Source organism: Nicotiana tabacum, chromosome 19 (assembly GCF_000715075.1).
Source record: "Nicotiana tabacum cultivar K326 chromosome 19, ASM71507v2, whole genome shotgun sequence".
In the NCBI taxonomy this organism is placed as follows: domain Eukaryota; kingdom Viridiplantae; phylum Streptophyta; class Magnoliopsida; order Solanales; family Solanaceae; genus Nicotiana; species Nicotiana tabacum.
In genome coordinates, this window is record NC_134098.1 from 102,557,795 (window position 1) to 102,629,883 (window position 72,089).

Below are 72,089 nucleotides of genomic sequence, written 5' to 3' on the forward strand. Positions count from 1 at the left end.
CTGATTTTTTCGCATGGTAGATTTACAAAAAATAATATTTTTTCTGTCTCATTTTACAACAACAACGACAAGGGAAATCCCACTAGTGGAAAAGATCCAAGGACTGGGTTTCGATCGTCGCTCACCCTTCAGGGGGAAAATGGACGCGCTGTCCATCAAACCAAGTATGCTTGTATAAGTCAATCTCTTTATTTTATAAACGGCAAAGGATCAAATATATCCCTCTATTTTCGAAAATAGTTTAATAATACCCCTCGTTATACTATTGGGTTATCTATACCCTTGCAGTCATACTTTGGGTTCAAATATACCCCTCATTTAAATGGAGGGACATGTATCATCTTCCTGTTGGACAATTCTAAATATCTCCTAATTAATTAAAAAAACTTATTATCCATACCCGAAAAATAATTTTTTTTGTGAAAACCGGAAAAAACTGAATTTTGTTTTTTTACTAAAAACTGAAAAAAACAAAAATATTTTTTTTCCAGTTTTTACAAAAAACCTGCTTTAAAAAAACTGAAAAATATTTTTTAAAACAATGTTTTTGTAAAAACTGAAAAAAAAACTCAAAAATAATTTTCTAAAGCAATTAAAAACTGGAAAAAACTAAAATATTTTTAACTAAAAACTGGAAAAAAATAATTATTTTTTCAGTTATTTTTTCAGTTTTTACAAAAACATTGCTTTAGAAAATTATTTTTCAGATTTGTTTTCAGTTTTTACAAAAATATTATTTTAGAAAATATTTTTCAGCTTTTTTTAAAGTAGTTTTTTTGTAAAAACTGGAAAAAAAAATATTTTTGTTTTTTTTCAGTTTTTAGTAAATAAACAATTCAGTTTTTTTTTTAGTTTTTACAAAAAATATTGCTTTAAAAAATTGCTTTTCAGCTTTTGTTTTCAGTTTTTACAACAACATTGTTTTAGAAAATATTTTTCAGTTTTTTCTAAAGCAGTTTTTTTGTAAAAATTGAAAAAAAATATTTTCATTTTTTTCAGTTTTTAGTAAAAATAATTTCAGTTTTTTCCAGTTTTTATAAAAAAAAAATTGCTTTAAAAAATTACTTTTCGTGTATGGGTAATGAGTCTTTTTAATTAATTAGAAGATATTTAGAATTGACCAACATGACGATGACATGTGTCCCTCCTGAAAATCCCTAAGGTATTGTCACGACCCAAAATCCCAACCTGTCGTGATAGCGCCTATCTCGATACTAGGCAAGCCGATAATCTCAATAAACCAAAACGTCTCTTTAAGGTTGAAAATATAATATTTATATTTAAATACAATACAAACACTCCCCAAAACCTGGTGTCACTGAGTACATGAGCATCTAATATGAATATAAGTCTGAAAAATATAGTCTATAATAGTCTGAAACCAAATACAGTAAACAAAGAGATAGAGAAGGAGAGACAAGGTCTGCGGAATACGGCAACTACCTCAAAATCTCCTGAAAATCAATCGCGCGAAAGGATCAACACCCGCTATGTCCGAGAACACTTGGATCTGCATACGAAGTGCAGGGTGTAGTATGAGTACAACCAACTCAGCAGGTAACAATAATAAATAAGGAACTGAAGATAGTAACGAGCTACACAGTTATGGTTCATTTCCAGTAATTCCAGCAAAGAATAGATATGCTATCAAATCCGTATATCAACAATCTTTCAGAGATTTCACAACAATGATAGATAGCAACTAAGTGCACTAACAAATGAAAATCAAGTACAACCTCGTTTACAAGTTAGAATAAAAATATGTCACTCATTGAGTAATAGGTAAAATACTAAATAAAAAATCAAATTAAAAATAGTAAAGTAGGAATAATAATGCATAAAAAGAGAAAAATATAAATAGTGAGGCTAATTATATTTTAAATTATTTTAAAAATAAATACTAAACAATATTATTGATAACTTCAAATAATGGAAGAATTTTGAGAACTAGACTAAAAGTCTAAGCAAAAAAGAAATATGAGTAAGACAAATTCATATTTAGCTGTATTAAGTTATTTGACTTCGCATGATCATGTAAAAATATTAAGTAAATAAATAATACAATAGCGATAAACAAGGAACAAAAAAAAGAAAACAATTTTAAATATCACAAAAGTCAGCTTAAAATAAATTTACAAACTTATTTGAAATTAATATTTCTAATACAAGTTATTTTAATGATAATTGAAATTAAAACATAAAATATTATGTTAAAATAACACAAAAGAAATATTTAATTACTAATTATATGTAATTTTAAAATAAAAATAATGATAGGAAAATTCATGAAAGACTTCACCCGCTATTATCTCGTGAATAGAACACTAGAAAAATTATTAGGTCTAAGTTCTAGATCTCTGGATTTATAAAGGTAGGAACTATTATTTTATTGGAAGAAAAGGATAAACAAAGATATAAAATGATATAAGTCATTTGCATATAATAAAATGAACAAATGATGTAATAGTCTGCTAACAACTTGTTTGGATGGTTGTTACCTATTGTATTGTATCTTATTGTTACTTTAAATACGATGTTTGTTTTGATTGTTACTTAAATTTTATTGTATCGTATCGTTAAATACGTATGTGCCACTTTATGTAACGACCGATTTGGTGTGGTCGCGTCGTTACCTTATCTTTTTCTCATCTCATCCTTCATTATTATTAAATAATTTTATTTTATTATTTACTCTATCTTTTGATATAATAATTTATCCCGTATTATAATTTTTTTTTATAATATTGCAAGTTTATGGTTGGTGTGTGATATCATGAAACAACGGTAAACGATACAATCAATCCAAATATTATATTCACCAAACAATACAATACAATACAATATGATACGATACATTATAAAACGATATGTAACAACAATCCAAACAAGCTGTAAATAGGACGTGATTTTTATTATAAATATGAGTATATATGTAAAATATTGTATTGGGTAATAGCATGTGTTTGATCTTTATAAGACTTATAAATAAAGTTATTGAAATTAAGATTTTATCAAAAATAATTTAAATAAAAAGTTATCATCCCAATATACTGTTGACTCCGTTCGAGTCAAAATATGTTTTAAATCCAAGTAAAGACAAATTTTAATCGCATTATTCGTTTGTCATTATTAAAAGTCAAGATGTATCATTATCTCATATTGAACTACTCCTAAATAAATATTTGTTTACAAATAAATCACTTTATGATCTTTATCACGAGTAACAAGTCGGAAGGAGTTGAAGATTTTAATGATGATGATGAACACTAACAAATTAAGTTAGAAAATACTAAATAAAGAATTTTTAGATTCATTTAATTATAATGTAGTCTTATTCGTTTTGAATTATATCATATTTGTAACGACCCGAACGGTCGTTTTGAGCTCTAGCGCGTTATTCAGCGGTTTGAGACCCTGAGCAGCTTCACTTTAGGCCGAGTTTGGGAATAACTCCGTAAGGTAATTTCTGGTATTGGGAGCGTGTCCAGATGTGGATTTGGAGGTTCGTAAGTCATTTTGGGGTCATTTGGCGAAAGTTAAAAATTCGAAGGTTTTGAGAAGTTTGACCGGGAGTGAACTTTTTGATATCGGGGTAGGAATCTGATTCCGGGAGTTGGAGTAGGTCCGTAATGTCAACTATGACTTGTGTGCAAAATTTGAGGTCAATCGGACATGATTTGATAGGTTTCGGCATCGAAGGTAGAAGTTTAAAGTTTCAAAGTTCATTAAATTTGAATTGGAGGGTGATTCATGTTTTTAACGTTGTTTGATGTGATTTAAAGGCTCGACTAAGTTCGTAATATATTTTGGGACGTTGTTGGTATATTTGATTGGGGTCCCGAGGGCCTCAGGTGGATTCCGTATGATTAACTGATCGAGTTTGGACTTGGAACAAATGTTGAGGCTGCTGTTTCCTGGTGTAACCGCACCTGCGAGGTTATGGCCGCAGAAGCGGAGCCGCAGAAGCGGCCATGAGGATCGCAGGAGCGATGCTGGGCGAGATAGGCAGTAGCACAGGTGCGAGGGAATGCCCGCACCTGTGAAGGCGCAGATGCGGAAGGCAAGGCGCAGAAGCGGAAGCCGGCAGCTGGGGGCATCTCCGCAGAAGCGGAATATTTGCCGCACCTGCGGAACCGCAGAAGCGGCCAAGTGACCGCAGGTGCGAAAAGTCGCTGGGCAGATTGATTTAAGAACGGGACTTGGCTCATTTTCCCCCATTTTTCACTTGGTCGGGGCGATTTTGGAGAGCTTCAAGGAGGGATTTTCATCATCTATGTCAAGGTAAATGATTCCCGCATATTGTGAGTTAAATACAAGATTTATATATGGATTCAAGCATGAAAATTTGTAGAAATTTGGGATTTTAAAGAAAAACCTAGAAATTGGTATTCTTGGATTTTGATCAAGAATTTGGGCATGAAATTAAGAATAAATTATATATTTGACTTCGTAGTGCTATGGGTAGTGTTTGTCTTCGAATATTTTCGGAATCCAGGCACTTGAACCCTAGAGTTGCCTTATCGATTTTTCGATCGGAGTTGGAAATTGTTATAAATTGAATTATTATGAGTATTAGAGTATATATTTATGGATTTGCACCTTTATTGACTAGTTTTGGAGTGATGAGAATTGGTTTGAGTTGTTGGAAAGGCTTTGAAGTCGGTTATAGAATTTCGGAGCGAGGTAAGTCTCCTTTCTAACCTTGTAAAAGGGAATTAACCCCATAGGTGAAATAATTCAATATGTGCTTCTATTTGTGGGAGCTACGTACGCATGAGGTGATGAGAGTCCGTGCGTAGCTACTAATATGCTTATGTCCGGGTAGTCTAGGACCCAGATCATGTTATAATTGCGATGCTTGCATCCTACTTGTTAATTTAAATTGCTTAAATCATATCGAAACTTGGTAAAGGAACTTTAAAAGGTTAAACTTCATTCTTCTTGACCGTAAATGGAAATTTGTATTTTTCTTGAATAGTTGCCCTTAATAAATCTTGAATTTGGTTATTTTAAATTGTATTTTCTCTTTTGTGGAGCGGGCCGAATGCCTCGACAGGTTAAATAGATGCCTCTATGGTTCACGTCGTTCGACCATCGGCAGTGCACAGTTTAAATATTTATGTTGGAGCGGGCCATACGACCTCGGCATGATTTGCGCATGATATATATTTGGAATTGATAATAATTGACATTGCTTTCATTGGCCCGAGGTCCAAAAATGTTAAATAACGAAAATAAATTTAGAAATTTTGTATTAACAAAATAATTGTTTACTTATTTCATGATATTGAGCTTACAACTGTTCTACGTAATCTATGCTTAATTATATCATTGATATTTTATTTATAGCCCTTAGTAAGTGTTGAAGTCGACCCCTCGTCACCACTTCTTCGAGGTTAGGCGGGATACTTACTGGGTACGCATTGATTTACGTATTCATACTACACTTGCTGTACATTTTTGTGCAGGTACATATATGTTTAGTGGCCTTGTGGGCACAGAGGTGCGGTTATGGCGGAGACTTAGGTGAGCTGCATTCTAAACTACGATCTGCAGCCAGCAAAGTCTTCTTCAGAGTATTTATATTTCTCCTGTCCAAATTTGTATTCCGGACAGATATTGTGTTTTATTTTACATTCCTAGTTGAGGCTCATGCACTTGTGACACCGGGTTTTAGGGTGATTATGGGTTGCCCTATATTAAAATTGTAAAAAAAAAAAAATTATTATTTATACTGTAGATTCCATCTTTTACTGTTTAGTCGAAAAAAAATATGATTTCTAAAATATTAAAAATGAGAACCAAATTAAGTATTTATTTTTGGCTTGCCTGACAGCGGTGTCTGGCGCCATCACGACCTTTAATGGATTTTGGATCGTGATAACATGGTATCAGAGCACTAGGTTCACTTAGGTCTCACGAGTCATGAGCGAGTCTTGCGGATCGGTACGGAGACGTCTGTACTTATCTTCGAGAGGCTACAGGACTGTTAGGAGCACTTTCCTTCTTGATTCCTCATCGTGTGATTCGATTCCTTTGAGGCTTATGCCTTCATTCCCTTCCTATTCAGTCTTATGCGACGTGAAGCGCTTGTTATAAATTGGGAATCGAGGAATTTTAATGGTACTACAGATGTGGTGCAGGATATTTCTCCCTGTGTATTTGATGGGCTATTGTCGTCGCCTTGCGGAAGGCCGTTCTCTCGTTGCAACTCAGTATCAGTATTACCTAAGGTTTTGAGGTTTGGCATTGATTGTTATGATGATTCGTGCGTTGCTATCGCACCGTGTTTGTGTAATGGTAGGATGCTTGTCTATGCGTCGAACCAGTTAATGACTTGGAAGGAGGTTTACTCAGTGCATGATTCAGAGATCCAGTATTTTATTTCCGGTGAAGGAAAGGCAATCGAACTAAGAATGTTCCGGTTGGATTGATGGAGTAACTAGATTTAGTATTTTTGAGTGTGGTGGATTCTTCATCCGAGATGTGGTGTCATCATCCTTGATTGAATGTGTTAGGTTCGCCAGTGTTATGGCCTTCTTCAAATCGCCTTTAGGGCAGAGCAGTGTGAATGGTGCCGGGGAAATGGCTGTCAGATGTCGCAGTGGGCTGTGGTTCAAAATTAAATCGGTAATCCTAATGTTGGTGGCTCAAGGAGGATGATCTTTGTGGAGGTTTAGAGTTGGCGGCGATCTATTGGTTCGGGTGCTAAAGAGATGAATTTTGAGTTAAGGCAACAACTGGGCAACGAAGGGTGAGGAAGGACATGTGGGAGGTGTCTTGCGGTGGTTAAACTTCTAGAAGGCCAAGTGTAAGGAAACAGAATTTGAGTAGTTGCTTAAAAGAGAGGATTTGACCAAAGTGGGAGAGTGGTAGGGCAGCATACGGGTTCTGTGGTGGGATAGCCACACGCCTTGGAGGAAGTTAGAGTGAATTGGGATTTATGGTGGACAGTGACTAGGTCTACGTGCTTGATTTGGAATATTGACTGCTATATTAAGAAAGATTGGGTGCGACAGGAGGGAGTTGCTTAATATGAAGAGGGATACAACATGACTTTGGATTGGAATATATCGTCGCACCTTTAGTCAATGTTGATGGGGAGTGGACGGACTTGTACAGCTGGTGAATGAGCACTGGCTCAGGGTGATTTATTGATTTCGTAGTAGTTGTACTCGGTGTAGCGCTTTTGGAAGATGTCAGCATGTAATTTCACAGGTAGGTTATCTCCTGTGAGCATGTTAGCGGTCGTGTGGTGTTGACGAAGCCTCTATGAAGGAGTTTACTGGCTATCCAGTAAGAGGTCGAATATGTTAATGTGGCTAGTGATTCAGAATGTTCATGAAATGTTTAACATAAGGATTTCGAGGAATTCGGTTGGTTGATTGTGCAAAATCATGTCAATGGGGGATAAGGAATCTTGGTAGGTTCCAGGGTCATGTAATGGTAGCTTCAAGCTTAAGTGGGAGAGCCCCACCACCTACGATTGGATTGCAAGGTTGTCTACTTGTGAGGTTTCTGGTTATCGACATATTGGTGGATTGCAACGACTAAGGAAAGAGAACATCAGTGGTGATTGAGCCAAGGATTTGAGGAATGAACGCTATAATTGGCCTTATCGATTCATGTTCAGGCTTTGGGAAGACTCAGGATTTATCCTTCGTGTAGATGTGAGTTACAAGGAACGTGATTCAGCCGGGTGCTTCTTTGAGAGGGTGTTCATGTGCCAGCAGGGCCTTGGAGTTTGATCATAATTTTGAACAAGTCAAAGTGGGTGACTCTCAACAATGGTTCTAGTGGGTTCAAAATGCGGTGCCTAAGAATTTCGAGCCAGTAGTATGGTTAAGTATTGAGCTTTTGCAGTGGAGTATGAAAAGTGGCTTGAAGTGTTCTACATTATCTTCGGTATGCAGTGTGGCATTGGAGGAATGTGATAAAATTAACTTCGGATTCATAGAGGGATTTTCAGAATGGGTGTACCAGTTGAAGATGCGAATATGCGCATAAGGAGGTTATGAGATGGTTCATGGGTTTTGGAGACCACGTGGTCTTGTGAAATAAGGTCACTCAGGATGAGTGCGGATTTGGATTCATGATGTTTTGACTGGAGCTATTATTATTTCTAGGGCAAGTCCCGAGTAAATTAGAAGAAGTGGCTCGGTTGGTAATAGTTGAATCAGCACGGTTATGGCAGTGACCAGTTTCTACAGCGTGAAGTTATATATGTAGTTTGTAGTTGTACACTTGAGCTTGAGCGCCACCACAACTTCGTTGATTTGGAGGGTATTCGATTCATATGGCTTTGTTGTGTAAAGGGATTTCCGGAATAGTTATGGCAGTTTAAACCACGATATGAGGTTGTATTTTCTGCGATTTGGGAATTTAGTTGCATATTGCATTGGTTTTTCTGAAATGAGCTAAGTAAAAGATTTCTATATGATGAAGTGTTTATTCTATTAGTGGATCAGGGGTTATCATGGAATTCTAATACTCTCACGTATTAGCATGTTAGGTGCAGTGAGCAGCATGGGAAATTAGAAGTTGAGGATCAAGGTTGCGGTTCGGTGTTGGCAAGAATATCACGAGCTCGAATGATCAGGGAAGAATTCAGATGTTTAGATTAAGCTGGTATTGTCTTTAGCGTCACCTGAGATCGGTGTCCTGTGTAAGAGACTTGGTGTACTGATTTGCGGCTTCTTGATTTGCTTTACAACATTAGTGTGGCCGGTGGTATAGATATGCAGACTTGTTACCTGGTGCGGAAGGTCGTGGGAGCGTATCCCACGGTAAGATTGTATAAGAGTGACATGTAGTTACTTGATTGATTAAAGATTTGAAACCAAGTATGGGGATTTGGTACTATCGCTAATGTGAGAGTTTAGGCCTGAAAGGCGCTCTATTCAGTTGATTGTGAATTGTGGGAAGTTTGTTCCGGATTTGACAGTTGTTCTTGTGTGCCATAGGAAATGGGGTGTTGTGGATCCTTGAAAGGTTATTAGCCCAGTGCGGTACGATCAGAATTAGTTTGGGGTCCGTTGATGGGTCCAAATGTAGATGTGTACTCTACACTGGCCTGGGTGTGTTCATTCAGCATAGCATTCCTTATGGAGGAGTATTCGGGCATTGGATGTCATTTTCGTCGTCATCTACTTCATGTAATACTCTATTGTGCAGTGTGGGTTGTGAGACAGATTGATTATTTGTACAATGTGTTGAGGTCTCGCGTAACGGTGGTGTTATGTGAGCAGGATGGCTCTCGAGATGCATATTATATATCGCACCTTTGTTGTGCTTGAGTTTTATAGCGTATGACGCTACCCGCCTCCCCAGGATTTGTATTATGCACTTGACGTGCTTATGGTTGATATTCGGGCATTTTGTGAGTATGAGCGTTACGGCTCGAGGTGTGTTTTCTTTAGATTATTATGTGTGGATCGGGTGGCACGCCACCACAGATATGTTGATTAGATCGGGTGGCACGCCGCCACAGGTATCATGGTTGGATCGGGTTGCGCGCCGCAACAGTACCATGTGTGGATCGGGTTGCACGCCGCAACAGTGTGATGTTGAGCACAATTTCCTATATCTATTCCTGTGTGTTTTGTCCCGCATTTTTTGAGAAAGATTCATGACACCTTTTCGGTTGTTTAATTAGTTACGTGGGTTGAGAAGTTCTTTCCAGAGTTCGTTTTCCTTATGTATCACATGCGATTTTGTGGATTGTTGGCACATAGTGGCATCATATGAGACCTTTGGTAGTGTTTGTGGTGGCTTATTGCCGGAATAGCTTATACTGGGTGAGACGAGATTTTTGGACTTGGGATCTGTGCGATCCGATTTATATGAAGCATATTAAAGAGCAAATATTGTCATTTGGTTCATAATGAGGTAATAGTTCTTGTCAAGAGAAGAAACACAACAATTTGTTGACTCGGCAGTTAGTTATGAATTTCTGCACATCTCTTCCGTCGTGGCAGCATTTCAAGAGTATGAACAAGACTTATACATGTCACGAAGTGTATTGTAGGCATCAGATTCGTAGAATTTCGCCATTGTTATCGGAGGATGTTATTAAGGTCATGTGAATTATGCGGTGCATGGTAAGAATTTAGTAAGGGTACACAATCGTGTTAGGTGCAGTGTGTAGTAATTGATACGGTGTTCGTATGTTGGAAACAGGCCTGGTGGAGAATTTCGGATGTTGGAATTTCACTCTAAGACTTACTTGACTAAATAAAGAGGAAGATCTTCAGATTGGCTCGAGCTAATGTGCTCAACTGGGTTGTGGTAGCACGGGTAGGTGCACGAGGTGTTGACCAATGATTTCAGACAACTCCAGAGCAGTTCTTAGCACTTTCACGGACGAACGTATGTTTAAGTGGGAGAGAATGTAATGACCCGACCGGTCATTTTTCATTCAGCGGTTTGAGATCCTGAGCAGCTTCACTTAAGGTATTATGACTTGTACGCGTGGTCGGAATTTAATTTTGGGAAGTTCGAAGTTGATTTGGAAAGAAAATTCTAATTTCGGAAGCTTTAAGTTGGAGGAATTGACTAAAGGGGATTTTTGAGTAAACGACCTCGGAATCGGGATTTGAAGATTCCAACAGATTCGTATGATGATTTTGGACTTGGGCGTATGTCCGGATCGGATTTTGGATGACCCGGGAATGTTTCGACGCCTATTGTGAAAGTCGGCATTTTGGAAGAATTTTAAAAATTTGGGTTGAAGTGCATTTCAACGTTATTGATGTCCGTTTGGGATTTCGAGTTTGGGAATAGTCCCGTAAGGTGATTCCAGTATTGGGAGCGCGTCCAGATGTGGATTTAGAGGTTCGTAGGTCATTTTGGGGTCATTTGGCGAAAGCTAGAAATTTGAAGGTTTTGAAAAGTTTGACCGGGAGTGGACTTTTGATATCGGGGTCGGAATCCGATTCTGGGAGTTGGAATAGGTCCGTAATGTCAATTATAACTTGTGTATAAAATTTGAGATCAATCGGACATGATTTGATAGGTTTCGGTATCGAAGGTAGAAGTTTGGAGTTTCAAAGTTCATTAAATTTGAATTGGAGGGCAATTTGCGTTTTTAGCGTTGTTTGATGTGATTTAAAGGCTCGACTAAGTTCGTAATGTGTTTTGGGACGTGTTGGTATATTTGGTTGGGGTCCCGAGGGCCTTGGGTGGATTTCGGATGATTAACGGATCAAGTTTAGACTTGGAAGAAATGTTGAGGCTGCTGTCTCCTGGTGTAACCGCACCTGCGAGGTTAGGGCCGCAGGTGCGGAGCCGCAAAAACGGCCATGAGGGTCGCAGGAGCAATGCTGGGTAGGAGCGCAGGTGCGAGGGAATGTCCGCACCTGCGAAGGCGCAGATGTGGAATGAAAGGCGCAGAAGCGGAAGCGGGCAGCTGGGGGCATATCCGGATAAGCAGAATATTTGCCGCACCTGCGGAACCGCAGAAGCGGTCAAGTGACCGCAGGTGCGAGAAGTCGCTAGGCAGATTGATTTAAGAACGGGACTTGGATCATTTTCCCCCCATTTTTTACTTGGTTGGGGCGATTTTGGAGAGCTTCAAGGAGAAATTTTCATCATCTATGTCAAGGTAAGTGATTCCCGCATATTGTGAGTTAAATACAAGATTTATACATGGATTCTAGCATGAAAATTTGTAGAAATTTGGGATTTTGAAGAAAAACCTAGAAATTGGTATGCTCGGATTTTGATCACGAATTTGGACATGAAATTAAGAATAAATTATATATTTGACTTCGTAGTATTATGGGTAGTGTTTGTCTTCGAAAATTTTCGGAATCCGGGCACATGGGCCCTAGGGTTGCCTTATCGATTTTTCGAGTGGAGTTGGAAATTATTATAAATTAAATTATTAAGAGTATTAGAGTATATATTTATGGATTTACACCTTTATTGACTAGTTTTGGAGCGATGAGAATTGGTTTGAGTTGTTGGAAAGGCTTTGGAGTCGGTTATGGAATTTCGGAGCGAGGTAAGTCTCCTTTCTAACCTTGTAAGAGGGAATTAACCCCATAGGTAAAATAATTCAATATGTGCTTCTATTTGTGGGGGCTACGTACGCACAAGGTGACAAGAGTCCATGCGTAGCTATTAATATGCTTATGTTCGGGTAGTCTAGGACCCAGATCATGTTATAATTGTGATGCTTGCATCCTACTTGTTAATTTAAATTGCTTAAATCATACCGAAACTTGGTAATGGAACTTTAAAAGGTTAAACTTCATTCTTCTTGACCGGAAATGGAAATTTGTATTTTTCTTGAATAGTTGCCCTTAATAAATCTTGAATTTGGTTGTTTTAAATTGTATTTTCTCTTTTGTGGAGCGGGTCGAACGCCTCGACAAGTTAAATAGATGCATCTATGGTTCGCGCCGTTCGACCCTCGGCAGTGCACAGTTTAAATATTTATGTTGGAGCGGGCCGTACGACCTCGGCATGATTTGCGCATGATATATCTTTGGAATTGATAATAATTGATATTGCTTTCATTGGCTCGAGATCCAAAAAAATTAAATGATGAAAATAAATTTGGAAATTTCTTATTAACAAAAGAATTGTTTACTTATTTTATGATATTGAGCTTATAGCCGTTCTACGTAATCCATGCTTAATTATATCATTGATATTTTATTTATAGCCCATAGTAAGTGTCGAAGTCGACCCCTCGTCACTACTTCTTCGAGGTTAGGCTGAATACTTATTGGGTACGCATTGATTTACGTACTCATACTACACTTGATGCATATTTTTGTGCAAGTACATATATGTTTAGTGTCCTTGTGGGCACAGAGGCGCGGTTATGGCGGGGACTTAAGTGAGCTGCATTCTATACTACGATCCGCAACAAGCAGAGTCTCCTTCAGAGTATTTATATTTTTCCTGTCCAATTTGTATTCCGGACAGATGTTGTATTTTATTTTATATTTCTAGTTGATGCTCATGCACTTGTGACACCGAGTTTTGGGCGATTATGGATTGCTTGGTATGAAATTGTAAAAAAAAAAATATTATTTACACTGTATATTCCATCTTTTACTGTTTAATCGAAGAAAAATATGATTTCTAAAATATTAAAAATGAGAACTAAATTAAGTATTTATTTTTGGCTTGCCTGACAGTGGTGTCCGGCGCCATCACGACCTTTAATATATTTTGGGTCGTGACAATATTTTCATATTGTTTGTTGCACAAACTATATCACTATGATATTTGATCTTTATTCAAAAGTTATGTGATAATTATATGATTCGTTTAATTTAATTACATAAAATTTTATTATTGGTATACGTGCATTAAGATAAGACAAGATTTATGATTCTGTTAAAATATATAATTAACGTGCTCAAACAAATTATATCATATAAACTTTGACATGTTTAATATTATTTAACAATGTTCGCGTATAGCGCGGATACTAATACTAGTATATTAATTATAACACAACAACAACAACAATAACAACAACACAGTATAATTTTACTAGTGGGGTCTGGGGAGGGTAGTGTGTATGTAGACCTTACCCCTACCCTGAGGTAGAGAGATTGTTTCCGATAGACCCTCGGCTCCCTCCTTCCAAGAACTCCACACCTTGACTATTAAAGAAAAAAAAATATTACAGTCTAAATATTAAAAAAAGTCATCTATCGTAACAAAATTAGTAAAATCGGATCTTGCTACATATGTACGTATTCAAGACCTCCTTCACTAATGATTCCATTATAGTAAATACCCTAATATGACTCAATTTCGAATACACATCATATATTTTATTTTAGAGTTTTAAAAGCACGACTTCCCTTAGCGAAATATCGTTCGCCTTTTTTACCCTTTAAATTTTGATTTCACATTGGACAAATTTGTAATTGTAATTTACTTATTTTTCTAATATTTAAGACTTTAAAAATTAATTAAATTTTATTTATTAAATTTTTCCTTATTGACCTAGGTAAAAACTCCTAATATTTAGGAATCTAAAATTGAGCTTGCTTTTACTTATATAACTTTTTTCCATATTTAAATTATGTTAGTATTTTCCTTAAATGTTTCCAAGTTTTTATCATGTAAGGAATTTTGTCTTCATTTTAATTTTATAGTACTAACCACATAAGAATCATTAAGCATGTCAAAATCCATTTTTCGATTTCGTTTTTGAACCATGTTAATTTTTTGTAATTCTAATGTTTCACATGTGCACGAAGTCTCAAGGTGATTTATAAATTTGTTATTTTTAATAAAAAATATTTAATAATTAATAATGGATAACACGTATATTATATTATACACTAAACATAATTTTATCATTTAATTGTTATTAATATTTATACTTTAAAATTAACTAAAAAATTCATATAACAGGAGCTCCTGATATTTAGAAATTCAAAATCGAATGATATTAACTTATATGAATTATTTTCTCATTTAAATTGCATAAAATAACTATATAACTCCTTGATCTAATTCATATCCAAAGAAGAAAAACTGAAATTTTAATTTTAATTTCTTGTTTGTCAAGATCTAATAACAATCATGAATATTAATATAAACGAACTAATTGCACCCTATTTTAACAATATTTTTGAATTTAAGGATGAGAATATTAAGGTATATTATCTCGTGTTTCGAATGATAAATCCAATCAAAAGTACTATATTACCAATTCAAATAAGAGAAATGAGTGTGGATATAATTAATGATGAACAAGAATACTTAAAATGAAAAAGTTCACAAAGAATAAGTTAGAACTAATTGTTACTTAAATTAAAAATATTAGTCGATATTCCTTCTATATTCAATGAATTCTAGGTTCTCAGGATCTATGCTTTTTGCTCTATAAATATATATAATGTATAAATATCCTTTTAGATGTGACAATCATTAGCGTTAATAATTTTAAAATTTATCATAATATTAGTTAATAACCAAAAACACAAAAGAGAATTTGCATTTTTAAAAAAAATAAAAAGAACATATTTTTTGGAACTTTGATATGAAGAAATACTTGAGAGGATATTTAAAAGTAAGAGAAAAAGATGCTATAGAAAGATAAATTTGGTCAAAGGCCAGAAATTTGAATACGGAGATATAATCGTTTCCTTAAGGTTTGATAAAGAGATAGGTGACAAGCTCAAAGATAAACCAAAGTTAGAGCCCTTTTGTGAATGATGATAATAGTTCATTAACCACAATAAATAAAAAAGTATATTTGAAAAGATCTATATAATTATTAGGCGAGGAATAATTAATGTTATCTTATTAATTCTACTAAAATTTTGATAAATCAATGATGGACTATATTCTTCGTATTCAAATTGATTATAGAATTCTTTGAGATGCGAAGGAAGAAACTATGAGTTGAGATTAAAATGTACATGCACTTATATTTTATATTAATAATTTATTTAGAATTTTATCCTATTAGTATTTGTATTATATGTCTGAATATTTTGTATAGCAAGACCTTTTTCTTTATCGATCTATCTAAATATCATTAGTATTATTTATTTCAAGAACTTACACTTTTTATTTTTTTTATTTTGTAACTCAATTACATTATTTAATAATATTTTATTATTTTCAAATTATATACTCATTGATATAGATACACGCGAAGCGCGCGTACACTGAAACCCGTACCCCTTATATTATAAATATCCTACACTCTCATTCCCTATGAGATCTATCTATAACTAACTATATTAAATTATAATTATTAAAAGATAAATTGAAACTATAAATAACCCTCTTTTATAATGAAAATCTAACACAAATGAAATTTCGTCGAATTAGGGAAAATAGAAATCTTAACATGAGTTAATTATTGTTTTATTCCAGCTTTAGTCCCTATGAAATTTGACTAATTGCATCTATCCTTTAATTAAACATAAAATGTGATTTTACTCTAATAATCAATAGAAGTTAGAAAGATAAAGGAAGGCTTGTGTTATACTTATATGCGACCAGAAAAAGCGCAAAAGCAGGTCGCCTTTAGAGGGAGCGACCTGTATATTTTGCCAAACCACCTGTATGTCCTCAACGTAACAATTTTTTATTTACACTTTGAACCTTCAGTTTCTAGAATGATATATTGTAACGACCCGACCGTTCGTTTTGAGTATTACAATCATGTTCCACTATTTACGGCTCAATTTATGCTCTACAGTTGTTGTATGACTTACCAGGATAATTAATCGGGTCCAGAAGGATTTCGGAGTAAAATGAGACACTTAGTCTCATAATTGAAAACTTAAATGGGAAAATGTGACCGAATGTTGACTTATGTGTAAACGACCTCAGATTTGAATTCTGATGATTCCAATATCCCCGTATGGTGATTTTGGACTTAGGACCGTATCCGAAAAATTATTTGGAGGTCCGTAGTGTAATTAGGCTTGAAATGGCGAAAGTTGAATTTTTGGGAAGTTTGACCGGGGGATGACTTTTTGATATCGGAGTCCGAATCTAATTCTGAAAATTTTTATAGTACTGTTATGTCATTTATGACTTGTGTGCAAAATTTGAAGTCATTGCGGATTGATTTGATGTGTTTCGGCACAAGATATAGAATTTAAAAGTTCAAAGTTCATAGATTTTGATTTGAGGTGTGATTTGTCATTTGATGTTGTTTGATATGATTTGAGACCTCGAGAAGGTCCGTGTTATGTTACGGAACTTGTTGATATATTGGGACGAGATCCCGAGTGACTCGGGTGAGTTTCGGATGAGGTTCGTAGCATTTTGGAAGTTTTGGCTAAGGCTGGAATTTTTTTGTTGCTAGTGTCTTCGCACCTGTGGAAATTGGCTCGCAGGTGCGATGATCGCAGAAGCAACAAAATAGTCGCAGAAGCGACAAAGCAGCCGCAGAAGCTGATGTCGCAAATGCGACTATGCGACCGCAGATGCAAAAGTCCTGGGCAGAATGTTAAAAACAGATGAGTCCGAGATTTTTGTCATTTCTAACATTTCCAACACGGGTTGAGGCGATTTTTGAGCGAGAAAACATGGAAAATCTTGAGGTAAGTCACTTGTGATCACTTTTACTCCATAATATTAAATTATCATCGAATAATCCGACTAAATTACGTATTTTTGAGGTGTAAATCGGGAATTTGGGCTTAGGGATTTGGAAATAAGATTTGATGATTTGGAAGTCGAGTTGATGTCGAAATTTGGTAAAATTTATATGGTTAGACTCGTGGTTGAACATGCGTTCATATTTTATAATTTTTGTCGGGTTCCGAGACGTGGGCCCCACGGACGATTTTTGAGTTAAATTTCGGATTTTGTTGGAAAATTAGTATTTTCATATGGAATAAATTTTTAGGATTTGTATTGACTGAATCGAATTAATTGCGACTAGATACGAGGCTTTCAGAGGCAAATTTGCGAGGCAAAGGCATTTCAGAATAAAGAATTACATGGTTTGATGTAAGTAACATTTCTAAACTTGGTTGTGAGGGTATGAATCTCCGAATTTGGTGTTATATAAATTGTTTGGAGATTACGCACACGATAGGTGATGAGCGTGTGGACGTGCACCATAGAAATTGTAACTTGAATAAATCCTGTGAAGTTGTCAAATTAAAGAATCATGTTATTATCTGAACATTTTTCCACGTGTTAGAGAATTTGAGCTGATGCTCTTATTAAAGATAATGTTTAGGCTACATGACAATATTTTGGGACCCATGGGGTCGTGTTGCTGTTGAATTAACTGTTATAAAAATATACATTTCACATTGAGTCATATTCGTCCATTGTGAGGATATTTATGGGATCGAGCTGCGCGCCGCAGCAGGCCATATTGGATTTATATATATTATTATTATATGAAATGGGGCTGCCCGCCTGCAGCAGGCCTTATAGGCTTTATCAGTATATGGATCGGGGTTGCCCGCCTGCAGCAGCCCTTATAAGCTTTATTATTATTATACGGATCGAGACTGCCCGCTTGCAGTAGGCCATATCGGCTTTATACCACGCTTGGGCTGAAGAAGTCCCTCTAGAGTCTGACAATTTCTTATAATGTTTTGTAGTATATATATATATATATATATATATATATATATATATATATATATATATATATATATATATATATATATATATATATATATATTCGGGATGGACTTCCCAGGGCATGAACTTGCCTTATTTATTTATATTGTGATGAATTTTTCCTGGACATGGATCTTATCCGTATCATTTACAAGTGGGAGTAAATTACCCCAGGGCTGGATTAGCCTTACACGGTATTGACGGACTCACTGTCAGTCGATGTGAATATATATACGGGATGGAATATCCCTGAGTTGGATTGGCCATAAACAATACCGAGTGACCGAATAATTTGTGACCAGCAGTACATGAAGTCTTTTCACTGAGATGTCACATTTCTCATATCATGCAGTATTTAGCTATTTTGCTTGTACTGAGTTTAACTGTGGAACTTGCAAGCATGCCTATATTTCTGTACCATTATTTATGTACTGGAGTGTATCTGCGGAGCTCATCACTACTTTCAGCCTAGAGGTTAGTCTTATTACTTATTGAGTTGGTTGTACTCATACTATACTCTGCACCTCGTGTGCAGATCCAGGTACTTCCGGATACGGTGGTTGCCAGATTTGAGGATTTATCTGCTGGAGACTATCAAGGTAGCTGCTTGGCGTCCGCAGACCTTGACTCTCTTTCCTTCCAGTTATTGTAATGTTCTATACTTTCAGACAGTGTTTTATCAGTATGACCTTGTATTCATATTAGATGCTCATGTACTCAGTGACAACGGATTTTTGGGAGTGTTATATTTTTATTTGTGAGATTTCTGCCACTGAATTTAATTATTATGTTTTCAAATTTAAAAGATATGGTGGTTTATTGAGATTGTCGGCTTGCCTAGTATTGAGATAGGCGCCATTACGACAGGTGAGATTTTAGGTCGTGACATATATATTCGTTTTAGTACGCGTTTGGACATAAAAATTATAATTTTTGAAAAACAAGTAATATTTGGAGTTAAGTTAAAAAATGGTATTTGGAAATTGAAATTATGTTTGAACATTCATTTCACTTGAAAAAATATTGCACTTTTTGTGAGCGGGGAAAAGAGTTTTTCTTGAAATTTTGAAAAGGTGGTCATTTAAGAAACTTATTTTCGAATTTTTTAAAAAAATTTGTAAAATTTCATGGGCAAACATTTTTTTTATGGACAAACGTGACGTTAGTACTTAGAGACTATTAGAATACTAACATTAGATCCTCTCACTGACGGAATGGAACAAGCAACGTTTTGTTTCAGATATTTATTCCCAGAACTCTTTTTGACAAGTGTTATTTGTAGCATGTAGGTTATAAACTATTTGAGATAATTTTAGAGACTTTCCTTTATATTTTACTCCATCACACTAATCTCCTTTGTGGTTTACGGTATTATGTTTATAATATCGCAATAAGGGAGGTAAGCGTAATATCGTAAATGATAACGGAGGACATGTGATGAAGTGAAACGTGAGGGGAGATCTCTAAAATTATCTCAAACTATTTTGAAAGGAAAAAAATTGTGTAATTTCTACTTCAAATTAATGCATTTAATGAATCGGTAATAATTAATGTAAAATTTAAAGTAACGTTCTTCATTTGCATAGTTGGAAATTAGAGCTAATACAATAACAAAATCGAAATATATTGAAACCGAAGCAATTATACATTTAAAAGGTCTAAATCAAATTAGAAACAGTAACGCAAGAATGCAAATGATAAGTGAGTTCAATTTCTAAGATTCTCAACATTGAATTTATTATACTGTTAAAATTATAGGTTCAAATTTAATATTTATTGAGATTTAATAGATTTATATATATTAATTATATTATGTATCAAAAGTTATGTGTTCAGTTGTGACACTAAAATTTTAACCACTAAACTGCTTCTTGCGACTCTTCATCATGAGATGATATAACCCAATTTAAAAACTTGTATATCCTTTTGTTGGTTAACAAAATTAATTCCAAGAAATTATACGATCCAAAATTATAGGATGAATGACGAACGAGATGTATAGCAAGCAACAAACACTTGTGTTTTTGTCCAAAACAGCGCTACAAGAGCTCTCAGCCCTTTGAATATTTCTACAACACACACTTTTGCCCTCTTTCCTTCTCCTGTTTTTTCCTAACTTTGCTTCCTTTTCATTGTTTGCAGAAGCTAATTCCATTGTTCGCCGCTTATCCAAATGGTATGTTGCATGCATTTAATTTCTTCTCTATTGTAGAGATATATTTTGTTCTTGTTTTTTCTTCTTTTTTTTCAGTTTTCTGTATTTTCTCGTCATGCACGGACATTTTGAACATATAAATGAAAGGCAAATGTCTTAGAAAAAAACATGAGAACAAAATATCTCATTTTGATTTAGGGACAAATCTAATCCTATGATCAGATATTGAAATGCGTAGTAATTTGTACTGTATCTTGTTGTAAGACTGATGACACTTAATATAATTTCTTGAAAGGGATTACTATAAATTATTTGTTCATATTCCTCTCAATATAATTAAAGCTCAATCCCTCACATATCAAATTATTTATAAGGTACATATGGGTAACTATTTACCTGAAAATAGGTGGGTAATGAGAAAAGCAGAGGAGGTTAGCTGCTACAGGTCCTATGCCTAGTGTTTGTCTCAAAATTACGGTTTTTCTTGATTTCCTTTTATCGGATGTCCGGTACCGATTTAGGGCCTGACTAATTCTGGTTTGTGGTTAAAGATGAAAGAGACTTACCACCTCGCCATAACATTTGATGGTTCTTAATATCCCTTTTTAAAACTAATCAACCGTGTTTTTTCGTTGCATGTGTGTGCATGTAACTGTGTGATATATTTGAAAAATAGGCGAATTCGGCATCAGGGATAGCAGTGAGTGATGAGTGCAAGCTGAAATTCATGGAGTTGAAAGCAAAAAGGAACTACAGATACATAGTGTTCAAGATTGAGGGTCAGCAAGTTGTTGTTGACAAGGTTGGCGAACAAGGAGAGACTCATCAAGATTTTTCCAACAGCTTGCCTTCCAATGAATGCCGCTATGCTGTTTTTGACTATGATTACACTACTGATGAAAATGTCCAGAAAAGCAAGATCTTCTTCGTTGCTTGGTACGTCCTACTATTATTTTTACACTCGCAATATAAAGAATTCTTACTTCTTGTTGTAGGTTAACATTAATTGATGGCCTATTTTCAAGTTTGTGCGTATGTATCATCCTTTTAATGAATCTCTGGTTTTCAATTTATCTTTGGAACAATGTTCAGTGCACGTAATTTCACATATGAGTGTTGCATTATACGAATTAATCTAGCTTCTTCATAAGTATGCATGCTAACATAGAATGCTGCATTGCACGAATCTTTTTGCTGGCTGTGATTTATGATTATATATACTGCTCGAATCCTCTAAAAATGCAGCAGCACCGGTGTCAAATTCTCTAATGATGCATAACATTTAGAGGATCCAACACATACCTGACGGCATTTTTGGAGGAATTTGTGCAACATAGGTTTATGGTCATTGGGAGCCTTGGAGCGACGGTAAAGTTGGTCTCCATGTGACCTATAGGTCACGGGTTCGAGCCGTGGAAGTAGCCATTAATGCTTGCATTAGGGTAGGTTGTGTCTACATCACACCCCTTGGGGTGTGGCCCTTCCCCAAATTCTGCGTGAACGCAGGATGCCTTGTGCACTGAGCTGCTTTTTTGGTTACATTTAGATGGGGCTAAAAGCTTCTATGATAAGAAGTTTATTTAATATTGAAAGATATACTTGAGCCATTATTCATGTGACTTGATAAAACTGCTGTGTGGGATGTAGGTCACCAGAAACAGCAAGAGTAAGAAGTAAGATGCTGTATGCAAGTTCCAAAGATAGATTCAGGAGAGAATTTGATGGTGTCCAAGTTGAGTTGCAAGCTACTGATCCAAGTGAAATGAGCTTGGATACCTTCATTGGCAGAGCTCGCTGATCGAAATTTGTCTTTAATTTCCCCTCTACATATATTATCAGGCCTTTTTATTCAGTCACTAGTAAAGGCATATGTTATAGGCCTTTCCTAATGGAGTTTTGTGTTCATTTATACTTTCTTGTCTAAGACGTTCAGTATATTTTTCTTTGTGATTTTTGTCTGTAATATACTATAAACACGATCATGTGTGGCAAAGTGATGGGATCCTAATTTCTAATTATATTCAATTCAATTCAATTCTCGTTCCTGTTTTGCTCTTTCCTTTCCCCTTGTTCATTTGATCGTCGTTTTTGCATGCTGTCAAATATTTAAGTCTAAAAAATGTAATCCAGAAAAGAATTTCCATTAGATTATTAAGCTAATGACCCCCTTTTTTTCACCTTGATCCTGTTTCGGAAGATATCAAGTATCCACGATTAGAAGATCAAAAGTCCTTTTACATTGTCAAGAAAATAGTGCCAAGTCCAGGACTTGACTAAACCAAGTTCAGGTTATTTAGGTTTGATCCTAATCATAAGAAAGTTTCTTTCTTGATTAAGTAAAGAATTTGGAAACCAGGGAGGAGAGTATTAGTTTCTTTTAAAAATTCCACTCCAACATATTTTATCTGCTGTGTATTGCAGAAGGAGATACAGTATTTATATACAGATCGAAAAGCAAACCTATGATTGTTATATCAAAATCAAATAAACAGAAGGTTGATTTGATGAACTTACTGGAACTTTTCTCAACTCCACTTAATCCTTAAAACTCGGATTAAGAGAAATAATTTTATAAATTTATCAAATATACTGAGGAATGTTTCTTTTGCAATTTTCTCTCGGACTAGGGAATACTTCATAGAAGGATCAATATAGTTCCAGATGCTTCACTATAGAAATTTAATCCAATGTTTAGTAATCCTTCAACTAAATGAAAGTTGATTGCACAATATCTATGGAAGTGGAACAAATGAGCATTTTTCTATATAGATTGACATGATAAAGAACAATAATTTTCTGCCAGATATATCTCATGGAAACTGATATACAGTGATTCAAAAGTGTCTTCTTTTCTCACTTGTGAATTTAGGCAAAATTGAAAGAAAGATAGGTTAAGCAAATACTACGTCCCTGATGTGGAAAGTTTCAAACACTTTGAGTTTCTTCCCACTGTTCAACTTGCTTTGTGAGATTCTCTTTTCTCTCGAGAAAATCTTGGAGATCTGCAGGGCTCCAGGGAGGGGGCATGCTACATGGTTTTGAAGATGAAGCATAATTAACCCTGGAATGTACCCTAGACTTCTTTCTTATTCCTTTCGTCGAGCAAATCAATGTGTCTGAGCATACTTCAACTGCTTCTCTAGGCACAGTGGGTCGATACTGCAAAAGCTTGGCATATTCGGACAAGAGATGAAACATGTAGTCGTAAATGTACTTCATTTGTAGCTCCTCATGTACAAATTTGCTCCCTGATTTTCCAATTTCTTGTGCCTGTTGAGGGTCATTGGTGCTCAAACATTAAATTTATAAAACGATTAAGGTAGCAGAAGATTAATTAGTATTGTCATATACATAGAATGTTACCTTTTCTGCATTCTTATTGCCCCAGTCTACTGCAAACTTGATGGATTTGCATTTGTCATTCTCATTTATTGGCCAGTAATGGATTGTTGGCAGCAAACTCCTTGTGAAGAAATCATAATAGTGGGGATTTATGAGAAGAGCCACAGAATCACAGGCTAGAATGTACTTTTGACTCACTGACCATGCAAGCCCTTCAACATAAATCTTGTATCTGTCTCATCATAATTCCAAGAAAAAATTGGTCAAACAAAAATGATTAAAGAACAATTAAGAGGTTAGAAGATACGAAAGATTCAGAGAAAAAGGTCTAGTTTGAAGGTATTCTGAGATTGACTGCATACCTATGAGTGCACTGTGTAGCTAAATCTGAAGTTTTATAGCCTTGTCTTCGTTCACGAGCCCATTGCTGAAAAGGGCTAATATCAGCATATCAAAAATTGCAAATTATGAAATGGTGTTTAAATTTTCAGCATTGTGAACCTAAAGTTTGCGAAGTAAGACTTGTCTCCATGGAAACAACTTCTTGCTGAAATGCAAGGTAAGACTGCGTACAATAGCCTCAATGTAGTCTGGCCCTTCCCTGGACCCCGCACTTAGCACATCTTTGTGCACGGGGCAACCCTTTTATTGTGAACCTAGTGTTTGCATCTATTAAGGGATCCCACAGCACCTAAGTGTGAAGAAACTGAAGGTTGAGACTTACCATGTCATAAATTCGCGCGTTCCAGTCCTGATTCTTAGAGGCATTGCACTTCAAAAGGTCACGTCTTGATTGGCTTAATAATACATTCCCTTTCCAATAAGCATAAGGCTCCCTTTCTGTCCACTTAATCATCTCATTGCTTTGCTGCAAATCTTTTTTCAAGATATCCCAATGCTTTATGTTGACTTCTGGCCTGCAGTAGTACCAAAATAAAGAACCATTTCTAATACAACCACCCAAAATGCTACTAGTAAATATTTCAACTTAACATTGGCTTGAACTTGAAAAGATAAGAATGTTTACCAACCCCAAAAGGACCAATCAGGGAAAACAATGTCAAAACTCGAGTCATTTCCACAGTAATGAAACAATGGTGGTGGAATTGAATCCTTTGATTTTCCATAATCACTTTTTTGTGTCACTGGTTGATCGCCACATTCGAAAACAAAATCTAAATCCGGTAGCATGCCAGGATAAAAACTAAGAAGTTGCAATACCCCCCACAATGTGACCATGTCCCTTTTTTGGAAAGTTGGTTTATACTTCTCAAAATACACTCTTCCATTTACTATGACTATTCTAAAATGGGCTACTTCTCGAGCTCTTTCTACCATTTTTCGCGTTATCCCTGTGTCCTTCCATGGCCTTAAATCTTCATGAATCCATCGAAAGTATTCAGGGCATGATTCGGATGATGAACTGAATTTAGGTTTGTTTGGTGAAGTTCGTGGACACTTTATTGAGCAAGAAACTTCAGGGAAAAGATCAACTTTATTCTTCTGCAAGGAATCTGTATGGAGAGACTAAAAAAGGAAAATGTCGCTATACATGAGAAAAAGATTAATATCGCATATCATCACTGAATTTTATCATGTAATTAAGTCAGAAAACTATTTTTTGTATAAATTGTTTAGAAAGTACAAATGATTGGAATGTAAATTCCAGTGTCAGATTATGACAATAACAACAACTAGGCTTCAGTCCCAAACAAAGTTGGGGTCGGATTATGACACTTGAGCAAACATTTTAGAAAAGTTGTTAAGAGAGACAGAGCAAGCATGTACTTACAATGTCGTTCCATTCAATTGTTAGTGCTACAATAGTAATAGATATAAGAATAAGAAAGAATCCAATAGTGCTTTTAATCCAAGAAGTCCTGCGCTGCCTTTCAATCATTCCAAACGCTGAAATCCGCATGGAAATTTACAGCACTTTAGCTATGTTTCTTCAATTCCCTGCTAGAATACCAAACTATATTTAAGCCATAATCTCATCTTTAATTACTAAAGAAAATAACAACTAAGTAGTGCTTTTCACTAGTGAAAGAGATTGAAAGCTGAGATTTGTTGCTTTTCCTGATAAAATTGGTTCAAGAAGAAATTAATGGTTGGTTGAGATTTATTAAACTTGTAACCTCTAGCGTGTAAAACTTCATGAATGGTTGCGAAGTTTTGGCATTTGAAGCCATGTGCTGAAACTTGATTTCTTTAAATTTAAGTGTATTGTTTGCTCCATAAGAAGAGCAAAATTTGGTGGACAATAAGTGGCTCCAGAATATTTATGATTAGTAAAAAAGTAAGGATTTACTTAATTGTGGATATTTTGGAATTCATAGAAATAGGGAATTTCTTTAGCAAAGTCTTTTTTTACCCCTTAATGCGAGTAAATATTCATACTTAATTTTTTATAATTTAAAGGTTGTGTTCCATAACTTTAGACTGATTTAAATATATTTGAAATATATTTCCAAAGCTCTCCAATGGATCGGTCGTAATCTCCTGTGTAAACTTCGTATAAAATTATATGAATTAAAATCTAAGATGAAATGATTATTTTAAGTAACCAAACTCCTATGTAACTTTTAACGCACCTCCTAAAATTGAAAGGAAAAAGATATCCCTTTTAATTTGTATCTCAATAAGGTTTTTTCTTAAATTAGTTCAGTAGTTTCCCAACTTTCAAGGTCCACATTTTAACCAACAAAATGTAAAAGTTAGTAATAGGAAAAGATAATAGTAAGAAAGAAAAGAGAGAATCATGTAAAGATAGTCTAAGAAAACACCCACACACATAGAGCTTATTGTTTGAGTTTGTAAAAGCTACTAAACTCTATTTGGAAGTCCATATATTATGCATTAAGGTGAGAGGTTGAAGAAGGTCTAAATAAACAAGAAAAGGCTCATTTTGTGGGGGGGGGGGGGTATTTTTAAGTTTTGTGGCGGTTTTTGACCCCAACAAAATGAATTGTAGCGGTTTCAAAAAACGTCACAATTACCTTCGTCACGAGCATTTCTGTGGCAATTTTGTAAAACCTCCACAATGACCGCCACAATATAAATTTTTAATTTGTGACAATTTTTAAAGGCAATTAGCGACGGTTTATAACACCCAAAATATGATCTCAATAGTTTTTAAAAAATAATGTGAGAGGGTTATAAACCCCCACAATTTGATCTCAATCTTTTAAAAAAATAATCAGTGGCAGCTTATAACTGCCACAATAGTGAAAAATTTTAAATTAAGGATTCAATAAATAAACTCAATAAGTCATACAACATAAATCCATTCCATTAAGAATATCTATAGTAACAAAAATCAACACATTCAAATTCATATCACACTAAAGTTATAAAAACACATTTGATAATTTAAACATTATACATTCTACAGCTGTCCATAATAAGTAAATATGCAGATGTGCTAAATATTTGCTTGGTGATTTGTATTGTTGTCACCTAATCATATTCTCACATCCACCGAATGAAGCAGGCTCACTCTACATATCACATGCTGAAACAGAGAATTTTGATCAAAAACTTTTAAAGGAATAAAATTTTGCCAACAAGCTAAAAGGAAGATCTTGGTATATAAATAAACGAAAGGTCTGATTCTTCTTACAAGTAAATCTGTTACTTGATCTAACAATAGCATTGAACTGAAGTTGTTAGATACTCACATGAATAAGAGCTAAAGTACAAAGTTATTTCCTTGGATATCATCACAACACTTACATCCACAAATTATTTTACTTGATAGCATAAATTCTTGCCATATATTCACGAAAATCATAATGTAACTAATAAAATATAAATTAACCACTATAGGCTTTCTAACATTAGAATCAAACAAATAAATTATAAGCTGTAATCTATCCCAATGATTAACAAACTTGCATCGAAACTGAAGGCTAATAACACTAGAAAATTGAAGTAGAAGAAATGAACTGAATAAAATAGGAGTGGTCTGATAGGAGTAGTTAGTTAAACAAACCAAGCATGTTAAAATCTGTTGGATCCAACTTCAAACAAAAGAAGCAACAAATTAAAACGCGCAAAACTTTTTCTAAGGCATGAATTCCACTAGTATCTGTATTATCCGCAAAAACTACAAGAGAATATATACCAAATGACTCTTAGTTACTTAATGTGACCTGGAAAAAAAATGTGAAAAGATTTAGGAGATAAGTTAACAAGCATAACTTACCACTCAATGCCATCATAACAGCATATCAATCTGTTAAACCAAAATATGCATAGATTAGCATTCAATCAAGTTGGCTTCATCAAAGTTTGTCCATAGAATTACTCCACAGTAAGAGATCCTCTTATGGGGAACACATACGAATACAAGATATAAAAAATAAGGTGAATCAAATGTGAATACTATTTCTGAACATACCTTTAAATCCAATATGAATGTCATCTCTAAACATACCTATAGACGAAATAAATAAGCACTACTTAAAGATGCAATATTGTTACCTTTAGATAAAACACCATAATAAATAAAAAGTTTATTCGGATTTGTATGTATTTGTTGCTAAATAAGTAGCAGTATTTGCCTCGACTACATCATCAATTAGATGGTCTGTAGCTAGTTATATCCTAACTCTTAGTATAGCTCATTCTCATAACTTTCATCTTTCACAACTTCTTCTGTATCATACAAATTTCTTGGCTTTAGGTTTACAAAAAGCACTCTATCCTTAATTGAAAACATCATCTACGTAGTACACCATATTTATACTTGAGATACTTCGATGTAAGGCTCATGTTCTTCACCCTCAATCTCGAGTTATTATATAGAAAGTTGGAGTTCATTTTCTTTTTCCAAATAAATAAAACATCAGTAGCATATAAATAATTTACCTGCCTAATGAACTTTGTCTGCTAGAAATATTCAAATTTGAAGGCATATATAAAATAAGTTCAAAAACTTATGCGAGCCGTAGATAAGCTAGTTTTTATAATAAAATGAGTCAACTTACCTGATAGCGGGTTTGAAATTACACCATATCTAGTACTCTTAGAAACGTGCACATCTGCAATAATGATATGATGCAACACATATTACTAGAGGAAGTTTTCATCTGCAGTGATTCATTTTTTAAGGAAAGTGAAAAACTAAACTACTAAAGTATGAGCTAGAGAAGAATAAATTTATCACCATAGCAAGTAAAAGAGATGCATTCATTGAAGACCATGTACTGTCTTGATATTCCTCAATGTAGAAGTGAGAAAAACATTAGCAAGTTCCCTGACTGAATAATCTGCAGAATAAAATGCATTTATGCTCTCCCAATTCCCATATTATATTAATTTGTGGGTCAATCAATTTCAACATCACACAACAGAACTAAATTCTAATTGAAATCTGGAAAAAACTTAACGTTAAATAAAGGAGCTTTTTACTATAACACTGAGTAATCTTAGCCAGAAGCAAAACATCTAATGGTCTTACTTCGAATGTCAACACTCTTTAAAAAAGAGAATAAATTTCAAGCTAGATTGTCCATAAGGGTTTCATTACTGGTTCAAGCAATAACTACAACTGAAAAACCCAAATTCTACTGCTACTGAGATAATAAAAAAAAATTAAGAGGAAAAAAAAAAGAAAAAAAATTACCTTTAGATGAGCAGTGACATTCTGAAGTTGATTCGCCCAAATGGATACTTCACTTCAGAAATTCCCAAGACACAATGCAATACCAATAAATCGTATTCCTAACCTGAAAATACCTTAATAAAAAATTACTTAAATTGAAATAATGGAGCAACACAAAAGACATAATCCGTGATTCAAAAATCAGAGCAGGAGCCATAAATTGATATGAAGAATAATACTTACAAAATGTAACTAATATGGATAGAAAATTGAGATAAAGCGCATATGAAGGGAAGCAATGCACTAGAGAAGAAGCAGTTCAGCCGAGGTGTTGAAAAAGGAAAAACCTAGGGCTAGAGGCATAATGGAATTAAAAGAGGGAAAGATTCGGGAAATATTTTGGAAAAGGAGGGAGAACTTACCGCGTTTACTTTTCGAGCAAAAACAAAAAGGGAAATTAAGGCAACAAATAAGTTTTTGAGAAAATTAAGTATTTTTCCAACAATAAAAATAATATTTTTGAACATAATAAAATTGCTAAAATCCCTAGATAAAATAAATGTAACAACTAGTTACGGATGTATTAATATCGTACTAATTATTTAAAATTTTAATTAATGAAATATGAATATCTTTTTAGATGTTAAATCTAAATATATTTTTTATCTTTTAAATATAAAAAAATTGAAAAAACTATTTTTGGGTAATTTTGTTTATAACAACCAAATAAGATCTAAATTTTAAATTGTTAATATAGGTGTATAACAATTAATCGTTAATATAGGCCAAAAAATATGGACATATGAGGCTGTTATAAAGAGGTTTAACAATATTTTTTTTCATTCTACTATTTAGCTACTGGTATCATATTCTTAAAATTTGTGAAAAAATTTCATCCACAATAAAATCAATATCTTAATATTGAGAAGTGATAAATAAAGAGAGGAAAAAATACCTTTGAGTTTTTAGAAGTTGAAAATTAAACTAAGATTAAATAGTATTCCTAAATTGTCTATGATATTAGTTAGTTTATTTAAATTTGTCTAATTAGGATTCACGGTCGGAATCATGTAGGAATAGATTTTCTAAATTCCAGTCAAATTTGATTTGTAGTATTATAAATAGGGGTATAGCTACACAATTTCTAAGGTGGAGAGGTATCATCGATATAGAGAGATTCAAAAGTTTATAAATAAATAAAAAGGCCTCCTACCATGTTTTCTCTTTAGTTTGATAAATTTCTTCCATATAGCCGTTGTTGAATTTTTTGCATGTGCTTAAACAAAGAATATGAACGGCTATTTGTGTAAAAAGGGGTGTAGCTACATATTTTCTAAGGTGGAGATGTAGCTTATGTAATGACCTAACCAGTCATTTTAACCTTTAGAACCCCATTTCCTAAAATAAAACTCCTCGTATATGTTTTTATTGATTTATGACTTGCGGGGATGGTTGGTTTGGGATTTGAAAGTGTTCGGGTTGAAATCGGAATACTTGGTTCTTTAAGTTGGCCTTAAAAGGCCAAGTTTGACTTCGGTCAATATTTTGAGAAAACGACCCTGGAATCGATATTTAACGGTTCAAATAGGTTCGTATGATGATTTCGAACTTGGGCGTATGTTCGGATCGGGTTTTGGATAACCCATGAGCGTTTTTGCGCTTAATAGTAAAAATTAATTATTTGAAGGTTTAAAGTTCTTTAAATTTGGTTTGGAGTAGGTTTTTGAGTAATTGAAATCCGTTTGAAATTTTAAGTTTGGGAATAGTTCCGTATAGTGATTTAAGACTTGCATGCAAATTTTGGTGACATTCCGAGTAGTCTAAGTATGATTCGGTGCATTCGGAGAATTTGAAAAACTTGAAGTTCAAAGTTTGATCCCATTTGGTTTTGGGGTGTGATTCTTGGATTTGTTATTGTTTTACTCGTTTTGAGAGTTCTAGTAGGTCCGTATTATGATTACAGACTTGTTGGTGCCTTTGGACGGGGTCCCGAGGGGCTCGAGTGTGTTTCGGACCGCCCGGAGCTAAATTTGAGAAACCAAATTTTCCAGTTCTAGTTTCCTTTTTCACGTTCGCGAGAGAGGTCTCGCGTTCGCGAAGGGAAAACTGGAGCAGGCAAGATTTTCTCTCTGCGTTTGCGAATAATGGATCGCGTTCGCGGGCCCCACGGATGATTTTTGAGTTAATTTTCGGATTTCATTGAAAAATGTAGTATTTTCTTATGAAATTGATTCTTATAATTTTTAGTGATTGTATCGAATTTATTTTGCCTAGATTCGAGCCAGACAGAGTTGGATGATCGTGGAAAGGGCCTTCTAGTGGATTAAATTGGAGCAAATTGAAGTAAGTCTCTTGTCTAATCTTGTGAGAGGAAAATTACCCCATATATGATTAAAATTAATAAATGTTGCTAATTGTGGGGGCTACGTACGTACAAGGTGACGAGAGTCCGTGCGTAGCTACTATAAATGTTAAAGTCTGGGTAGTTTAGGACTCAAAGCATGAATTACTTGTGTAAATTATATTCTTTACTTAATTAAATTATTTGACATATATATATATATATATATATATATATATATATATATATATATATATATATATACACACACACACACACACACACACACACACACACACACACACACACACACACACACATATATATATATATGTTTAATTTTATGTTTAAAGTAATTAATTGTTAAAAGAAATTATTCACCCTCTCGAATTGATCTTATAATAAATATACTTTCCTTTTGGAGGTACATAAGAAAATGTCCTCCTTTCTTGTAGAGCGCGCCGAACGCCTCGGCAAGATAGATGCATCTATGAATCGTGTCGCACGTCCCTCGGCAGTGTACATGACACTCTGGATCAAGCTGTACGACCTCGCCAGAAATCGTGCTTAATAATAATAATAATAAATACACGATTTCACGATATTTTTAATTTGCAGCTTGTGGATTTAATAAATGGTTTGGAAGTTGTTGAAATTGGAAGAATTTAATTATTCCTGCTGATTTAGTAAAATTATTGTTAATTCTGTGAATCATGATGAATTAAATAATTTTTATTTTATTCTATTTATTATTGTTGACCCTTAGTGAGTGTCAAAGTCGACCATCTCGTCTCAACTACTTCGAGATTAGGCTTAATACTTACTGGGTACACGTTGTTTACGTACTCATACTACACTTGCTGCACTTTTTGTGCAGGATCAGAGACATGTACTAGTGGAAGACCTATCATCGCACATCCTCGTTATCCAGAGGCGTAGTGGTGAGCTGCCTTTCTGAGCCGTCCTGCAGCTACTTGTGGCTCTCCTTGTATTTTCATTATGTCTATTTTTATTTCAGACAATATTTGAAGTTTTGTATAATCTACTAGATGATCATACACTTGTGACACCGGGTCTTGACACACACATTGGTAGAATTTGGTGTCTTATTATTTTTCTTGGATTTAAATTTATCGGTATCTTTTCATTTTCTTTAAGGCTGCTAATAACATAATAAAATTTCTTGGAAAAATTATTCTGGAAATAATCGATATATGTTTAATTTATTAGTTAGTTTGCCTAATTGTAGTGTTGGGCGCCATCACAATTTATAAGTGGAATTGGGTCGTGGTAGCTTCGATGTAGAGATATTCAAGAATTTATAAGTGAATAAAAATCCCTGTTCTCTATCTAGTTTGATAAATATTTTTCTATATAGCCTTTATTGAATTTTTTACTTATGACTAAATTATTTGTCGGGGTATTTCAATCCTTCATTAGCTAAAGATGAATATACAAAATAAAAAAATGTCTGAAGACAATAAAAGAAAAACTAATAACTAATATATGGAGATAATGGAAAACCTCTGTTTTTGTGTCTACTTTTTGTAGGGGTAGAATGTTGGGGAAAAGACAAAAAATGGCAAGGGTTAAAAATTGGCATAAATTGCATCAATTTGTAGAAATTTAACTAAAATGTGCAATTTGATTAGATTTTCAAAAGATGGTAGAAAAAATGACTAAATATTGCATGAGTTAGTGGCCTCCAATTTATATCGAATGGCAAAGATTTTGCAGACAATTAAATTTGCATTTCTGGAGGTATCATAAAACTTCCACAACAAAACTGTCGCAATACGAATAATTTTGTGAAAGTTAGAACAAACGCCATAAATTGAAAATATAGTGGAAGTCTTTTACAACCCCACAAATAAACCACCACAAAAAAAATTATTTTGTAGGAGTTGACGCAAACGCCACAAAACAAATATATAGTGAGAGTTTCTTATAACTCCCATAAATTAATCGCCACAATTTAGTAATTTTTTTGTAGTGTAACAATACATTAAGGTATTTTCTAATACAAGTGCTATCAATATACATTAGCAAAGGAAAGAAATTAAGTTGCAAAAATTAAAAAGGTCCTATTGCTTGTTTTAAATTTTGTTTATTACATCGGGGGAGGTGCGGGATCAAGGAGAAGGAGATGCTACGCCAGTAACGGGATCTGAACCCTCTACCTCAACTTCGGAAGACACGGAGTTCACCAAGTGAGATTACGCTCGACCTCGCCCTATTGCTTCTTGTTCCAGTATTCATCCTCCCAAGCCTCCACTTGTTGTGTGGCTTTTATCTTTTGTTCAACAAAAGATTTAATTTCTTGAGGTTCATAAGGTGGAGGAAGAGTGCATGGATTTGTGTAACTAGGAGTTTTTTCTAAGCCTTCTTCCATGAACTTTTTCCAAATACCTTCTGAAGTGCATGCCAATGATTCTGAACATATTTCAACTGCATCTGCTGTAACTTTTGGTTCAAACTTGAGCAGCTTTGCATATTCATTCAGCAAATGGAACATGTAATCAAACACATATTCCATCTTCATATCTTCCTGAATAAAATTACTTCCTGACTTCCCTATCGCCTCTGCCTGTCAAGATATTCAAAACAAAAATGCCTTCCCATGAATCATTAATAACTGAGTTTAAGTTTTATCAAATGACGGTGTAAAAAATACTACATACAAAAAGTGACATTAACCACCAGACTAAATCATATTTAATTTGTCGATGTAAATCCGCTAGTAATTGTACCTTGTCAGTGTTATTGTTACCCCATTGAACAGCAAACTTGAGGGACCGACATTTATCATTATCTCTAATGGGCCAATAATGTTGCTGAGGAATCATCCCTCTCGTGAAGAAATCATGGTAACGAGGTTTTATATACAATGTTGGAGAATCGCAGGCCAAAATGTATTTTTCACTCACTGACCATGCCCATCCTTCTACATATATTTTATATCTGCAGTCAACCCAACAAAATTTTCAACTTCCAATCTACACCAAAAAACAAATGTATTTTTTTTAATTTATTTTGGGGGGGGGGGGGGGGAGGAGGACTTGGCTATACCTATGGGTGCATTGATTTCCAAGATTTGATTCCTTGAACCCCTTTTTGGATTGATCATTCCAGTCCTGAGGATTTGTCATTAATAAACAATAAAGTATGTTACTATGGTCTAGGTATCAGTATCCAACTAATGAAAATATAGTTTCTTGGGGGAAAAAAAGGAAAACAATGTTATAGATGGTAATCAATTGTAATTAAACTGATTTTAGATAATACCTTTTAATTTTCATTTAAAAACAAAAAGAAAGAGGGATAATAAAAGGTTATCATAATTTAAATATGAAGAAAATAATGGTAGTACAAACCTGAACGTACAAGAGAGTATTAAAATTCTGTTTGTCAGTAATATTACACTTCATTAGATCTTTTCTGATAGGAGAAACATGGGGATTTCCCTTCCAATAAGCAAAGGGTAACCTATCCTTCCATTTGGTTATTTCGTTACCTTGTTTTATGTCCTTAGTCACACTTCTCCATGGCTTTATATTTGTCTCTGCCCTACAAAATTTAATAAGCAAAAATAATCATGTTTAAATTCTTCGTGTCCAATTTTTATTTAATAGCGTCGAAAGTGAATTTTTCTTGACAGGAATATACGCAAGTCAATATTTTCTTGTATGAATTTTATACTCCAAATATCTTTGTGCAAACAATTAGGTAGCCTTTCCTAGGTTAGGCCAAAAGAGAAATATTAATGTCACATTCATGATCAAAGTCATATAAATAATTGGAAGACTTCAACCAATATTTCAATCTTTATGTCAATGATGATACTATAATGTCTTGTTCCTCTAACAAGAACATAATCATTTTATGAAATCGGGGTATTGGGTTATGTAGAATTGGCCTTCCCATAAGGATCTGTATAATTGAGTTTGGTAAAAGAAATTGAAACTAGGATCAACCAGGTAGCATTCCTCAATATTGACAGAGCACCCCTTAGAATTAGGAGTAAATTGCAGCAGCTTGTGTTCTAGAGTTTTATACTTGTTTTTTTGTGATTTTTGATTTGGTCAGCTAGCAGAGTTAGCTAGGCTGCGGATATGTATTATTCTTGGTAATTAATAAAAGTTCATAGTTACCAAAAAAAAAAAAGAGGAGGAAATCTGCGGCTATTAAACAAAAGGCAAAACATAATCATTTCCACAAAAAAAAGAGAGACATTTTACACAATTTGAAGAGGTTACTGCGTAAAATCTTGAACAGCACATCGCATTTGAATATAAAAGAAAATTGAAGAGCAAATCCTTAAGATGTGAAAATTATCAGTTTGCAAAGGTTTATGAAATAATTGTATGTTGGTAACTAAAGTAGTTCGGAGAAAAATTAGGGCAAAATACAAAATCAACTAATTGTATTTGCTAACCAAAATATATATAAAATATGTATATTTTTGTATTATAATACACATATATACAAAAATATATATATAATTTTTTGGCTATTATTTTTGGGATCCATAAAAGTACTCCGTCACTTTAGCCAAAAAGAAAATAGTCCCAGAATATTTGTTATTTTAGAAAACAAAAAATGCATTAGTTGTTTTAATTTCTAACTCCACCCTTACTACTCGCAGTCAAGGCACCATATTCAGTAGTTACTCATTTAAGTAAGATCAAATAAACCTTACAATTAGTGAGATATTAAATAATTCATTTAATGGGTGTGTCAAAACTTTAAACGACAAAAAATAAAAAGGATCAGTAGCAAGGTAATTACCAGCCCCAAAATGACCAATCTGGGAAGACAATATCCAAACTATGCCAATCTGAACAGTAGCGGAACAACGGCGGAGGACCGGAATTAGGTTGCCGGTAGTCCTGTGATCGGATGACCGGCCGGTCATCGGTGTCAAACATGATCTCCAAATTAGGCAATTTTCCAGGATACCACCTTAGGAGCTGTATAATCCCATACATAGTGTACAAATGTCTAGTCTGAATAAATCTCTTTGTATTGTATTTCTCAACATAAATTTTTCCATCCAATATTATTAATCTGAAATGTGCATGTCTTTTGGCTTTCTCCACCATTTCCCTAGTGATTCCTGTCTCCTTCCAAGGCTTTAAATCTTCATAAATCCATCTAAAATACTCAGGGCATGTTGAGTTATTAGGGTTTAAGGGTTTATAAGATTTAAGATAGTTTCTGGGACATGTATTGGACTGATTCCATGCACCACAATCCAAAGGAAATTCAAGAATTTGGGGCTGGATTATTGGGCCTTCTACTTTTTGATAGGAATGACCAGTATATTTTGCCTGTATAAATTTAAAGAAATTATAATTAACCAAACTCAGTGGAAATTTTAAATCAGCTTTTATTTAAGGAGTAGTACTGATTAAGAAGAATCAAAAGACAGAAAATACTGTCATGCATTTATTTTCATAAATAAATACCATATAAATATCCCGTGCAAATAAGTTTTTACAGGTAATTACATCTGATTGAGCTAGGATGAGTTGCGATGTGGATGGATTTTATTTTTAGAAAATAATATTAATAATGAGGAGGGAAGAAATGAAGAAATTTTTTGTTACATTTGAACCTATACGGAGTAGCAACCAGTTCTCTTTGACAAAGCTTAATTTAAAAGATCCCTAATTTAAAACTTCAAATGAGAAGGGGGAAAATGGTACTAATGAAATTCATGAAATCGCGGTTCATTCCAACAAAAGATAATGCACCTTATATCTATTTTTATATTTTCTAACTACGTATGAAAAGTCAATTTTTTTCTTTGATGGTAATTTTCTCAAATGTATAATTTTCAAATATTGTAGTACTAATTTTTTTTAGTGTAATTTCTAGATACGGTGATTTTATCTTTAACCATCATTTAAAAGAAATAAAATAAAGAAATATGAATTGAGCGATAGTTCCCCGGGATAAAGTAGTAATTAATAAGGATGCAGACCTAGCATATCTAACTTTAGTAATATTTGATTTATTTGTATACACTGTTATCTTCCCTTATTGTAAGATATTCCATGCATATCACATCCTTACCCAAGTATAATTGTACTTGTATAAATATCATACTTTGTATTAATAATAAATAAACATAGTCTTTCAATATCAAATTCATCTACTAAATAGAGGTGCAGAGATTTTTAAAAAAAAATACAAGCATAGTTGACTGAACTATTTGATTACATGTCTTTTAACGCCATTTATGTTTATGCATTAAAATAACAATAAGGCAAAAGTACAAACAAGAGCATATACACAGTGAAATAGTCGAGATAAATATATATATGTATATATATAGTGGGAGATGTCATATTGACTTACAAGATCAAACCATCCAGCCAAGGACGAGATAGAAACTGCAAGTAGAAAGAAGAAAAGCAGCAATGAAGTTGTTAAGGTTGCTGTAGCTTTCTTCTTGAGATATCTCCATTTTGCTCCCACATCTGAATTTGTTTGGAAAGCTGGCCTTAGCCAGAAATCATTCATCAATTTCTCATTCCTCTCTTTCATGGCTTCAACTATATATATATATATATATATATATATATATATATATATATTTGCTATAAACACCTAATGGTGTTGTGGTTAGAGGGAAAGAGCTATTTTTTTTCACAAAGGACTGTGTATTAATACAAGTAACTTACCAAATTGATGGTTTTAAGGAGGAAAGTCTGGAATCAAGAAAAATAATTAATGAAAACAAAGTAATAAGTAATAGTCTTGGTTGTCACATGTGTTACGGGGTTTCTGAGTTGAAACTGATCATCGAAAAGCCTTGTGGAGCTACTATATATCTTCGTATTCAAGTGTTGAACAATACACTAAATAACACACATTTAATTAAGACCCGGAATTTTCTGCTTTCTTTACCGTTTAATGTAAGTTAGTCTTCAATTTAAAAAGAAAATTCCATGCCAAACTTCAAAGAAAATAAGTGTTAGCTAGCTAGGGGTGCTAATAGGACAGATATTGATTGACAAGTATATGCCCAAGTCTGACTCAGTCCAAGTCTTGGCTATGCACCTTATTCTCAAGGAAAAGTATGTAACTTTTGTTCAAACTTAATTTATAGCGATGGTGTCTGATCCAGTGTGTGCATTTAAATTATTTCTTATTACCATTCAACATAAGTAGTGGTGAAGTAGCCCATCAAAACTTAGGCAAATAAAAAATACAATTAATCTATATTATTTTTTGTCGACAAGAGTGGGTTGCTCTAGTGATGAGCACCCTCCACTTTCAACCAAGAGATTGTGAGTTCGAGTCATCGCAAGAGCAAAGTGGTGGGGAGTTCTTGGAGGGAGGGAGCCGAGAGTTTATCGGAAACAGCCTCTCTACCCAGGGTAGGGGTAAGGTCTGCGTACACACTCTACCCTTCCCAGACCCCACTAGTGAGATTATACTGGATTGTTGTTATTGTATTTTTTGTCACGAATTAGCATCCCATAATTTTTACCCACTTCTCGTATTTATTAGCCCTTACCTTCCCTGATTATGGGGCCTAAAGGACCGATAACAACAGTAAGTACTAATTAATTAATGTTGACAAATTTAGATGCTCTAGTTCTCATATTAGAACCATACATTTGTTGAGGTTTCAATTTTTAAGATGAAATAGTCTTAAAATGAGGGTGAATGGGAAATGGAGGGAAAATGAAATTTTTGAGTAAAATTTTAAGTTTCCCTCTCTTGACAATGAGACATTGTCCCATATTGGAAGAGGAAGAGATTTTTGGTGGGTATATATATAATTGCTCTTCTTGTAGCTCTTAAAGAATTAAGAAGAAATCAAGCCTCGCGCCGTCGTCGTCGTCGCTCGGCTCGGCTTCGGCTTCGGTCAAATGATTGATTAATTTTTTGGACCAAATTTATTTATTAATAGTAAATATTAACGTTAGATTATCCGCATTTGTAACGGATATTTTCCAATCCGTGTATTGACCATTTGGCAGCCGCCTAATGCTTTTCCCACCATGAATGTGCTTGCTCCACAAACATGAATGTGCTTATTCCACAAACAAGCTAATGCTTGCTCCACCATGGAGGGTGGACGTTTGGTCTTCTTCAACACTGGCTGCTATATATATGTGCAGCAGATGTTGAAGAAAGACACTCAACACACAACACACAATACACAAGACCAACAAACTGAAAATCGCTCAACAGATTTGGCTATACATTGCACTCCTTCCTCTCAGCATTTCCATACGATTTTCTGAGTTTCTACTCCTTCGTTCTGCATTGTTTTAACTTCAAACAAAGCAACTGTAAGTGTGATTTGCTACCGAACTTTGTGTTCGCTGAAACACTGGGGTTTGAAGTACCGCTACACCAGTGTGTGATTCGTTCTATCCTGAGAGGAAATAATCCATTACCTTGGGTACTAGGAGGGGAATAAATTTCTTAAGGAAACACTGTGAATTCAGTGGGTTCGAATTAATTACTGTTTCATTACATTAACTTATATTTTGCAGAATTATTATTTACAAATACAACAATATTGGCGGGAATAACAACATTTAATTAGAAGTCCGAGAACCATCAAACACGTACGATAAGGTTATTAATTAAACAAGGTTCACCATACTGAAATTGTTTTCTTTTCCCCTTTTGTGGGATGGGGGTGGGGTCTGTACTCGGGGACCAATTTTCTAGCATTTGTTAGAAAAACGGACCTTATTCTACTTACCTAGAGTCAACATCTAACTTAGACAGAGTGATCTAAATTAGATTGCAGCTTAACCATGTCATTTATAAACAAGCTGCCACAAATAATTAATCATAGTAACCTCAAGACAGAGATAAAGTCAGAAATTGAAATTTATCGTATTCAGAATTCTGGTTATTTTAAGTTATTGGGTTCCAAATTAATAATTCATGCATATTCAATAGATCTTTAAGACAAATATTAGCTTTATATAGCTAGCTCCCCCACGCTCAAAGGAGGGTGGAGGGGTGAATATTGTATATCCTAGCTCTTTTAAAAGCTATGTAATTATTTGATGACCATGAATATCTTGTGGGATTAACGTTATGTATAACTCATGTTTGTAGTGAAGGTGAGTATAACATGACTTCATCAAACTATAAATTTAATAAAAATGCAGAATATACTCCCTTTCAGAAGAAGCGAAATAATTGTGAACCAAAGGTAAGTTTCATGCGCAGTAGAATGTTGTTAACGCTTTGTGGTAGTATCTTTTATTGCAAATAGAGATGGAGGACTTGGTCAATTTACGGAGAAGTTTAGATTTAGGAGGATCTATCTGAACTTAAGTAACTTTTAGTGAGAACTAAGCAATTCAATATAATTAGCGTGGAACTAAACTACAAAACATGTGTGATTAAGCACCAAATTGAGATAAAGCTAGAATCTAAGTTTGACAAAGCACTGTGCTAAGTTTTAGTCGTTAAGCAACATCACAATAATAACATCCTTTCACATGTATAATTAATGCATCAATGATAAATTTTCATTGTCTGATTAGTCTTTTGTAACAAACCAAAAACATAGACAAGAGAACCAAAAAGGTAATCCGATGATAACATCCATACAATTTTAAACTACTTGGCTATTGTTCTAGACTACACAAACATACGCAACATTAGTTCGCTGCTTTTCCTGTCAACATAAATTGCTCTACTCCAAATTCGGCCCATTTCCGCATTTCAAAATTGCTAAAGTATTCATGTTATAGCAGGGCTAGCCAGTTTTCGAACTGATCATTTAAAAATAGTCGGCATTTGCCAAGTCATTAAAAAATAATTACTATTTTGCTGCAACAGAGACCGATCCAGCATAATATACTGGAGTTCGGTGCATCCCTGTATGAACTTCCAATATATTATGCTGGACCGATATACTATGCTGGCTCCAGTATAATATACTGGAGTTCCAGTATATTATGCTGGAGTATTTTTCGGATTTTTAACAGTGTTTTCGTTCAGATTTATCTTTACATGAAAAATGACTAAATTTCGATGACTTTTGAAATTTTGGCTATTTTTGAATGACCACTTGTAAATCTTGCTATTTTTTAATTTCTCCCGATATTCATAAATCAACTTTTGTCCCTACAAGCACAATATTTTTCAAATAACCGCTCACTTAATCTTTTAAACTAAAAATAACCAGCGAATATATAATTTATATGTATAATTTATGAATAATATATGTATAAATATATATAATATATGTATATCGGTTACAAAAAGTAACATTGAATATGGCTGGCTATTTGTGTCACAATATTTTTGGTCTTTTTAATTCTACTTTCAGCAAGAAGTTATAACAAAAGTTAGCTTTAGGAATATATAATGCCTAATGGAGGAGAATGAGAGTGATAGAGAGCTTAACAATTGTTGCCATTAGGAAAAAGATCTCTTAATTTGAAATTTTTTTAAAAGAATAAACTTTTTTGCAAGCCCAAATTGAGATTTTATGTCAATTGAAAAAGTATGCGAAGCCCTAGAATGTATTAGATGGCAATTGCTAACATAGGATCTTAGGACGGCCAAATCGGCTCTATATTTAACAGGTTTGTCATTATGATAAAACTATAGCAAATGCATCTATCATCATAAATAAGTAAATAAAAAGTACCAATTAGTAGTGACGGACTAGCTTCCTGCTATGAATCAACATGAGAAACGAGCACAAATATAACATACACAGTTGTCTTAGTTTTCCATTCTTTCCTTTGCACTAGTACAATTAGTTAGTTGAGTCTAACTCCTATGGGTTCATTCTAATAACAGTATCAAATTGGCAGTTTGGTAAAAATTGATATGATCACAAATTAAGTAATGGCACGTGTTCCATTTAAGTAAAAGTGGCAGGGTCCAACTTAAAAATGTACTTTTCAAATAATTTCTTGTTATAATTAATTAAAAAAGGAATTGTATTTTATTTCAAGAAATTTTATTTTTATAAGAACATTTTCGTCTATACTATTATGTTGTTCTGGACCATTTACTTGCCAGATTTGGTCCATCATATGAAAGAAGTGGTAGTTCAACTGAAGAGATGATGATATTTTGCATATAGTAGTTAGACAAATAAACATTTAAACATTGGGCCCCACCAACTAGTTTTACATACTTTTGAGGACAAAAATAACTTTACACACTTTAACTCTTTCAGAATTTGTCCAATACATACTACTTTTATATTTAAGCGTCTTAGAAAAAGTGAGGCATATCACACGTCAATAATATAGTGACGCATGTTATTAATTTTAAAATAAAATAAATTAATACGAAATTACAAATATACCCCTTAACTATTCTTCCTTCCATCTCTTTCTGTTCTTCACCTAATCTCCATTGACGAGACCACGATAAAAAATTCACATTTATCACCTTCCTATTATAAAGCAAAATTAGGAACAAGTACATTAGTCAAGCGTTTGTGAGTCTAGATTCAAATCTAACACAAAAAATAGAATGTAAAACTCAAAACTCCATTAAAGCTGGTTATGGCCAAATTCATGGTTGCTCGATTCACGATCATCTTCTCCGATAAAAAAAAAAGGTGTTGTGACAGTTGATTATGGCCGGAATCCGTGGCATTATTCAGCAGAAATAAGTGACCAAAGTGATGAAAGCGCAACCAACAAAGACCAACTTTATAAAAATGGCCTGTAAGTAACAGATCGAGTCAGTTAACTCTCGGATTCTTTTGGCTCATCTCCGTTATCCCTCAACACCAAATTAATATTCTGCCACACTAAATTTGTGTTCCTAAATTGCTACTACTAAATTACGATTCAAATCCAGATCTATAGAATTCTCTTAGATATATATTTCTTTTAACTTTCTTTATCAATTTCTTCCAAAGTCTTTTTATATAATTGTTATTCTTAAAATGGTGGAATGGGGAAAAGGAACGGGGAAGAAGAGAAAAATAGGGAAAGGGGGAAGGTCAGCAACAGGGCGGGGTTCCGGGGAAGAAGAACAGGGAGGGGTGGTTTAAAGTGAAGGGAAACAAATATTTTTTAAAAAGCAAAAATTTAAAATTTTGACACGTGTCTTTTAAGTAAGAATTTGGGATAAAAATTTCTACAGTTTAACGCGCTTATAATTTTTGTTAAACAAGCACGTGCCACGTAGCAAAAGTACTCCAGAAAGATTGAGTGTGTAAAGGAATTTTCGTCCACAAAAAGTGTATAACATGAGACCGTAACTTATGTATTTTGTCATAATTTTATTATTTTCACTGCTTATCCATGTGGATATGGTAGGTAATGGTGGGTCCACTGGTGCCCCCCCCCCCCAAAACCCCAAAACAAATGGATGTGTACTAACCAATTCTAGAGTCTAGACATTACAAGAAAAAAACTGTAGAAAAGAAAAAGGATTTCTCCGTCTCTTTCTATTAATTACACTCAATTAAGTTGCTTTTGAATGATCATAAAAGTAATTTTTTCCTTTTTCTTTAATTTTGTAGTCACATAATAAGATTTTTTATCCAATTAAATAATGGTGAAATTTCGCTAGAAAAATAAGCTACAAAAAATTAGAGCAATATGTTACGGACTACTCATTAAACAATTTTGCTGTATTAAAGAGTGTAAATAAATTTGTCATGTTGTAAGATTGAAGTAGACAGTCTCTTCTTAATCTTACTTACTATCAAAATTAAAAGGAAGAAAATTGGTTCCTCCGAGTTTTTCTTTAATCATTAAAAAAACTTTTGACCCAATGAAGATTTTCTGTCTTTGTTTTCGAGTAAATATAACAATAGATAATTGGAAAGAAACAAAAAGGGGGCCTCTAACTCTAAGCATCGACAGAATGGAACTTTTATACTCCTTTTACAACGGATATAGCACATGAAAATAGAATAACAAAATAAGAGAATCTAAGGCAAATATATAAAACCCATAAAGCATTAAGCTAGTTGTGTACATGGTGCTTAGGATGGCGAAATAGTTTTAACTCTTAATTCGAATTTTCGGGTTAAATTACAAAATTTGAAAAACTTTTGATATAAAGTGCTTACTGGACTTGCAAGCACAATTTCAAATTTATATGAATACTGAATATCAAATGTCTAAATAAACAAAAAGTGATGTGCATATTTCAACTTTCAAAAGTATCCATTTTCTACTTTCTTTCTATTTCACGGTTCACGAATACTACTTCATCCAAAAAATGAAGGGGAAAAAAAACATTGCATTATTTTTAACTCTCAAAGCTTCGAATTTCGACATACAACCAATAATAATTTGAAAATCAAAAGAACAAATCCCAAAATATTTCAATTACAACTTACTTTCCAAACTTGTAATTTAGATAAACATTGTTAGGTAATTAAGTTAGATGAAACGATCAGTTGAATTATCATTTACGAAGCTAATTTTAAAAAATTACCTTATAAGTACAATGATTATATGGGTAATTAATCTGCTTTATGACTTTTGAACAGTATGTTGTTGGCATTTATTCGGAGTAGGCCCATATTAATTTTGTTCTTTATAAAGAGTAAAGGGAACCATGGATGCTTCGTGATTTGATAACGACTACACCAGGTTAAATTATTTGATGGAAAATTCAAGAAAAGGGCATTACTACAAAACAAATGATGAACAGTCGGCATAAATAAACAAAGTTAGAAATTTCATAGGACCAAACATGAAAAGTCTCGTAAGAGATTTGTGGGAAGTTAGAGTAGTAATAAAAATGCAGATATTTTGTATCTAAACAAACAAAACAAATGAAAATTAAAATATCTCAAGTTTTGAAAGTATATCTAGCTAACGTTATGGGAAACTTTGTCGTCAAAAAGAGGTTTTATCCTCATCAAGGGACAAATTACTTTTGTGGTCTTAAACAATGATAATGATTTTCATATTTTTATAAAATAATATTCTCTTTTCTGTTTTTCTTTCCCCAATTTTTGTACGTGAAGATTAGAAAAGAAAAAGGAAAACACCTTCGAATTTTAAATTATGTTTGGAAAATAAGACAACACTCAGAAGTGTTAACTTCTATTCGACGAATCGAACTTAAAGTTCCTTAAAATCAACTTTAACTTATCTCAAGTATTATATTTTTAAAGTTATGTATAATACCATCAAGGAGTTTGATGAATAGATAAGATTCTTTCACCTTTAATTAGAGGTTTTGGATTAGACCTTTAAAAATGAAAAAACTCCTAATAAAAAATATTTTTTCCTTTATTAATTTTATACGGTATGAATCTTAATTAGTCGGTAAGACATGGTATAAAGAATTACGTATTATTAAAATCTATTTTACATTTTTCTTGGTAACAATAGTCCACTTGTTTTGGTTGTATATGCACTATCACGTAAAGCGTATAGGGATCTCTACGCCAAATAGGGTAGGCTTAGCTGTGTCTACATCCTTCGGGGGTTCAATCTACTTGTAGTAATTAACGTATCGATAGACAGTTTGGTCAAAGTTGATACTATCAGAATTAGAGTAAAAGTACGTGTTCCAATAACTTGTTCAAAATTGTTACGGTTAAGTCAATTACACTATATGTGAAGGAATTTTATCTGAATAATGACGTGAATAAAATAGATCAACAGCTTATTGGGATTGAGACGTTGTATACGGTAAAAACCGGTTAGTACTTCGTACGAACTGGTTTAAATGATAATACATTGGATCGGAGAAGCATCTTCATAGTATCAGGTCGAGGTCCGAAATCAGGTCACCAAGCTTCGAGCCAGAAGGACCGATCAATGTCGAGCTCGATGTTATTATCAAGCTCGAATTCAAGTCAAACTATGATGCAAAATAAAGTTATCGATCTTATGATTCAGAGACCGACCAACACTGACCCCGAATCAATACAGGGATCCGAGTCAGAATCGAGCTCTAGTCAAGATCGAGAGCTTGAGTCAAGACCGAAAACTCGAGTCGAAATCGAGCTCATAGACAAGAGCCGTTGCAATCCCACTAAAGGAGAGAATCCTGGCATGAATTATGAAAAAACTGATTTATCATGGGTCTCCCACTATGTATTTTTAATTATATCTAAAAGTAGGATCTTCCACTATAAAGAGGATGGCTACATTTCTGTAAAGGGCAGTTCTTTGCTTACATTATAATTCAAGCACCATATTCTCCTATATTCAAGAGTTATTCTTTTAAGATTCATAAATTGATTTATCTTGTTTAGTCCTAAAAATCATCTTCTTTCCAACCTTGTTTATTTTGCATTCTTTGCAATCCATATTTGATATTTCTATTTATACTTACGATTTGTATTAAGCTATATCACATATCCTTAGAACTACATACAAATTCAACTCTATCCATTTTTCGGGTAAACAGTTTGGCGCCCACCGTAGGGCTAAGGATAACAGTGGTTATTTGATACGAATCTGCAAAAATACACCGTTTTGTGCTTAGTACCTTGGATTTCGGATTAGCAACGACCAAACTATCAATCAAATGGCCTTACCTATCGACAACGAAGCTGGTCTTCAAGATGAGAACAACAACTTGACACCCAGTACCGAAAGACCACTTGTCAATGCCATTGGAGCTCGAATCGAAGTGCCGATAGACATCAATTCGCATGTGGCCATTGAGGCGAACCTACATTCTGAACCTGAAAATAGCATTCATGGTGGCACTCGGTCTGCAGCTCGAGATACCCATAACGTCGAGGAAAACGGCATCAGCTTGCGTATGATTTTTGAAATGTTGCAAGCTCAACAAGCAGTAATAGCTCAGTTGCAGATTCAAACCCAGATACTAAGTAGACCGGAGCCCAGTCAACCCTAAGAAATTGCCCAAACAACTGAACCAGCTATAATGAAATCAAATGAGCAGGAGTCGGGGACTAATCCCGAAATTGCTAAGATGTTCGAAAAACTGACCAAACGAATAGAATCGGGAGAAAGGAGGATCGAAGCAAACGACAAAAAGGTGAAAACATACAACTCCAGGGTTGATCAGATCCCGGGAGCACTACCAATATTGAAGGGCTTAGATTCCAAAAAAATCATACAAAAGCCTTTCCCCCCAAAGCGCGGCTCCTAAGCCGATCCCAAAGAAGTTCTGCATGCCCGAGATTCCTAAATATAACGGAACTACCGACCCCAACGAACATGTCACCTCATACACATGTGCCATCAAAGGGAACGATCTAGAAGATGATGAGATCGAATCCGTATTATTGAAGAAATTCGGTGAAATCCTGTCAAAGGGAGCAATGATATGGTATCATAATTTGCCATCTAATTCTATCGATTCTTTTGCTATGCTTGCGGATTCCTTTGTAAAAGCACACACCGGGGCCATAAAAGTCAAGTCCAGGAAGTCCGACCTATTTAAGGTAAGACAAAAGGATAACGAGATGCTAAGGGAGTTCGTGTCTCGTTTTCAAATGGAACGAATGGATCTACCCCAGTCACATACGATTGGGTTGTTCAGGCTTTAACTCAAGGTTTGAACGAACGAAATTCGATGACTTCTCGACGATTGAAGCATAACCTGATTGAGTACCCAGCTATCACTTGGGCTGATATGCACAATCGGTACCAATCAAAAATTAGAGTCGAAGATGATCAGTTAGGGTCTGAACCCGTTGCTCGAAGGGATATCAATCGAGAACAAGGTTCGATCAGGGATCGATACCTACCGTATAACGGAAACCACAGAATCAATGAATTGAGACATAACCCCGGACAAAGCAACAAAAGAAGTGATCGAGGTCATGGGTCTCGGGGGCTGATGAACAGAAGTGGGTTCGACAGGCCTACCGGATCTAAGGAAGTGCCTCGGCTATCGGAGTATAACTTCAGCATTGATGCATCCGCCATCGTGTCAGCTATCGGGCGCATCAAAGACATTAAATGGCCTCGACCCATGCAGACCGATCCTGCCAAGAGGAATTCCAATCAAATGTGCGAATATCATGGCACCCATGGCCACAGAACGGAAGATTGCAGGCAACTAAGAGAGGAGGTAGCCCGGTTATTCAATAAAGGGCACCTTCGAGAATTTTTACGTGATAGGGCGAAGAACTATTTCAAAAATAGGGATTTTGGCAAGCAAAGTGAACAAGAAGAATCAAAACACATCATCCACATGATCATCAGCGACGTCGATACCCCTCAAGGGTCGGTGCTTAAATGCACTAAGACATCGATTATGAGAGAAAAATGATCTCGAACTCAGGATTACGCACCCATAAGAACTTTGTCCTTCAATGATGAAGATGCAGAAGGAGTCATACAACCTTATAACGATGCACTGGTAATATCCGTACTTATGAATAAAACTAAATTTAAGCGTGTGTTAATTGATCCAGGTAGCTCGGCCAACATCATTAGATCGAAAGTTGTAGAACAACTCGGTCTACAGGACTAGGTTGTACAAGCAACCCTGGTTCTAAACAGATTCAATATGGCATGTGCAACCACCAAAGGCGAGATAATTCTACCGATAAACGTGATCGGGACCATCCAAGAAATGAAGTTCTACGTAATCGAAGGCGACATGAGGTACAATGCCCTTTTTGGAAGGCCATGGATCCACAACATGAGATCTGTACCTTCGACCTTACACCAGGTTCTTAAATTCCGAGCATCGGGGGGAGTCAAAACAGTGTACGGAGAACAACCTGCCACGAGAAAAATATTTGTCGTCGAAGAAGCAATTCCGATATCCTCACCAACAAAGGGATCAGACTCAAAAGGGGAACAAAATGCCAAATAGCAATAACAGACGTTAGCTTCAACCCAACCAAAAAAATCAGAAGATTGAGGTAGATGATGATCAAAGGATCCCTCGATCCTTCGTGGTTCCGATGATTCCGATGCTACCCAATCAACAATTGAAGAATTGGAGCAAGTCATACTAATCGAGCATTTACCTGAGTGAAAGGTATACCTGAGAACGGGATTAACCCCCGAACTCAGGAAAAGACTTATTCAATTTACTGTTTTGCTTGGTCCCATTTAGATATAACAGGGATCCCACCGGGCATAACGACGCATCGGCTAAGCCTGGACCCGAAGTTCAAACCGGTGAAGCAAAAGATAAGACCTCAGTCCGAGGTAAAACACGCATTCATAAAGGACGAGGTAACTAAACTTCTCAAAATAGGGTCCATTCGGGAGGTAAAATATCCCGAATGGCTAGCCAATGTAGTTGTAGTCCCTAAAAAGGGAACAAACTTAGAATGTGTGTAGATTATAAGGATTTAAACTAGGCATGCCCCAAAGATTCTTTTCCACTGCCTAACATCGATCGCATGATCGATGCCATAGCCGGCCATGGGGTCCTTACTTTTCTCGATGCCTATTCCGGGTATAATCAAATCCAAATGAACCCGGAAGACCCGGAAAAGACTTCATTTGTCACCAAGTATGGAATATATTATTATAATGTGATGCCCTTCGGGCTAAAAAATACATGAGCTACTTACCAACGCCTAGTAAATAAAATATTCTAGGAACAAATAGGTAAATCAATGGAAGTTTATATTGATAACATGCTAGTTAAGCCCCTGCGCATAGAGGACCATTTGACTCATTTGCAGGAAACATTCGAGATTTTAAGGAAATACAACATGAAGCTCAACCCCAAGAAATGTCCTCAGCTTCATGGTATCAAATTGGGGGATCGAGATTAACCCCGATAAAATCAAGGCCATCGAAGACATCGCCATCGTGGACAGTGTAAAAGACGTGCAGAGGCTAACGGGGCGGATTGCTGCCTTAGGCCGATTCATTTCAAGGTCGTCAGATCGGAGTCACAAATTTTTCTCTCTACTCAAAAAGAAGAACGATTTTGCTTGGACCCCGGAATGCCAACAGGCGTTAGAGGAATTAAAGAGATATCTATAGAGCCCAACACTGCTTCATACTCCAAAAATAGACAAAAAACTTTGCTTGTACTTGGCAATATCGGAGATCGCGGTAAGTGGTGTCCTAGTTCGAGAAGAGCAAGGTACGCAATTTCCCGTTTATTATGTAAGTCGAACCTTAAGAGAAGTAGAGACTAGATATCCACACTTAGAAAAATTAGCACTTGCACTGATAAGCGCCTCTAGAAAGTTAAGACCGTACTTTCAATGTCACCCCATATGTGTACTGACCACTTACCCACTTCGTAATGTTTTGCACAAGCCCGAACTATCAGGCCGATTAGCCAAATGGGCCGTCGAACTCAGTGGGTACGATATCGAATATCAACCCTGTACGGCCATCAAGTCTCAAATTTTAGCGGACTTCGTGGCCGATTTCACGCCGACCCTCGTACCCAAAGTTGAAAAAGAACTCTTATTGAAATCGGGTACATCATCGGGGGTATGGACCCTTTTTATGACAGGGCTTCGAACGTAAAAGGGTTCGGGCTAGGCATCGTTTTAAAGCCTCCCACGGGTAACACCATTAGGCAATCTGTCAAAACTACTAGGTTGACTAACAACGAGGCCGAGTATGAGGCCATGATTGCAGGTCTCAAACTAGCTAAAAGATTGGGAGCGGAAGTCATCGAAGCCAAATGTGACTCTTTACTGGTGGTAAATCAAGTAAACAAAACCTTCGAAATTCGAGAAGATAGAATGCAAAGGTATTTGGACAAACTGCATGTCACTTTGCACCATTTTAGAGAATGGACTTTACAACATGTTCCACGAGAACAAAATAGTGAGGCCGATGCACTTGCAAATTTGGGATCATCGGTCGAGGAAGGCGAGATAAGCTCGGGGACTGTCGTTCAACTCTCGAGATCCGTGATCGAAGAAGGTCATGCCGAGATAAATTCTACAAGCTTAACCTGGGATTGGAGGAATAAGTATATTGAATAATTAAAGAATGAAAAGCTCCCACCGGACCCTAAAAATTCGAGGGCCCTACGAACCAAAGCTGCTTGATTCACATTGACTGCAAATGTAACATTATACCGAAGGACATTCGATGGACCATTGGCAGTATACTTAGGTCCAGGAGACACCGACTACGTCCTACGTGAGGTGCACGAGGGCACTTGTGGAAATCACTCCGGTGCCGATTCATTAGTCCGAAAAATAATTAGGGCAGGTTATTATTGGATCAATATGGACAAAGATGTGAAGGAGTTTGTTCGAAAATGTAACAAATGTCAAAGGTTTGTACCAATGATACATCAGCCCGAAGAACAGTTTCACTCAGTCCTATTGTCACGTCCCAAACCTGAAGAGGCGTGGACGGCACCCGGTACCATAGTCGACCCGAGCATACCACTATGTAATTGTAAACTCTAGAGGGGTAACCCTCAACCAAGTCGATGAGGCCATATTCTGAATCATTTGAAAATATCGTCTCTCTCATATATATATCTATATATAAATATGCAGGCTGACGAGGCCGCCATGAATATCTACTGATATACAAACTATACAGGACTTGTTTAGAAGCCTCTAGAGATAGTTGAACTGTATCATGGTCGGGACAAGGCCTCGACCTACCCATCAAACTTGTATATATAAAACAGACTCCAAGGTCTAGACCTGGTAACTCCGGGGAAGTAGAGCTTACCAACCAAGCTGATATTTAGCTCTGTCTACTGGGAAGGTCTATCCATCTGTCTATCAGGACCTGCAGGCATGAAATGCAGCGTCTCCATCAAAGGGACGTCAGTATAAATAATGTACTGAGTATGTAAGGCAACAAAATAACTGAAATCTGAAACGGAACTGATGATATAATAATGGAATGTAACTGGAAGTCAAAAATAATCTAAAGATATAATTACCTACTAATACTGACTCAACTCTCTCCATATAGTATGTAAAATAGTTGTCCGGTCCTATAAGGCTCGGTATATGTAACTGCCCTGCCGTAATAGGCTCGCTCATAGGCGCTCGGCTATACTAGGCTATGTATCTCAGCCATTCTGGGCTCACTCATAGGTACTCGGCCACAGTAGGCTCAGTATATAACTTACCATATGATCAGAGGTTGCCCAATAGGGGCCTGCCCACCGATTATAGCTCGATGGTGGTAGAAATAATATAATACTGTATATATATAGACTCTCTGCTCTCCTGACTGAAAGAATACAATACTTAACTGAATATAAAGTCCCAATAAGGGAGAATATTGTAGCTTATGAGACTAGGATAATATACAATACTGTAAATTCTGAGACTAGGATAATGTGAATAAATTCAGGAATACAAACTTCTTTTTATGCTTCGTTATCAAACTCATGTAGTTACGAGATCATGGCAAAATGAAGAAAGGTTTAGCCTTAACATACCTTATCACAATCTTTTCAATCACCAACTTGAACTCGCCTCTTCTCACCCTAATCTACAACAACGATAATAATACTATCATTAAGTTACGAAAGGTACAACTAACGCACAACGAACGACAAGCTTATTTTGTATTAAAACGGACAGCATCTCCCCTATAATCCTTACTTCCTCCAAATTAAAAATAACACCAACAACACCAAAAACAACATATATATATATATATATATATATATATATATATATATATATATATATATATATATATATATATATATATATATATATATATATATATATATATATATATATATATATATATATATATATATATATATATATTATTTTCCAACCTTATACACACCACACAATACTACAAAACAGCCCAACACACCCTAATCTCTTCATACACAAAACGACCACCGTAGTAGTGTCAACAACCCGAAAATATTCGACGAATGACCAGACCAACATCCTGCATTTATGTGGTGTTTATACACACCCTTCCTCCTCCAAAACTCCACAAAAATAGTAGTAAAACACGCAGCCCAACATCACCACAAAATAGTTCGCTACAAGTGAATAACTCGAACTCACGGCTTCCGATCACCGTCCCTTGAGTTCTTACAAATAAAGAACGACTTACTATGCATCTACAGCAGAAACAAATGGATAAAAAAGAGCAGTAAACTTACTTTATTTGTTGGATAACTCGGCTCCTATCTTGGTTCTTTAAACTCTAGGCTTTACCTCCAATTAAAACTTGAAAGGGAGAGAAAATCAATTGGGGTTTGTAGGAAGTATTTGGGAGGATTTTTGCAGAGATTAAGTCTGGTTATTTTTCTCTATTATCAGCCTAATATATGAAAGGGATAGGCCTTTAAAAATGCCTCTTTGAACGACCTGAAATGGCCCATTTATGGACGACCCGAACAGGCCCAGTTTTGGATTCTCGTTTAAGCAAGTAGGTGACAATCTGCGCAGTCTCGAAAAAATGCCCATATCTCTCTACTCCTATATCGTATTGACAAACGGTTTAATGTGTTGGAAAATAGACTCATAGATATTTCATTTGATGGGTGGAACATCCCATAACTCTACGTATATTGGGAGAAAATAGCATTTATATTTGACCCAAAGTTTCAGTAAAACTTATGAACGTAACTTGTGATGACTTTCATCGACTTTTGTTCCACCACTCGCTTGACTTTAAAACATAACACACGACTATCATACGACTAACATAACTCATAACATAACCTCCTTATCAATTTAAACACCCTGGTCTCACTCCAAAGTACATGTTATAATATTTCCAATTTGTCGACTTTCGACAAAACATTATTGTTTTTCAATTCCTTTAGCTTCTGAACCTTCCAACCATCTTTGTACTTGTTGTTCATGATCTTCAATATTTGTAACCTCTGAGGTAATATGATTAACTTACTTTGTAAACTTTTCAAACATGATTTCATTTCTGAGCTTACATCAATTGACTTACGACGTACTCATACGTACGAAAACATGAGTTGTAACATCATTCCCCCCATTGGAACATTCGTCCTCGAATGTTGACTGGTGCACTTATCAGTCTCATAACCTATCGCTCTCATAAATACTTTATTGCTGGCCTTTCCATCTAGGCAACTGTTCTATGAATAAATCCATAGGCCAGGGCATTCCCCCATTTAGGCCTCTTTCTTACACCACGACTTTGGTCTGAATCCTTCCAACCTCGTAATTATTGCGACATTCTGTCATGCAGCATGTACGACTTTGTCCTTGTATGTGCGCCTATGCGACTCTTCTGTTCCTTTTCCTCCAGCTTTTATCCAATCTCTAGGCCTCACTTTGGGAACATATATAGAACTATGACAAGTTGTTCCTCCCGGTGTATATAGATGTAGTGAAGTTCTTTGCTCGGTACTTTGTCAAACTTACGACTGTTGCGATATCTTGTTTCGTAGCCTTCTAAATATATCCTTATGGCTTTACTACATCTAGATAGGTTATACTACACCATCACACTTACTTCGTTTTATTATTGTCGAGGTTTGCTACCCAACTCCAGGTTACCCTCTCGCTGCTTATCGTATATGTATAAATCTAAGTCCTTTAGTTCTTCCTCATTACTGTTTATCTTAAGAATGACGGCCTAATATCATCTCATACTTTGGAACTTTTATCTGCCTATTGTTGATTCACCTTAATGTTAATCTATAATCTACCACTGATAAATTGAAACCTCTTGTGTAATACATTGTCCTTAGGGATCACGTCTTATCAGAGAACATCTCAAGTTATTTGCTCGATCCACCTAGGGGTGATACTATACTTCAATAACCGTATTTCATCGCATCCCAACGTGATTCATCTTATGGGGGGTATTCTAATCTCATGCAATTCATGAAATCCCTTCTTTTTGAATCATTAACCAATCAATGCCCTTAACGTCATCCTCTTATCTATCACAATTACACCCTTATTCTACTACTAGGGCAACATTTTATCTCTTCAAATTGCTCATAGTCTTAGACTCCTCTGAGTTCATTCAGGCTATACTGAGTTTTTTTTATAACTTACGGAAACCATCAGCTCTCTTGTTTTGATGGGCTTAATTTTGAGGCCTTACCTATTCTCGTCAGCTTCTCAATCACCTCTGCTTATCCTTACTCATGTCAGCCTAAAACCCTATTGCTCTACCATACTTTATCTTGCGACCTACACATATTTATTTATAGTACTCACAACCTTCCTTTAACTTTCTAGCACCATACATTTTATTATGTTATTCTGGAACTTCAAGTGAGACATCAAACTGTCTCTAACTCTTCTTTAATCTCTTAACTAGACCTCTCGGTACTTGGAAACTATAGGCTAGAAGATATTCCACTGACAACACCACTATCATTTGTGGATACTGAATCACGGTGCTTTTAGCCCTCTATCTGATGTATGGACTATTCACAACCTCCTACACTTGTGCATCTCGTACCTTCTTAACCTTTACCTTACTTAGCTTTTAATCTCGCATTGTATCTTCTGTCTCTTTCATAACCTCTCTTCCACATAGGTAGAATTCACATCCACAACTTGAAGCTCTACTATAAACTTGCACCTCTAGTGCGTACATAATCCGGTGGGAGCTTTATACTTACTCCTTATGAGACTGGTACTTTTTTTTTAATCTATTTTTATTGTAAATCCATTATAGAATATGGCCGTTGTACTATCTTTCTTGTACCTCTAATCTTAAGAGTGATTTTGCAATGTTCAGAATTATGATTTCTATAATTATATTGGTCTAATAATCAGACTCCTGATTTACTTACCTGATGTAACTCGTTAGTTTCCTCTTCTCTCCCAGCCTTTAAGTAGGCTTAAGTTATCTTCTGATCTGCTGCTCAGGGTATTATTACTTTCTCCTTTGGTGGACGCCATGGAATATCCATAATATAATCTTCTAACAATTCAAGCCTTTGTCTGTGAGGTGGACTCAATTCTTTCTTTTAACTTTATATCGGCGTCTCTTATAGTTGTAGGAATGTCAACATATATGCTGCATGATAATACTCTGAAATATTAAGTTGCGGTCATAACATAACTAACTCTGGGTCATTGATTTAATAATTCCTTTCGTGCCTTCTCAGTTTTCTTTAAAAGTGCGCAATTACTTCTCCTGGTCGTTCTGCCACTTATTGCGTGAATACTTCGCTTATCCTAGTGCCCACACCTATTGGAATTTTGTGCAACTCATATGATCTCAAATATTACTTTTGATTTTTACTTCCCGTTCATTAGCCACGATAGGTGCCACTTTCTTATGGAGTGTATATAATATTGTAGTGAGACTGTGTTACAAGATCATTTCTTCTTTAGGTCATTATGCTTATGTTGAAGCCTTGTTCCTTATTTCCTCAGCTAGTCTTTCATTGTAGCACTTAGGGAAGACCCTCTGACAATTGTAAAGCTGGAAGCTTTTTACATCGTATACCCGACGAAAATTTTGATGTACTGACTCGCCAATAATTATCCTTAGTTACTTATCTCTGAGCCCTTATGCTCGTAGGGTTACTTCTGCAATCAAATTTTTATTATCTCCTCAGTGGCACTCTCTCTTTTATTTCCATAACACTTATACGGTACCTTTTACTGCCCAACTCCTATCAGAATATTCCTCAAGGATTACGATGTCGTATCTACGAGACCAAATTTCCTATGCTGGGTTTCACTTCGTTTATCTTGCATAATCTACTGATTTATCTGAGACCTCTTGTCTAGCCATGACTAGGCTCTTCCTGAATTCCTGAATGAACTACTAACTACTCATCAGTACATGCTCATATTTACCTTCTGGGTAACCACTCTTGGGTTATGTCTTCTACCTTAACTTAACTTTTGCACTAGCTCCTAATGCATCAAGTGTTCATTCGCTCTTATTTATCAATAACATCTAGTGTGGGAACCCTTACTGCCTCCCCTCGGCGTTGTGCTTGCATAATGTTCTGGACTCGTATCATGTCTGTAGGATCTGAATAAATGAAATATCATTCCTTTCACTATTTACTGCATTCTTCCTTTACTATTCCATAGTTACCTGAACCATTTAACTCTAACTTAATACCATATTACACCATCTTCCCCCCTTTAGGAGAGTATTAACATGTAATGCTATGAAAACTTACTTATAAATATTTTACCTCTTCATCTTCGACGTATTTTCACGTCTTTATTGACTCTTACTTGCCTTGCAGTAACCCTTATGTAACAAGGATAATTAAATATCTTACACACGACGGTATAAGATACCTAGTGTAACTGGAACACTTAGTCCCTTAAGATTAACTTTGCTCAAAGTTCTTGCTTTAGGGAAGCGTCTTCCTGAGTGACCTTTAAAGGTTATTCTTCTGTTGTCTATTGTATTATTGCCGGAATGCGAACTTTGAAATTCTCTTGATGTCGACTATCATCACCTCATTTGATCCCTAATTGATGTTCAGTTTATCTTGTTCACTAGCCCATGCTAATTTCTATTACTCTGGGGGTTTAAATGTTTTTTTTATTTTGGTAATCACGTTGGACGCACCAACTAATTTCTCGAAATGAGGATATGACTTTTGGCCTATACTCTTTTATTGTCTCAAGACCTGCCACCTCTTATTATTTTTTTTTCCTTCACTTGACTATAGACTCTATCATCGTATCATATTTTGATTTACTGTTATCACCTATTTATCACATCTTACTCATAATACTTCATTTACTCTCTTCTTATTCTCCTGCTAATACTGTTGTTTATCGCATTATTCTGAAAACTTCAACAAAACATTGTTTCACTTTTAGCTCCCCTGGCTCAATCCACCATTTTGGGTTACTCTAACCCAAGCTGGATCTTGATATCCCATCCTTCTCTTAAACAATATATGTTAGCTCCCATATGGCATAACTGAGATGGGTGTGGCCAATTGTACATACCTCTATTTCTGTTGAAGGTAACTTAGAATCCTTTTATTTCTCTACCTGATGTTGAAATTCGGACCGTCTTTATTAACTAGGTACCTCGTACCCTTCTTCACCTTGCTTCTGTTACCTGTTGAAACTTATACTTTTACCTTCTGATACTCCCATGACCTACTATTCACGGGGTATGTTAGATATTCCCGTCTTAGGGTAAATGGGAAATTCGCACATATGGTAAGCACGATCTAATAGGGTCCCAAACAGGGCCACGTAGTCAAGAATTCTCTCTCTACTAATGCTTTTACATGCTGTTGTATTAGCCATTTAGCTAGCTATAATTTTTCTAATTGAAAGTATCGTTATATCATTAGCAAACATAAGCTTTGGCTCGAACTCTTATGACTCAGCTCTATAGCACGATTTGGATTTGAATGAAGGGTAACAGACTCCTAAATGCCTTGTAGCCTCCTGCTTATGAGTGTGGTGCACAACACACCCATAAACAAGACTCTACTAGACACGGCTTGTAGATTCCCTAGGATAGAACTGCTCTGATACCAAGTTTGTCACGCCCCAAACCTGAAGAGGCGTGGCCGACACCCGGTACCATACTCGACCCGAGCGTACCACTCTGTAACTGTGAACTCTAGAGGGGTAACCCTTAACCTAGGCCGATGAGGCCATATTCTGAATCATCTGAAAATATCGTCTCTCTCATCTGAGGGGTGGTAAACATACCAAAAAACTCATATATATTTAAATATATATATCTATATATAAATGTGCAGGCTGACGAGGCCGCCATGAATATCTACTGATATACAAACTATACAAGACTTGTCTACAAGCCTCTAGAGATAGTTGAACTATATCATGGTCGGGACAAGGCCTCGACCTACCCATCAAACATGTATATATAAAACAGACTCCAAGGTCTAGACCTGGTAACTCCGGGGAAGTGGAGCTTACCAACCAAAGCTGATATTTAGCTCTGTCTACTGGGAAGGTCTATCCATCTGTCTATCAGGACCTGCAGGCATGAAATGCAGCGTCCCTAGCAAAGGGACGTCAATACAAATAATGTACTGAGTATGTAAGGCAACAAAATAACTGAAAGCTGAAACTGAACTGATGATATAATAACGGAATGTAACTGGGAGTCAAAAATAATCTGAAGATATGCTTACCTGCTAATACTGACTCAACTCTCTCCATATAGTATGTAAAATAGTTGTCCGGCCCTATATGGGTCGGTATGTGTAACTGCCCTGCCGTAATAGGCTCGCTCATAGACGCTTGTCCATACTAGGTTATGTATCTTGGCCATTCTGGGCTCACTTATAGGCGCTCGGCCACAATAGGCTCAGTATATAACTTACCATCTGATCAGAGGTTGCCCAATAAGGGCCTGCCCACCGATTATAGCTCGATGGTGGTAAACATACTGTAACACTGTATATATATACACTCTCTGCTCTCTTAGCTGAAATAAGACAATACTAAACTGAATATGAAGTCCTGATAAGGGAGAATACTATAACTTCTGAGACTAGGATAATGTGAATAAATTCAGGAATACAAACTTCTCTTTATGCTTCGTTTTCAAACTCATGTAGTTACGAGATCATGCCAAAATGAAGAAAGGCTTAGCCTTACCATACCTTATCACAATCTTTTCAATCACCAACTTGAACTCGCCTCTTCTCACCTTAATCTACAATAACGATAATAATACTATCATTAAGTTACGAAAGGTACAACTAACGCACAACGAACGACAAACTTATTTTGTATTAAAACGGACAGCATCTCCCCTATAATCCTCACTTCCTCCAAATTAAAGATAACACCAACAACATCAAAAACAACAATAGCAACATATATATATTATTCTCCAACCTTATGTACACCACACAATACTACAAAATAGCCCAACACACCCCTAATCTCTTCATACACAAAACGACCACCGTAGTAGTGTCAACAACCCGAAAATATTACGACGAATGACCAGACCAACATACTGCATTTATGTGGTGTTTCTACACACCCTTCCTCCTCCAAAACTCCACAAAATAGTAGTAAAACATGCAGCCCAACATCACCACAAAACATTCTGCTACAAGTGAATAACTCGAACTCACGGCTTTCGATCACCGTCCCTTGAGTTCTTACAAATAAAGAACGACTTACTATGCATCTACAACAGAAACAAATGGATGAAAGAGAGAAGTAAACTTACCTTATTTGTTGGATAACTCGACTCCTATCTTGGTTCTTCAAACTCTAGGCTTTACCTCCAATTAGAACTTGAAAGGGAGAGAAAATCAATTGGGGTTTGTGGGAAATTTTTGGGAGGATTTTTGCAGAGATTAAGTCTGGTTATTTTTCCCTATTATCAGCCTAATATATGAAGGGGATAGGCCTTTAAAAAGTCCTCTTTGAATTACCCTAATCGGCCCATTTATGGACGACCCAAAAAGGCCCAGTTTTGGATTCTCGTTTAAGCAAGTAGATGAAAGTCTGCGCAGTCTCGGAAAAATGCCCATACCTCTCTACTCCTATATCGTATTGACAAACAGTTTAATGCATTGGAAAATAGACTCATAGATCTTTCATTTGATGGGTGGAAAACCCCATAACTCTACGTATATTGGGAGAAAATAGCATTTATATGTGACCCAAAGTTTCAGTAAAACTTATGAACGTAACTTGTGATGACTTTCATCGACTTTTGTTCCACCACTCGCTTGACTTTAAAACATAACACACGACTATCATACGACTAACATAACTCATAACATAACCTCCTTATCAATTTAAACACCCTGGTCTCAGTCCAAAAGTACATGTTATAATATTCCTAATTTGTCTACTTTCGACGAAACATTATTGTTTTTCAATTCCTTTAGCTTCTGAACCTTCCAACCATCTTTGTACTTGTTGTTCATGATCTTCAATATTTGTAACCTCCGAGGTAATATGATTAACTTACTTTGTAAACTTTTCAAACATGATTTCATTTCTGAGCTTACATCAATTGACTTACGACGTACTCGTACGTACGAAAATATGGGTTGTAACACCTATCCTCATGGCCATTCATAAAATGGGGAATAGATATCGCCGGTCCTCTGCCATCAGCCCCAGGTAAAGCTAAGTTCATTTTATTTATGACTGACTATTTCTCTAAATGGGTTGAAGCACAGGCGTTCGTGAAAGTAAGAGAAAAAGAGGTTATAGACTATCTAGGATCATATCGTATGTCGATTCAGGATACCCGCCGAAATAGTGTGTGACAATGGGAAACAATTGGTCGGCAGCAAAGTGACGAAATTCCTCGATGACCACAAAATAAAAAGGATAATATCAATACCATATCACCCTAGTGGGAACGGACAGGCCGAATCAACGAACAAAACTATCATTCAAAACCTAAAGAAAATGTTGAACGACGCTAAGGGAAAATGGAGAGAAATCCTACCCGAAGTTCTTTGGGCATATCAAACAACATCAAAATCTAGTATGGGGGAACCCTCGTTCTCCTTAGTATATGGCTCCGAAGCCTTGATTCCAGTCGAAGTCGGGGAACCCAGTGGCAAGTTTCGATATACAATAGAAGAGTCAAATAACGAGGCTATGAACACTAGCCTCGAATTATCGGATGAAAAACGAGAAACTGCTCTCGTCCAATTGCCCGCCCAAAAGCAGTGAATCGAAAGATACTACAATTGAAGAACCAAGCTTCGCCATTTTAAACTCGGGGACTTAGTGCTAAGGAAAGTCACCCTCAGTACCCGAAATCCAAACGAAGGAAAACTAGGACCAAACTAGGAAGGACCGTATCAGGTTCTCGAAAACGTCGGAAAAGGATCATACAAGCTCGATATTATAAATGGCAAACAACTTTCAAACAATTGGAATGTGTCGCACCTAAAACGATACTACTGCTAAGATACGACCCTCCCATATTCATTTATATTTCGAAACTAACCCCTGCAGGAGTCCGATCAAGAGCTAGGATGGACCTTTTAATACAAAGCCCTAGGTCTGAAAGCAAGCGTTGCACTCTTTTTCCCTTAGACCGGTTTTATCCCAAACGGATTTTTCGGCAAGGTTTTTAATGAGGCAACAATTGATCGTGCTAACTTAGAGCAATCCAATAGTATCCAAGGCCTCTTTACAGTCAACCTCGAATACTGGCGGGGCATTACCCGGAAATATTTCAAGTGCTCGTACAAGAAAGTTACTTCATAACAACAGGGTTCCGATAGGAAATATTATAAGAGCCAAATGGTCAAAACGAACCATGCGCGTCTAGGTTGCTCGATCCCTAGTACAAAACATAATCACATGTATAACGACATGAAAAGGAACTTTTTTGCCCATATCTCGTGTCTTACAACCCATCCTCTATTTCATGATCTACTATGCAAACAAGTTCAAGGACCGACCATTACCCCACAAATCGGGGATTGTTACTCGACTATTAAGCCTACGGGCTACATTACTTCGAGTTTGAGCAAGGCACTCGCTCAAATACTAAGCCTACGGGCTACTCTTATCTTGAGTTCGAGAAATCACTCACTCAATCATTAAGCCTACGAGCTGCAATACTTCAAGTTTGAGCAAGGCACTCATTCGAGTACTAAGCCTACGGGCTACTCTTATCTTGAGTTCGAGAAATCACTCACTCAATTATTAAGCCTATAGGCTACAATACTACGAGTTTGAGAAAGGCACCCACTCGAGTACTAAGCCTACGGGCTACTCTTATCTTGAGTTCGAGAAATCACTCACTCAATCATTAAGCCTACGGGCTACAATACTTCGAGTTCGAGCAAGGCACTCACTCGAGTACTAAGCCTACGGGCTACTCTTAGCTTGAGTTCGAGAAATCACTCACTCAATCATTAAGCCTATGTGCTACAATACTTCGAGTTCGAGCAAGACACTCACTCGAGTACTAAGCCTACGGGCTACTCTTATCTTGAGTTCGAGAAATCACTCACTCAATCATTAAGCATGTAGGCTACAATACTTCGAGTTCGAGCAAGACACTCACTCGAGTACTAAGCCTACGGGCTACTCTTATCTTGAGTTTGAGAAATCACTCACTCAATCATTAAGCCTACGTGCTACATTACTTCAAGTTCGAGCAAGGTACTCACTCGAGTACTAAGCCTACGGGCTACTATTATCTTGAGTTCGAGAAATCACTCACTCAATCATTAAGCCTACGGGCTACATTACTTCGAGTTCGAAATCACTCACTCGACTACTAAGCCTACGGGCTACATTACTTCGAGTTCGAAATCACTCACTCGACTACTAAGCCTACGGGCTACATTACTTCGAGTTCGAAATCACTCACTCGACTACTAAGCCTACGGGCTACATTACTTCGAGTTCGAAATCACTCACTCAACTATTAAGCCTACGGGCTACATTACTTCAAGTTCAAAATCACTCACTTGACTATTAAGCCTACGGGCTACATTACTTTAAGTTCGAAATCACTAAGCCTTCGGGCTACATTACTTCGAGTTCGAAAACGCTCACTCAGATATAAAGGCTACAAAGTCTGAATTCGATCAAATTGCCTAAAGCCTTATGAAAACATTCATAAGGCATGAGTAAAACGAAATCTTCACAAGACAAAAAATAAAACAGAGGCAAGACGGGAAAAGAAAATATATTTGTATATATTTACAAGATTATTTACATGATTGTTTGCAACATTTGAAATAGAAACTAAGGGACTAAGTTTCTTGGTTATCCCCGGGGGTAGTCTCTTCTCTATCGGGCTTATCCCTGCTCTCGGACCCACTCTTGCTCTAATCATCGTCATCATCATCATCGTCATCATCGAAAACCAAGGCTTCAGCATCGGCTTCGAGCTCTTTAGTCCTTTTTATCTCTTTAGTGAAGTCGAAACCTTGAGCATGGATCTCCTCGAGGGTCTCCCTCCGAGATCGGCAGCTCAGCAACCCAATGCGCTTGAGTGTTGGCGATCTCGATTGCCTCTCTTGCTTGTATCTGAGCAACTTCAACATCGGCCTGATAAACAGCCACGAATGCATCCGCATCGGCCTTTGCCTTTTCAGTGTCAGATTCGGCCTTATCAAGTTCAGAGGCCAACCGAGCCTCGAGCTCCTCTATTCTTCTTACTTGAACCGAGCTTTTCTCCTTCATACTTTGAAGCTGGTTTTCAACCGATGATAATTGGGCTCGATCAGCCTCTTTCTCTGCATCAAAGCGGTCCATACCATCTTTCCACTTCAAGGACTCCGCTTGTATCACATCGACCTCCTCACAGAGTTTCCCGATCATCTCAATTTTCTGCTGCAGCCGTGAGACCGAAAAATTAGCCATCGTTACGGTATCAAGCCCATAGCCTTTTAAAAGTATCATTACCTGCTCAGACAGATCGGTCTGATCTTCGTGAGCCTTGGCCAACTCAGCTTGGAGATCTTTGATTTCCTCTCCTCTCTGCCCTAAAAGGATTTTAAGGGAGTTCCTCTCCTCCGTGACCCGTTGAAGATTGGTCTCGAACCGATGCAGCTTAGCTCGAGACCGAGAACATGATTCTCGATGAACTACCACGGCCTGCGAAGAAAGAAGAAAAGAAGTTAGGAAAGAATAGCAAAAAAATAAAAATAAAGAGAGTTAAGAGCTTACCCGATTCAGAGCTAGCTGCACTTCACAGAGAAATCCAAACACATCACTAGGGCCGACAACGTCCTCAAACCCCGTAAACAGATCATGGAAAAGGTCCTCCCTTCGTGAGACCGGCTCATCTTGAGGGCCCCCAAAGCTTGGGCTTCCCGAATAGCCCCTTCGGAAAAGGCAGGGAGAGTGGGCGAATCTCCGATTACTATTGCCCTAGGCGACTCGCTTAGGGTGTTCTCCTCAGTTCGGAGAGCTTCAGGCCCGGCCCCTTCCAATGTAACCATCGTTTGTTGACTTTGGTAGGAAGCATCCTCGATCTCTAATGAATCGGGGACTTTGCCTCAACCTTCCTCCGATATCTCCCCGGTCCGAGGCAGAGCCTTATGAATCACCATCGATTCAGCCGCCTTTGGGGCATCAATGCTTTTCTTCTTTCGGGCCGCCAGCGCGGACACGTCGTTTTCTTCTTCTTCTTCTTCTTCTTCTTCTTCTTCTTCTTCTTCTTCTTCTTCTTCTTCTTCTTCTTCTTCTTCTTCTTCTTCTTCTTCTTCCTTAGACGCAAAACTGATTCTACAGTCAAAGGAATGGTATTCTTCTTCGGCTTACGAGCCATCCTCTTCTTCGATTTTGGATCTTCGGGAACGGAGGCCCTTTTCCTCTTATTTTCCTTCACCGGCTTTGGAATAGAGGCCGAAGCCTCTTCCTCGACGGACGAGGGCCTCAAAATCGCATCTTTGCCCACACCTACATACGGGAAAATTTATTAAAAGTATATGGAAAGCATCTCGTTCGAACTACCAAAAAATACGAGAAAGGGGCTTATCATGATTCTTGGCCTCCCATCGACCATTTGACAAGTCATGCCATGAGCGCTCAGCGTATGTGGAAGTCGAAGCCAGATCCCGTACCCAGTTCTTGAGATCGGGAATTGCATCGGGCATCCAGGGAACCGCTGCATCACAAAAAGGGGGATATCGGTGAAGAACAGAAATGAAAAGGTAAAATAGTAAGAGATAACAGCAGAATTACACTTACGCTTCATGTTCCACTCCTCGGGAAAAGGCATCTTTTCAGTCGGAATCAGGTTCGAAGTACTTACTCGGACGAACCTGCCCATCCAGCCTCGATCCATGTCCTCGTCTATGCTCGAGAACAGAGCCTTGGTAGCTCGACGCTGAAGTTTTATTAACCCTCCTCGAAAAAGGCGAGGAAGGTACAATCAGATGAGATGATAAAGGGTGAAAGGCATCCCCTCGATTTTGTTCACGAAGTATCGGATCAAAATAACGATCTGCCAAAAAGAAGGATGAATCTAGCCTAGGGTTATTAGGTATTTACGACAAAAATCTATGATAACAGGGTTGAGGGGACCTAATGTGAAAGGGTAAGTGTACACACTTAAAAACCCTTTCACGTGAGTAGTAATATCCTCTTCGGGAGATGGTACTACCACTTCTTTGTTCCCCAAGTTACATTTTTTTATCTGCTCGATATACCCCTCGGTTATCGAACAAATATATCTCGATACGGGCTCACATCGTCCGGGAATCGGCAAACCTTTATCGAGTTTGAAATCGGAGGTAAGAACACACGCCACCGGAACGCACTCCTCAGGCCGTGGATCCACCGGTGTTTTGTCGGCAGCGAATTGGGAAGAATAAGCCTTTTCTTTTTGGGGGGACTGTTTTTGATGTCTTCACCATTTTTTGATTTAAAGAAGGTGATAAAGATTTGGTGGTTTTTAAGAAGAATTTCGCAGAAAAGAATCACCGATCTACGAATGAACTCAGAAGAGACGAAAATGGACTTAGAAAATTTAGAAGATTGAAGACGTAAAAGTGATAAATGGTGAAAGGAAGGGCTATTTATAGATTGAATCAATGGCAGTTCAATATCAGCGGTGGCCGACCACCTTTTGACACGCATTAAATGCCTTGGGAAGCTAAACCGACGGACAGCTATCACGTACGTCATGGTCGGGCTCGATGCAAATGTCAGCTTATATCTGATCGAGCCATTGTGAAATTATGTCGTTTCTCGCTACATCCTTCCCGAGAAACGAGGGGACTATCTATATACGGTAAAAATCGGTTAGTACTTCGTACGAACTGGTTTAAATGATAATACATCGGATCGGAGAAGCGTCTTCGTAGTATCGGTCGAGGTCCGAAATCAGGTCACCAAGTTTTGAGCCCGAATGACCGATCAATGTCGAGCTCGATGTTATTATCAAGCTCGAATCCAAGTCAAACTATGATGCAAAATAAAGTTATCGAGCTTATGATTCAAAGACCGACCAACACTGACCCCGAATCAATACAGGGATCCGAGTCAGAATCGAGCTCGAGTCAAGATCGAGAGCTCGAGTCAAGACCGAAAACTCGAGTCGATATCGAGCTCATAGACGAGTCGTTGCAATCCCACTAGAGGAGAGAATCCTGATAGGAATTATGGAAAAACTGATTTATCATGGGTCTCCCACTATGTATTTTTAATTATATCTAAAAGTAGGATCCTCCACTATAAAGAGGATGTCTACATTTCTGTAAAGGGCAGTTCTTTGCTTACATTGTAATTCAAGCACCATATTCTCCTATATTCAAGAGTTATTCTTTTAAGTTTCATAAATTGATTCATCTTGCTTAGTCCTAAAAATCATCTTCTTTCCATCCTTGTTTATTTTGCATTCTTTGCAAACCATCTTTGATATTTCTATTTATCCTTACGATTTGTATTAAGCTATATCACATATTCTTAAAACCACGTATAAATTCAACTCTATCCGTTTTTCGGGTAAACAGACTTAATTAACCTTTTAGACTTTTTAGGCAACGAGTTAGTATAAAGAATCAGCCTATTGCATTTTACTCTTTCATCCTCAATATAAATTAAACCCATTATGATGCATTATTTGGATTAGTTGGACCCAATACAGTAAGGATGGAGGCGGAGGACTGCAAGAGGGTTCATTTGATCCTTATACTATCATGTAAATAGGACAAAAATAAATTTTTTTGCTTATTATTGGATAAAAACTTGTTTGGAATTCTCTTATTTAAATTTCTGACTGTGTTATTGGACACCAGATAAAAACCAAAAAAAAAATATATTACTCTATCTCTCATTACTCAACTCATTGAACTTTGAGAGAGTACTTTAGCATGTTACATAAAATTTGGTTAATTTAAACAACTCTAGTCCAAATATTCAGAAGCTAATTGATTTCCTTTCTTACTAATAGTATTCACGTAAAAGGGCGCAGTAATATTAGTCTGCCGACACTCTCACATGCCGACACGTTCACAACACTGTCTTTACGTTTGATCCAATACCAAATTATCCAATTTTTTCACTAACTCTCCTTCTTTCTATGTCTTCTTTCTTCCTTCATTATTTGCTTTTTAGCTAAAAAAGTTATAAAGGAACAGAGAGAATTGTACAACTAGTTTCCATTTCCTTTTTTGATTCCTTCTATTTATATAAATAAATATATTCGTTTAACAATATGGCAGAAGCAACTCCAGTACCTCAAGAACCAGCTGTTGATAATTCTCCTGCTGCCATGGCTACCAAAGCTGATGATTCTAAAGCTCTCGCTACTGTTCCTCCTCCAAGTAAATTCACTCAATTCTCTCTTCTTTTCCCCTTCATTTGGATGTTCATTATTCAGTTATTAGTACTATTTGAACGTGTAACAGGAGTATATGACCTTCTTGTGTACGTGTAACAGATATTAATAGTTAGTGGAGTATATGACTTTCTTATGAAAATTTAGAGAATGGACTTTTCCTTGGTATAATACTTACTATCTGTGGATAGAAATCTTATACTTATGACTTTCTTGTCTTCTTTTTAATGAAAATTCAGAGGATGGACTTTTCTTTCTTTTTTAAAAAAAAAGTTAGGTTCGTTATTCAAAATTGTTGCTATCTGTACTTGTAACAGATAATAAGATTTTTGTGACTTTTCTTTTTATGAAATCCATTGGAATATCAATGACCCTATTTGTTTTGAAGCATCTGATATGTTCTTTTTTCCTCTTCTTCTGATGAAAATATCTGTAAATATGCAAAGTTATTTTTGATGGACGCTGTTTTAATTCATTGTTATCATGCTGATATTATCCTTGCCAAACCATCAGAATCCTCTTGTTATATTTCACAAATTTGTTTTTGGGGGTTTATAAATGGAGAGTTGAAATTATAAAGATCAGATACGAACTTTAAAAAGAACTTGATGTTTTCCTTGCTTGGAAGTTACTCATATAAGTACTTCTGTACTTAAAAATCCCTAAAGATGCCTTTAGCCATCATTGCTGTTTCGTTCTTTGATGGTTAAATTTTGTGGCCTAAACCTCTATACTCTCCCTATATTTTTCCTTAACTTGAGGAAGTTTGATAGGTGCACGTTTAACTTTTATATTCTAGCGTTATTTTTACGCTGTATCACTTAAAAATATATTTAGATGTGAATTGTAATCATCCATATATAGTTAGGGAAACTCGTAACATCGAAAATAAGACAAGTTACCTAGTTAGAATACATAATGGTATAGAATACATTTAACTCAAATCCCACCAATCCACCAAAGAATAGGGGAGATTCTCAATTCTTTTTCCAGTTAGGCACTGCTTTGGCTCTAGCTTGGGGCTGAGGGGTTTTATTTTCATAACTATATATCTTGTTGGACTTGGTCATGTCTGATTCTCATGGCTTTATATGCCAACAAATTTTGAATTATTGGAAATACTTGTTCCTTGTATTATTATTTTTCTAAGATCATGATTATAACGTAGGTCCACTCTCCTCCTTTACCTGAATAAATAAATAAATAAATAGGTGCCCAACTTAGTGGATGGCCACTCTGGAAATCTATTTTCTAATATCTTTATGATTAGATACCAATTGTAGTGGAGGGCAATTCCTTATGAAGTCTAGCCGACATGATTTTTAGCTAAAGGGTAATGAAACTATGTAGTCATTTACTCACTTAAACACCAATGGATGCATTTTTCACTTTACTATCAAGATACATGGCTATGTAAAATCTTTAAGAGTTAGAGTAATCTGATAGTCATGTAATGTAAGCTGTCAACAAAAAACTATTATGCCACAGTTTTGTAGCATGTAAGCTATCTTATTTGTCAAGGTACCAATCCCGCTTTATATGAACTATAACCTGTAATTATCTTTTAAATAACCCGATAGATTAAAAACATCCCTTACATTGTCGTTGAACTCATGCTGAAATTTGTGTGGCATTTCAGACGGAATGTTCTTATGGACAACATAGCACAAACAGATCATTTGTGTTAACTTGGCTGATCGCGTACTTGAAGTTCTGTCATATTTGTATCTATTTTCTGATTGAACGGTTCAATAGAAAGCACATTTTTTAGCTGCTTGTGTCAATGAGGGAAATATTCTGTCTGATGATGTATTCTTGTTTTCTGATTTTGCAGAGACCGATTCTTCAACAAAGAGTTCAAAGGGATCCCTCGATAGAGGTATACATAAGGCCTTGATCTAATACCAGTTCTTGTTTTTAAGTTGTCAATGAAACAACTTTTCAGTTTTTTTTTCAAGTCTGGCTTAGGCAACTTCAGTTTGGAGCTTGTAACGTTATGTGATAAAATACAGCAAAAAGATGCTTCTATCAGAATCAGTCACAGCTCAGAAATTAACAAAAGGCCTCTATTTCTTTTCTTTTTTTTCAGATATTGCTCTCGCGCACCTTGAAACAGAGAAAAGGAATTCTTATATCAAGGCATGGGAAGAAAGTGAAAAAAGCAAGGTGGAAAACAGGTAAGATTTTCAACTTACTATGTTGTTTAGTCATCTCAAGGTTGAGCTTCTCTTCTTTTTTTACTAAAGTTATTTGAGCACAAGAACATTGTACATACCAAAACTTTATTCCCTGAATTGCCTAAGTCATTATTCACCTTGTCTTATGCTGAATAGGGCCCAAAAGAAACTCTCTGCAGTTGGGACATGGGAGAACACCAAGAAAGCAAATCTTGAAGCTAAACTGAAGAAACTTGAGGTAACCAACCTCGAAATCTAGTATACATGCTTCTTAACACTTTTGAACATGGCATACTCGAAAACATGATGCTTTCGGGGAAAATGTCTCATTTCGAACTACTTCCACATTCTGGCTGTAAATGAGGTTGTGATCCAAGAGCTTATTATTTCCTTTAGCATTCGAGAAACCTTAGCGGTAGCTAAAGCGATAACTTAAGACATTAAAAACTGGGTTTGTGTCGTCCATTGCTGACCAAAATTTTGGCAATTCATAGGATGTGACAATCCATGTGGTTGAGTTGTTAGGTATCGTTGAGGATTCATCACATAGAGTGGTTTTGTGTCATATAGAAATTTTATGAAGCTGATAACCTTGTGGAAATTTTGCAGGAACAACTAGAGGAAAAGAAAGCAGAATATGCAGAGAAGATTAAGAATAGAGTAGCCTCAGTTCACAAGGAGGCCGATGAAAAGAGAGCTATGGTTGAAGCCAGAAAGGGAGAAGAACTTCTTAAAGCAGATGAGATGGCTGCCAAGTATCGTGCCACCGGACAAGCCCCTAAGAAGTTGCTTGGATGCCTTGGATGTTAAAGCTGTGAAATGCATCTTTCTCCTTTGTAAATTTTCATGTTTGTTGCTCTTTATTGGGTGTTTTTAAACATGTCAAGTTTCCTATTTGTGTAAGAAAAGCACTCATGAAAATTGATATTATGTATGAAAAATTTGGGAGTTCCTATGAGTGGATATGTTGTCAACTAAGTATTAATTTCACAAAAAGTCACTCAACTTTTATTTATCACTTTAAAATAACTCAACTTATAGATTGTAACTTTAAAGTAATTTTGATGGCTTCTCCCACGTATATCCATAAAAAATCTGACATGGCAACATAAAATCTGGTAATGGCTTTTTAAAAATGCCACATCAGCTTATAAGAACTCATTTTTTTGATATATGGTGAAACCATCGGCTTCACCGATTTTAATGTCTGAACCGTGACCCATTATACAAATGGCTGGGTCAATATAAAACGAACCCCATCCATTCAAACCAAAAGATGCCCTGGGTTCTCATTCTTACTTGTCTTTCCTTAGACAAATTAAGCATGCTCTATTATGCATTT

General features: G+C 35.9%; 4 protein-coding genes across 4 annotated transcripts; 2 read left to right on the plus strand and 2 right to left on the minus strand.

Annotated features, from left to right (window-relative positions):
- Positions 1-20,105: 20,105 nt before the first annotated feature.
- LOC107801148 (actin-depolymerizing factor 10-like) lies at positions 20,106-22,291 on the plus strand. Its single transcript, XM_016624434.2, has 3 exons — positions 20,106-20,263; positions 20,919-21,178; positions 21,890-22,291. Exons 1-3 carry the CDS (start codon positions 20,261-20,263, stop codon positions 22,038-22,040), a joined length of 414 nt encoding a protein of 137 aa, XP_016479920.1. The 5' UTR covers positions 20,106-20,260; the 3' UTR covers positions 22,041-22,291.
- Positions 22,292-23,018: 727 nt separating this feature from the next.
- Positions 23,019-25,782, minus strand: LOC107801147 (uncharacterized). The gene is made up of 6 exons (XM_016624433.2): positions 25,377-25,782; positions 24,612-25,111; positions 24,309-24,501; positions 23,947-24,011; positions 23,606-23,816; positions 23,019-23,512 (listed from the first exon to the last, which is right to left on the minus strand). The coding sequence occupies exons 1-6, from the start codon at positions 25,503-25,505 to the stop codon at positions 23,168-23,170; spliced, it is 1,443 nt and encodes a 480-aa protein (XP_016479919.2). The 5' UTR covers positions 25,506-25,782; the 3' UTR covers positions 23,019-23,167.
- A 7,681-nt stretch (positions 25,783-33,463) lies between these two features.
- Positions 33,464-38,117, minus strand: LOC107802200 (uncharacterized). Its single transcript, XM_075238314.1, has 6 exons — positions 37,897-38,117; positions 36,322-36,863; positions 34,908-35,100; positions 34,603-34,667; positions 34,284-34,494; positions 33,464-34,120 (listed from the first exon to the last, which is right to left on the minus strand). Exons 1-6 carry the CDS (start codon positions 38,083-38,085, stop codon positions 33,767-33,769), a joined length of 1,554 nt encoding a protein of 517 aa, XP_075094415.1. The 5' UTR covers positions 38,086-38,117; the 3' UTR covers positions 33,464-33,766.
- A 30,176-nt stretch (positions 38,118-68,293) lies between these two features.
- Positions 68,294-71,705, plus strand: LOC107810092 (remorin 1.4). Its single transcript, XM_016634827.2, has 5 exons — positions 68,294-68,556; positions 70,405-70,449; positions 70,660-70,747; positions 70,904-70,985; positions 71,357-71,705. The coding sequence occupies exons 1-5, from the start codon at positions 68,448-68,450 to the stop codon at positions 71,555-71,557; spliced, it is 525 nt and encodes a 174-aa protein (XP_016490313.1). The 5' UTR covers positions 68,294-68,447; the 3' UTR covers positions 71,558-71,705.
- The last annotated feature ends 384 nt before the right edge of the window (positions 71,706-72,089 follow it).

What these genes read in the sequence shown, in the direction of transcription:
- LOC107801147 (XM_016624433.2), bottom strand. Translation starts at nt 25,505, where the DNA reads ATGCGGATTTCAGCGTTTGGAATGATTGAAAGGCAGCGCAGGACTTCT. An exon ending in GATTGGTCCTTTTGGGGTTG is followed by an intron (nt 24,502 to 24,611) that starts GTAAACATTCTT and finishes GTACTACTGCAG; the next exon opens with GCCAGAAGTCAACATAAAGC. An exon ending in GCTACACAGTGCACTCATAG is followed by an intron (nt 23,817 to 23,946) that starts GTATGCAGTCAA and finishes ATGATGAGACAG; the next exon opens with ATACAAGATTTATGTTGAAG.
- LOC107801148 (XM_016624434.2), top strand. An exon ending in AAGATCTTCTTCGTTGCTTG is followed by an intron (nt 21,179 to 21,889) that starts GTACGTCCTACT and finishes TGTGGGATGTAG; the next exon opens with GTCACCAGAAACAGCAAGAG.
- LOC107802200 (XM_075238314.1), bottom strand. Translation starts at nt 38,085, where the DNA reads ATGAAAGAGAGGAATGAGAAATTGATGAATGATTTCTGGCTAAGGCCA. An exon ending in GATTGGTCATTTTGGGGCTG is followed by an intron (nt 35,101 to 36,321) that starts GTAATTACCTTG and finishes TAAATTTTGTAG; the next exon opens with GGCAGAGACAAATATAAAGC. An exon ending in ATACTCTCTTGTACGTTCAG is followed by an intron (nt 34,668 to 34,907) that starts GTTTGTACTACC and finishes ACAAATCCTCAG; the next exon opens with GACTGGAATGATCAATCCAA.
- LOC107810092 (XM_016634827.2), top strand. Translation starts at nt 68,448, where the DNA reads ATGGCAGAAGCAACTCCAGTACCTCAAGAACCAGCTGTTGATAATTCT. An exon ending in AAAAGCAAGGTGGAAAACAG is followed by an intron (nt 70,748 to 70,903) that starts GTAAGATTTTCA and finishes TATGCTGAATAG; the next exon opens with GGCCCAAAAGAAACTCTCTG. An exon ending in CTAAACTGAAGAAACTTGAG is followed by an intron (nt 70,986 to 71,356) that starts GTAACCAACCTC and finishes GAAATTTTGCAG; the next exon opens with GAACAACTAGAGGAAAAGAA.